Source organism: Mytilus edulis, chromosome 8, assembly GCF_963676685.1.
Source record: "Mytilus edulis chromosome 8, xbMytEdul2.2, whole genome shotgun sequence".
Lineage (NCBI taxonomy): Eukaryota > Metazoa > Mollusca > Bivalvia > Mytilida > Mytilidae > Mytilus > Mytilus edulis.
Window position 1 is genome coordinate 41856443 of NC_092351.1, and position 58389 is coordinate 41914831.

At 32.0% G+C, this 58389-nt stretch overlaps 3 protein-coding genes across 3 annotated transcripts; all 3 read left to right on the plus strand.

The window, feature by feature from the left end:
* Window positions 1-11975: 11975 nt before the first annotated feature.
* Window positions 11976-12518, plus strand: LOC139484096 (uncharacterized). The gene has a single exon (XM_071267824.1). The coding sequence runs from the start codon at window positions 11976-11978 to the stop codon at window positions 12516-12518; it is 543 nt and encodes a 180-aa protein (XP_071123925.1).
* Window positions 12519-15479: 2961 nt separating this feature from the next.
* LOC139484097 (uncharacterized) lies at window positions 15480-28414 on the plus strand. Its single transcript, XM_071267825.1, has 5 exons — window positions 15480-15519; window positions 16892-17075; window positions 17908-18210; window positions 24746-24809; window positions 28333-28414. Exons 1-5 carry the CDS (start codon window positions 15484-15486, stop codon window positions 28412-28414), a joined length of 669 nt encoding a protein of 222 aa, XP_071123926.1. The 5' UTR covers window positions 15480-15483.
* A 7147-nt stretch (window positions 28415-35561) lies between these two features.
* LOC139485590 (serine/threonine-protein phosphatase 6 regulatory ankyrin repeat subunit B-like) lies at window positions 35562-40019 on the plus strand. Its single transcript, XM_071270184.1, has 2 exons — window positions 35562-35756; window positions 36546-40019. The coding sequence occupies exons 1-2, from the start codon at window positions 35573-35575 to the stop codon at window positions 39860-39862; spliced, it is 3501 nt and encodes a 1166-aa protein (XP_071126285.1). The 5' UTR covers window positions 35562-35572; the 3' UTR covers window positions 39863-40019.
* The last annotated feature ends 18370 nt before the right edge of the window (window positions 40020-58389 follow it).

Genomic DNA, 58389 nt, shown 5'->3' on the forward strand with positions numbered 1-58389 from the left:
TCATTCATCCCTTGCCTGAAAATTAATACAGAATAAATATGTCAATTTGACAATCATGATTTTAATAATGAATTGATATTTCTGTTCAGTGTTGATGCATTTAATGTGATAAAAAATGCGACTGTTCTTGGAAGCAATTGTTCTTTTAAATTAATATGTATGCAAAATATTGTAGCCATGGTACACACAGGAATGGGCCCAGTACAAATTAACAACTTGCTTGCAACTTTAAATTTACCACCAGTTGTGCCGTCCACTCTTAAGAGAAGGGAACAAAAGATTGATACAACTCTGGAGACTGTAGCCAAAAAATCTTGTCTTGAGGCCCAAAAGGAAGAAATTGAAAAGGGAAATGGAAAGGTAAAAAACTTAAAATTCCAAATGATTATTTTTATATTAAATATCATGAATAAATATACAATATATGTACATTGTTGGAAAATATAAGATTTATTTGTATGAGCTTCAAAAACAGGACGAAAAGCAAGGCTAATTGCTGAGCTTTTCTCCTGTTTCGTAGCAAAGAAAACTCATGGACCGGTTACTTACTTGAAAATAGTGATTATCGAAAAGTGCACACTAACTCACTACAACTGCATATATAAACACCAAAAATTTCTAAATAAGGGGCTGATTCAGGACTGGCTTGATTTTGATCAGGAACAATATTTTGGAAAGTAATTATGTTTTCTCCATCATTTTCATCAAAGGGAAAATATTTTATAATCGGTTGCTAAAATCTGCTTCTGTAAAAACAGCTTTTTTAGAATACAGGTAGACTGCTTTATAGATGGTTGGTTATAGGCAACATCAAACAATTCAAATTTTATTTCTTGCCTAACATGAATTCTTCAGTACATGTATTTAAAATATGTATCTATTTTTTTTTAAAGATGGAAGTAAGCTTTGACGGTGGGTGGCAGAAAAGGGGTACAGGATGGAATTATAATAGTAATACAGGTGTAAATTACATAAACAAACGACAACTACTGTACATGTTTGTTATACCAAAAAGACGCCAAATCTGAACATTATAAGTGTAACAATTAGACAAATCATACAAGAAATCTTATCTTTTTTATAAAAGTTTGACCATAGTTAAATAACTCCCCTACTGGCAGATAGATGTGAGCATAAAAGGTAAGTTAATCACTATTTGCTCTCATTGGTTAACTTACAAGGCAGAATGATTCTTAAAAAAAGCAGTGGCAGGTCCAGAAATTTTCATAAGCTGGGGCCTACTGACTGCCTTAGAGGGAGCCCGCTCTGGTCATGCTTTATTGATTCCCTATATATTCAACCCTTTTTTCCCAAAGAAAAGGGGGAGGGGCTGGGTCCCCCGCTTAATCCACCTCTTTAAATCTATCTTAAAAGACTTGAAGTCTTTGACCGTGAAATCTTCTTTGAAGATCCACAAAAAAAAACTACTTTTGCGTTTTACCGAGATGACATGATGAAGATATAACGCCCATTTTTGTGAAAACGAGTTCGGTGACATATCAATTTTATTAGATCATTAAACTGAAAATACTAAAATCTCTACGTCCTCAGTTTTTTACAAAAACGGTGGACCGGGAAATAGGATTTTTTCCAGCTTTTTGTTGCCATGGCAACGGTTTTATTTTTACCAAAAATAATAATTGTTTAAACATTTTTTATTCAGTTTTATTTGCTTATTGTCACTTGCATATATTATTGAATCAGTAGAGTGCAAATAAATGTTCCCCTAAAAAACGTCAAAAACCGAAATTTTTAGCTTTTCTTACAAAAAAACAGGACGGGCGATATTTGATTTTTTTTCCTTCAAATTATCGGGTACTCCTCCCTGAACAAAATGATGTATCATATTGGTATAGTACCACTAAGAAAAAAATCCACGTATCATGCAAACCTTACCTTAAAGCTCTTAAAAGTATATATTATAAATACTACATACAGTATACATACATGACATGGTATACGTACAGTATATAGAAAACGAACAGTGTATATTATACATACAGTATATATAATGCATACAGTATATATAGAATACAAACAGTACATAGTACACATACATTACATATTTTACAAGTATACATACATAGTATACATCATACATATATTTTTATCGTGTACACACAGTTTATATTAAACTGCGATATACATTGGTTTTTTTTTTATCAATTACACATATTTGCTGCTGTCTACTGTTTAAAATGTACACTACCTGGTACGGGTATGCATAATTTAGAATACTTGTCGAAGTTTTTGTATGTTGCAGTAAACCTCTAACGTAACTTTCAATTATACTTCTGCCAATTTGGTTTGTATGTTTACAGCTCTGAGGTTTACAGCTTGCGCTAAACTACTATGGGAGCTACCATTTGAATGATTTTTTTGGGGGGGAGGGAAGAGAGGGGGCTAGGTTGAAATTTGAAAAAGGCAGGACAGGAGTTTTGAATAAAAAAGGCAGCATGACAATTTATGTCAGGATAAACTAATAAAAAATAGGCAGGACAGAGATTACAACTTAAAAACAAATTTGAAAACAAATGAAGGACATAATTTTTCATCCTTGCAATAGCAAATAAACGTTTGACCACAAGTGCTAATAGATACATGTCTCAGAAAAAAATAACACATTGCTGGATTGTATTTATGGAATGTCGAATCGTTTAAACATTGGTCAACGCAAACGGATTCATAAAAGGGGTTGACCGTGTCTCTTTGCACTACATGCGTGGAATTATGTCCTGGTTACTGAATGCTTTAACTAGCATCTGATTCAAGCCACCGAATGTTATAATTAACGTTGCATTTGTCTCAACTTGAGATTTTCGGGATAAGTGTTGTTTTCACATGATTCATTTGGAGGAAAAGTCTTATCGTGTGACATTATTCTGTGCCCCCGCATAATTACATATGCAATGTAAGCCAATGTTAAGATTTATAAAAAAAATAGATTTCCATCTGAAAAAAAGCCATTAATCTAGTTTGACATTCTTACCCCGTGAAAGATGTAATGTAATCCTAACGTTTATAATTATGCTGTAATAAACTGATTTCTTCAATCTAAATGTAGGAATTCGTGAACATGATAGACATTGCAAAGGTTATGTCAAGCAATTGGTAATGTTAACTTGAGTTATATGGGTTACACATTTGTTGAAATGTTATTGGTGACCTCATGTACCCCTGTAATGAAATAATAAAAGATACAAGGCTAGGGTATACAATTTGTTAACGTTTTAATTAAATTACAAAGAAATCCTTCTTTTTAATAATGAGAAGAAAATAAATTAGCAACTTAAGTTGGCTACCTTAATCAAGAAATTTCAATGGTATTTGAAGAATGCAAACAATAAATAAATAATAAACGAATTAGTATATAGTGATATGTGTTACCATTTACCTATAGTTTTGCAATACTTAATTAATAGGTCACCCCAAAAATCTAAAAATTATATATAAAAAAGAAGATTTGGTATAGTTGTCAATGAGACAACCGTCCACAAGTTAACTGAGGTCACCTTAACAAATTCATGAAATGAACAATGCAACGACTTTCGTCCATGAAGTCTTGCATTTAAGAAATGAGTTTGTTACAGCATAACTATATACCCGAGCATTGTATATTTTATTATTTCTTTACATGGGTCCCAGAGGTCACCCTTAAAAAACAAAAAGATAACCAAGTTAACATAAAATTAATTCGGGCCCCTTTAACAAATACATGAGACACACTATGCAATGGACATGATGTCCTACATTTAAAACAAAGATTTGTTTATTACATCATAATTATATACCCTATCATAGTATCTACTATGTTTTTATTACAAGGGTACCTGAGGTCACCTAAAAAAACAACAACAAATATAACGAATTTTACTCAAGTTAACTGTGGTCACCTTAACAAATACATGACATAAACTATGCAATGTCCATCATTTTCACCATTTTCTATATAATTAGTTTATAATGAAAATTATGTTCTGTATTTTTTTAAGGATGTAATCTGTCCTGCTCTTTATTTTTCAATCTATTCGGTCGTGCCTCTTTTGTATTAGTTTTTCTTGACTTTTTTTTTCACTTAAATTGACTCAAAACACCTGTCCTGCCTCCCCCTGCCCCCCAAAAACAAACCCTGATTAAATAAATAAATTAGATGCTAGCTCCCATAGTAGTTAGCGCATGTTGTCAAACTCAGAGCTGTAAACATACAACCATTTTGGCAGGAATATAATTGAAAGTTACGGTAACGGTTCCAATTTTACTGCAACAGCCGCAAACTTCGACATGTCGTCGTAATCATGCATACATGTACCAAGTAGCGTACATTTTAAACAGTAGACAGTAGAAAATATGTGTAACTGATAAAAATAACTACCAATGCAAAATGTATAAGTAAGGAAAACATGATACATCAATAACGTTTACAATGGTAAAAAAAGTGTTATATTTATATGTTTGTGTGTATTAATTTGTTTAGTACCTATTCTATTATGTATTTATGCACGAATGGTTTTGGTATTGGGATATGGGAGTTTTAACTTCTTTTTATTTTTTTTTATTTTCGATTTAAAAAATACACAAGCTGTCACCATAATTTAACTTTCGGTTTTATTCAGCTGACACTCGAATTGTGATATGCACGTATTTATTACTTTCGGTTTTGCACACTGTTCATAGTTTTAAAATATTACAAAGCTATTAGATTATGAAATGATAAGGCAACAAAATAAGATTTTTTTTATAATTGAAAGATTATTTACTTTCTGCAAGGAAAATAACAATGACGTGATGTCCTTGTTTTATTGTTTTATTGATAGTTGGTAGTTAAACGTCCAGTGGCAATTGTTTTAACTTATTTTCAATGCGCGGTATCATTAGTAAATAATAAAAACAAATGCCAATATGTCAATCGAGACGAAGCTGAAAAAATAAATAGCCACAAGAAATAAGAATATGTTGGATAGAGGGCAAAGTTTAGCCTTCCAGATCCAACTGACTTGTTGTACAGGTTCTTTGATAGTATTCGCATCGTTGTATTACCTTAGTGATATTGCACCTTACTGATGATATATATTTGACATTTCAACAAAAGGTAACATACTGTTTACTATGACCACTGAGAAGGCCATAAAATAGAACAGAAATCATAGTTGTCTGCATAGATAAATTTCCAAATTCAACGAAGGAAAAATACGTATTGGTTGTCATTTTGTGTTTTCCAAGTATTTGAATGTATATATATATACGTCTGAGTCAGTGACAACTCTACAACAGATGTATCCATCGGATCGCCATCAATGATGGTGATACATGGCTGTGTACATAATGTATATACAACTCGTCTAAACATCAACCCAACAATGTTAGATCTGTAAATTTGCTTTCGCAAATTATATATATAGACTCTTACTTTGATACAAGTGGATTATCTGATTTATCCAATCGAGATAGTTAAATTATTCACTTTAAAATTTATAATTTAACTATCAAGATTGGATAAATTCGATAATCCACGAGTTACTATGTAATAATCTGTTTCTCTAATAATTAAAAGATAAATTTTCCTTTTTTTTCTAAACTAAAATCCCCTTCGAGTTCCTTCCGCTTTCGACAAAGTTGTCAATTCATTAACACCTGTCAGAATATTTTGATCATTTCATGGAGCTGAGAAAGGTTATAACCCTTTAACTCAGCCAATCATCTACTGAGATTATCTGAGACTCAATTTGAATACCTACATTTGTAATCTCAGTAAAATTATTTTGAGTAGTTAAATCAATGGACAGGTCAAGTAGACCTTCCTTCAGCAACATATCTAATATCCTTTGCTTTCTCCATTTGTTCTCCTTCGTGTGTAATAAGTGTTGAATTTGATTTAAACAGTTCAAACAGGACACGTCATTCACTTTTACAAATAAACAGTCTAAGATTCCAGTTAATATCACAACCTTTATAAATATTGAGCGAGTCTTAAATAGCTTTAAATGTATTTTCAAATAGTAAAAAATGTATGCTGAAAAGGAGGATGCACTAAAACTAGCCTGTTCATCTGTGGTAAAAATTTCTAGGATTGAATCCGGATTTTCAGCAGAACCATTGTCCTCTATTAATTGATTGATGTATGTATATGTAGATCTTTTAATTTTATTGATGTTGAAATCATCATCGTTCGACCGCAAGCTTGCTCCATGCTAGACTGGTTTCTGTAAAGGGATGGAAAAGTCATCTTTCATGTACTTATTACTATCACTATTGCATGTAACACAAAAACAATCTTTATTTTTTTCAGATTTTGATTGATTGGGTAACTCATACATATAATTAGTCAGAAAGAAGTAAAACAAATTGTTGTGTTTTATCGTAGATAACAGTGATGATTATATCATAAGCTGATAAGAGTATACTTGTTTATTAAAGTACAATATACACACACAATGATTAATTTTGCAATACATTAATATATATATAATATAATTGTATATTTCCGTAAAAGTCAAAGTTAATATATTTAATTTATTTATTTATTTTTAATTCATGATTGTGTATTTCCGTAAAAGTCAGTTACATTTAATTTTTTATTTTTTTTATTTTTTTTTTTAATTCATTTCATTCATGTTCTATTTATTTACTATTTTACTGAGAGGTTTTTAATAAAACAACAAGATAACTTCATTTTATCCTTTGCAATCTGTTTATATAACCTCTTTAAAATATATTCTTTTTATCACATACCATTTATTTTTTTAATTACTTATTTTAAATTTTTTTTTTTTAAGATGTGAAATATCCGGATTTTTTTTAACATTTTATTATGTTTTTTTTTAATTTGTATTTATTAAATAGATATATATTTGTATATATAGTGTCTCATAAGCCTTTCTAGGCTGGGTATTTGTCTTATTTTATTATTGTGCAATGTATATTATATAATCTGTATAAAAAATCTGTAGACAAGTATGTGACACTTTAATAAAATAAATTATTATATTATTTATTATTATAAAAAAAGAGTGATGTAATGACATGGGCCATTGGGAAAGTAACGCCCATAAAACCTAACAGAAAACTGAAGCTGGTGAACTGTAGTTTAATATTGACAGACACACACGCTTATCCGATGATTATGAATTCCTTACTGTCAGTATTAATTATAAGCCAATTAAACTATAGTTATAATGTATCATGTAAACATAACAACGGAATTGCTTGATGCAAAGCGTTGATTACAAATGTGTTGCTCGATATCCGAAAAATTACCTGTGGTGTCATCTAAATATACTTTTGTATAAATCTATTATTAGTTTCCAATATATGCGTCATGTTGCTCTTGGTTGTTGTTTATTATAACTGCCACGATATTCCGCAAACCGTGGACGTAAAATGAATTAAAGTTTAGTCATTCGATGATTATTTAGAACTGAAGGATTATCATTTATTCTACAAATCTTTTAAGAGAGTTATCACTGTTATTGTAACGGTAAGAACTCCTTCAATGTTGCAAGGAAATAATTGCATACAAAACTTTGTTATGTTTGTCCCCCCCTTTTTTTTTAAAGTAAATATGGTTTTTCTTTTACCCAAGCATACTAGGGATTTCAATAATACATGAAACATAAATCGGCGTGTGTTAACAAAATTTGGCATTGTATATTTGTTTACCTATACATAGCTTTACCTAGGTAAAAGCAATAATGATGATATCAGGATACACAAAAGATTAAGGTTCATATGGACCATTTGGTTTAAATGGCTGCATTTTCACCTCAAAATTTACTCTGAGTGCAGACAAACCTGAAAATCTGGAAAAGTTTGAAGGCATAGCGCATGCTAATTTTGAATGGAATTCAGATGTATTGTATGAATAAGAAAATTCATAACTTAAGGTTCATCATAACAAACGGACAAATATGGCCGTATTTACATGCCAAAAAATACTCTGCGTACAGACTTACCTGTGAAGTTGGAAAAGTTTTCATGCCTGGCATCCACTAGATATAATAAAGTTCAATGCATTTTGTGAAAGAGAAAGATAAAATCTCTTTTAAATTTTGATGGGCATTTTGTTTCCTTCATGCAAAAGGTGTGAAAATTAACTAAGTTGTGGTACAACTATGAGATGTTCCCTCAGGTAAAAAAACTTGTTTGTATTGTTTTGATTGTCCTTAATTGACATGGACATCAGGTATCTTCCAATCTATAGTTGAGTTAAAGAGTTTATCTGAGTCAGTGAGTCAGTGAGTGGACAGTTTCAAAGTAATTCAGGTGTTTGTTTATTTTTACACCTTCTGCAAGAAGGAAAAAAATTCCCATCAAAAACAAAGAAAGATTTTATCTTTCTTAAACCTTAAATGCATACAACTTTAATATATCTAGGGGATGCTAGGCGTTAAAACTTTCCAAACAGAACAGGTAAGTCTGTACACAGAGTAGTTTTTGAGGTGAAAATACGGCAATATTTGTCCATTTGTTATGATGAATCTTAACTGGATTTTGCAGTGCATTTGGGGGCTCTGCAGAAGATGAAAAAATTAACAAACAGTTAATTTCTCTTGATATGGTCCACTCAGGTACACAATTTTAATCACCAATTATTGTCCTTTATTATTCCTGCCAATCAATACAGATCACTTTAATTATTACATGTTAGAAAGTTCTCAAACATCTTTACCAACTTAGTTTATTTTGGCACCTTCTGGAGGAATGAAAAAAGTTTACTGCAAATTCCTGTTAAATTTTTCATTTTTCTTAAACATAAAACATATTCAAAATTTATTTATTTAAGGCATGCTATCCCGTTAAACTTTTACAGATGTAAATGTTTGTTTGTACTCAGAGTAAATTTGAGGTGAAATTACGGCCATTTTAGCCAAAGGGTCAGTATGAAAATTAATGAAAATGATTACAAATGAGTACACATTGCACGTGATCATTTTGAACAATATTCATCGCTTAATGAAATCATTACGTACGAAGGTCTTACATATTTATATACACATCAAAACTTATCATGTTTTATTTATAGGTTAGACAATACTTGGTCATGTTTTATGAAGATTTAAGCCCAAGGCGAACCATGTACTATGAAAATTAGAGGGTGAAAAACTGACTTTTCATTGGACGAGAAGGGTTGAGTATGTTCTAATCGTCAACACAATGGATATAATAATCAATATTACACACACACACACATATATATATATATATATGTTACAGTAAATTTGTATAATCAGTGATTATGTAGAATCGAATCCCTGAAACTTTCAGGGATTATGAAGAATCACTGGCCAGTTTAGGGATTATATATAATCACTAAAATTATCAGGGATTATGTATAATCACTAGAAAAAAAGTCAGGGATTATACATAATAACTGAAATGAAGAAATAGTTTTAATTTATAAAGAAAATGAATAAAAGTCAAATAGTTTTAATTTATAAAGAAAATGAATAAAAGTCAAATAATTTATGCTATAAATGATCATAATAACACAACATTACACTGTATAAACATAAACTGGAAAATGTTAAGCACAAAATATCAAAATGATAACCCAATTTTTTTTAAATGTTAGGCACAATATATTAAAATGTTAAACATAATATATTAAAATAAATGCCTCTCATCTGTTATAACCACAATATCCACAATTTAGAAAAAATTTTCATTCACATATCGAATCAGATTTTATGACCCGCTTAAGAGAAATAAAGTGTTCAGTAAAACATCTGTAGGTACCCCCCAAAAAGGGAATTAGCAACACCAATGTGGTTCGAGCAAGAAACCATGTTTTTGGCCAGGCGATACCCTTTTCAGACTTTTGGTGAACAATTATCATTAAAGTTTTTTGGTATCCCCTTTCCTTTTTTACCCTGTGGAATCATGCTAAGAGAATATTACACCAAATGCCAGCATCCTCTAAACTTTTGTTCTAATTGTCAATCCTTAGTTTTTCTATACATTTAGATGCGTAAGTTCTCTCTGTTTAAATTTCTTGTTCATTTGAACAAAAACAAAACAAAACAAAAAAAAAATAAAAAAACCAGTTGTTCCATAATCGTCTTCACCATTTGTTTTCCATGTACCACAAATAACATGCTCTGTGGATTTACAAATAGAACATGAATATCCATTGGACTCTGGCTTTTAATAAACAAACAATACATGTAAAGTTATCGCTTTAAAGTGAATCTTGATAATATTAATTTTGAAAGTGTTCAACTTTATCTCTAAACCTTCAGTTGGTTGTATCTTTAAGATCATCCTCTGTGTTAAAAAGCAAAATTATTTCCTCTACAAGGAATATGAAAGTATGATTTACTTGTGTCTAATCCATTTTGCTTTAATTCAGAAAATATAATATGTTTAAACTAAACTATGAAAGTAAAAAATGTTGATTAGTCTATATGTATTATTCTTTTTTATCAAACAAAGGATCCTTAAATTATTCATAATCCCTGAAAAAAATATTAGGGAATTTGTAGAATAATTATTAAAATGTTCAGTGATTATTTAAAATCACTGGTCATTTTCAGGGATTATATATAATTACTAATGATTTTAGTGATTCTACATATTCCCTGAAAAATCAGGGATTCTACATAATCCCTGATTTTACAAATTCACTGCAAATTTTTGTTTATATATATATATATAACATCTTCATGCCTTATATATCATGTACTGCAGTACGCCGCTAGATTAAAACTGACGTGGAAAGGTAACACACGGCCAGCGAAAGCTCTTTTTTGAGAGCCCAGGTGGTCGTGTGGTCTAGCGGGACGGCTGCAGTGCAGGCGATTTGGTGTCACGATATCACAGTAGCATGGGTTCGAATCCCGGCGAGGGAAGAACCAAAAATTTGCGAAAGCAAATTTACAGATCTAACATTGTTGGGTTGATGTTTACACGAGTTGTATATACATTATGTACACAGCCATGCATCACCATCATTGATGGCGATCCGATGGATACATCTGTTGTAGGGTTGTCACTGACTCAGACGTACTTATAAATATAATTATTTTCTGTGACTGTATCTAACATTCATTTGTAGGATCCTTTACTATAGATAATTTAGCTGATCTGTAACAATAACATCTTCATGCCTTATATATCATGTACTGCAGTACGCCGCGAGATTAAAACTGACGTGGCAAGGTAACACACGGCCAGCGAAAGCTCTTTTTTTAGAGAGCTAAGGTGGTCGTGTGGTCTAGCGGGACGGCTGCAGTGCAGGCGATTTGGTGTCACGATATCACAGTAGCATGGGTTTGAATCCCGGCAAGGGAAGAACCAAAAATTTGCGAAAGCAAATTTACAGATCTAACATTGTTGGGTTGATGTTTAGACGAGTTATATATATATATATAAATGTATATCAGTCTAAAAATTTGCACAACGGTACTGATATAAGATGTTATAATACGAAAATGTTGTTATTAAATCGTGTTGACAAATATTTCGGCTCAACAAATGGCCTTCTTCAAGTGTCACAAGTTTTAACAATACTGATACATAATGTATAAGGTGTAAAAATAGATCAGTAATAATACAGGTAAGTTTTGGTCGATTGATTTTAATCCAAAATCCTGAATATAATAATATAAACCCTATAAATCAATATACGTGACTGTGTATATTAACAATAAAATGAGTGAAAAACAAAACTGTTAGAATTTTTTATTTATGCCGTTTGGATGATGTACATTAAGTTCCTTTATCCAAAAGCTTTCCCGAACCTGTCGCTGGGCATCACTCCAGTGAATGTTCTGTTCAATTACTAGAATTTTCATGCGGTTAAAGTCATCAGGTTTTTGACCCGACTGTCTGAAGTGCTGAGAAACTGGGAGAAGTGGCTTTTTTATAACAATAAACCTTTTGACAATCTCACCAATGAAGAACGGACTGCACTGAAAAACTTACGATCTAACAACAATATCGTCATTAAACCCGCAGAAAAAGGCAGTGCAGTGGTTGTCATGGATAAATCTGCCTATATTCAAGAGGCTGAACGACAGCTTGGCGATGCTAGTTTCTACCAAAAACTAGACTCTGTTCCTACAACATCTTTTAGCAGAGAAATTACTGATAGTTTGGTAGAAATGCATGACGATGGTTTCATCGATGACAAAACTCTTGAATATTTGAAACCAGATAATCCAAAACCGGGCAGATTTGATCTTTTACCTAAAATTCATAAGGCAAATAACCCAGGAAGACCTATAGTTTCAGCGAACGGTCATCCGACGGAAAAAATATCGGAATTTGTTGACTTCCATCTTCGTCAACATGTTGAAGACTTACCATCTCACATCAAAGATACAACCGATTATCTTAGAAAAATGCAGGCCTTAAATCCACTCCCCTCCGACACGACTCTTGTTTCCATGGATGTCACCTCCCTCTACACTAATATCCCACATGCAGATGGCATCGATGCATGTAAAGAAGTTTGGAATTCCAGACCAGTGAAATATCCACCTACTGAATACCTGGTCAAAATGCTCACGCTGGTACTTTAAGAAAAACAACTTCACTTTTGATGGAGATCATTATTTGCAAGTAAATGGAACTGCCATGGGCACCAAAATGGCTCCGTCATATGCCAACATATTTATGGGCAAATTAGAGAAACAACTCCTTGAAACTTCCATCGAAAAACCGCTTTCCTGGTTTAGATTTATAGATGATGTGGATATGAAATGGAATAAAAGCGACAAGGATTTAGATACTTTTATCACTCATGCCAACAACATACATCCAAGTATCAAATTTACTCATGAGAAGTCTAAATCCAAAATCGCCTTCCTCGATACTTCAAGTTCGCTCAAAGAGGGCATCATATCTACAGATTTATATTCTAAACCTACTGACACTCATCAATATTTGTCCCCTAAAAGTTGCCATCCTGCTCATCTTACCAAGAGCATCCCATACAGTGAGGCACTTAGAGTCAAGCGAATATGTTCCAACACAGAAACAACTAAAAGACAACTTCGGCAACTTGAAACTCGCTTGAAGAAAAGGGGCTACAAACACAGAAATATCAAAAAAAAGCTTTCAGAAAGCGGAGTCAATTCCGAGGAGTGAACTATTGGAATACAAAGTTAAAAAGAAAAATAAAAGGACTCCATGTGTTCTAACTTACCACTTATTTTTCAAAAACAGCTTTGGTGTCATTCGTGAACATTGGAAATCAGTTGAAAAGAATTCCAAACTTTCCAAGATTTTTCCCGAGCCTCCAATAATAGCTTTTAGGCAACCTAATAGTCTGCGGAACCTGCTGGTGCGGGCTGAAGTGTCTGATAATAGAAGTACTTCTGGAGAATGTCGTTCGTGTGAAGAAAAACGCTGCAAATGCTGTCTACAGATGCAGCACTCATCAAAATTTTACAGTAAGGCAACCGAAAATAACTATAAGATATTTTGCAATGTTACCTGCAAAAGTATGAATGTTATTTACACACTAGAATGTTCGGTTTGTGGCCTCCAATATGTTGGTGAGTCAAAGCAGCCTTTCCACAAACGCCTAAATGGCCATATGAGTGATATCTCTAAAAAGCCACTTCTCCCAGTTTCTCAGCACTTCAGACAGTCGGGTCAAAAACCTGATGACTTTAACCGCATGAAAATTCTAGTAATTGAACAGAACATTCACTGGAGTGATGCCCAGCGACAGGTTCGGGAAAGCTTTTGGATAAAGGAACTTAATGTACATCATCCAAACGGCATAAATAAAAAATTCTAACATTTTTGTTTTTCACTCATTTTATTGTTAATATACACAGTCACGTATATTGATTTATAGGGTTTATATTATTATATTCAGGATTTTGGATTAAAATCAATCGACCAAAACTTACCTGTATTATTACTGATCTATTTTTACACCTTATACATTATGTATCAGTACTGTTAAAACTTGTGACACTTGAAGAAGGCCATTTGTTGAGCCGAAATATTTGTCAACACGATTTAATAACAAAATTTTCGTATTATAACATCTTATATCAGTACCGTTGTGCAAATTTTTAAACTGATATAATTTTTCCTTATCTGCATAGTATCGCCTATTCTAGACGATCCGGTACGTAGTAAATTTGCTGGTTGGTCCTTTCTATAGACTTTTATATAAATGTATATATATCTATGCAAACAAGATTTACTGGCTATTAACAATATAGATAAGTTAAAGGGACACTAACTGTCAAATTCTCATAGTTGATTTATAACAATGAAACACATTTTTTTCAAATTATAAAAAGTGTGAAATAAACAACTTACAGGGAATGGGTTCAATAACATTTAGCTTTGTTTCATGTGTATTTTAGTATAGACACAATCTATATAACTTTCTAGTTGACCTCTAAAGACCTCCGATGGTCAAATAAGCAATATAAACATAAATACAGATATCAGTGAATTTGGAACTCGTGCAATTGGATTTTTTTTAGGTCTGTTTTTTTGTTTTTTGTTTTATAGATTTTAAAAACATGTATGTAAATCATCGGTTTTACCTGAATAAGAATTACTTTTTGTGGATCGAACCAGTCAATCAAATGACTTACATTTGTTTCACTTTCAATGTTGACATTCTTTTCCTTTAAATAACTTCGCACGCACAATTCATGCGTTATCTACACCTAGCGAAGGGGTTAAATTGATGTTCACATGAATACGGTTTCGATGAGGTCGAATTATTCACTTGCAAGTGGATAACTCATTATTAATGTTTCTAAGCTTATCTTGAAAAAATTGAACCATTTTGGTTACTAAAAGCGAACTATTATTTCCCTTATTCACTTTCATTAATTATTGAACATAAAACTTTTATTCTAGATTTTAGATCTCGTAGTTAGTATCCCATTAAGATTCATAATAACAAATGGACAAACATGAGTGTATTTGCACTTCAAAAACTGTTCTGGGTAGGGACAAATCTGTGCAGTTTGAAATGTTTTAAGATCTGCCCTTATACAAATTTAAACGGAAGCTCCGCCCGATCAGTTGAAATAACTATGGTAATAACAAATAGCTCGTTATATTTTCGAATGACTAATAAAAAGCATTATTAAAAATTACTACTTGATCCTTTTGGAAAACTTCCTCTTCAATCCTGGATTGTTGACTTATCGACGCATACTATATAAACAGACTTAATAAGTTTGATGAGTCTTATGTAGACGATTTGCGAGTCTTGCGTATCAAATTATAATCCTGGTACCTTTGATAACCATTGACCCATACTTAGCAATTCATCTTCCGGTTTGATGATGAAACAAGGAAAACCCTAGTTTCTTTAGTGTAAAATTAGCAAACACGACCCAACTAATTGGTTATCGCTACTCACACACGAAAACAGATTTGATATTGTGACTCACAGCTGATATTTACGATAGTATTATGCAGATGACCTGACTATCGCTAATTAAGATGCCTATAAACACAAAATATTTTTATATACTACTTGGGTTTTTTTTTACAGATATGATGTTACTACCATTGAAGTTAAACATTATAATGGTAAGAAAATCTTAATAATATTTTTAAAAAAGATAGAGATATGACATCTGTTGGTGTAGCTCATGATCATGCACCAACACAAAAGATGATTGATCATGCACCAACACAAAAACCGATTGATCATGCACCAACACAAAAGATGATTGATCATGCACCAACACTGGACAATGATTTTTTTCAATATATGTTACACAAAGATTCAATATCTTACAACATTTTTCAAATGGGACTTCCAATTGATATTTTAGGTGTCAGACCACCAATAACTCCCTCCAATTTAGAACGTATGTAAAAGTATCCCTAATCTGACACAAATATTGCTTTTGGTGTCATTGTTTACTAAAAATAACCAACACATATGCAGAAATGAAACTTTTGGTGAAAAATAAATATATTTAGATCATTTAGAGCCAAAATTCACTTGTCTAGTCTATGTGTTTGCATTAAAAGTTCAGGATAAATGCGCTCCATAGTATACTAATTAAAGATTGCCAAAAAAAGCAGGGGGTATTTTTGGATTACCTCTGTTCGAAGGTCAGTTATTTTAGGAGATTGAAGGTATGTTGAAAATGAGTATGTAGAAAGCTGTTACATGTACAATTTAGGATATACATGGTTTCTATGAAGCTTAACTTAAGGAAAATTAATTTAAAAGTTGTGAAAATTGCAAAATTTGGTAGAACAGATAGGATTTTTTAGTTGGTGGTCTGACACCTCTAGGGGATAGATTTTGCTGTATGGTGAAACTACACACTAATTTCCGATATTTAGTGTAGCATAATGTATATTCATCTTATGTTAATCAACCATATAAAAAAGAAGATGTGGTATGATTGCCAATGAGACAACTATCCACGAAAGACCAAAATGACAAAGACATTAACAACTATAGGTCACCGTACGGCCTTCAACAATGAGCAAAGTCCATACCGCATAGTCAGCTATAACAGGCCCCGATAAGACAATGTAAAACAATTCAAACGAGAAAACTAACGGCCTTTTTTATGTAAAAAAATTACATGTCTTTTCAGTGATGCTCGTGGCCAAAATATTTGAAATCCAAAGCTTATATAAAAGATGAAGAGCTATAGTCCAAAAGGTCCAAATAGTATAGCCAAATCCGTGAAAGGAATCAGAGCTTTGCATGAGGGAGATACATTCTTAAATTTAAAATGATTTCTAATATGCACTAATCAAATGCTGAAATTTTGAGAAAGTTGACATTCATACATCAAAGGATTTTAACAGAAAACAATAAACTAATTTTTTTAATGACTCTTGACATCATTTTGATTTAAATCATGCTTAATGTATATAGGTTACAATATTATCAGCATATTTTATTAATGCATATTTAATTGTATCAATACAGATTTGTTTTTATGGAGTCATACATGGATTATCAAGTTTCGATCGACAATGTCCTCATTTATCTCAGAGACGATTTCGTATTTGGAGTGAATGCCATGATAATTCAACCTTATACAACTGTTTGTACAGTACAAAAAACAGAACCTACATTGAATTTTGTAAAAACAACGTGAAAGCAAGACAAGGTATGTATTTATTTCAACCATAGCATATACTTTAAATATATCGTTCGTAAAATAATTTCTTGGAAGTTTGTTATCTTGAGACCAACCTGGGGATATGCATTCTTCTTTTACAGCAAATAAAACGTTCAACGTTTTATACTTTGATAAATTTCATTTAGTCCTCTAAAATGATGAAGATGCACATAGATATGGATAAGCGATACAGCTTCTTTGGCGCCTATAATTTTAGTTGTGTGTGTTATTAATATTATAAGAAGGGTCAATATACCAAGGGTGTTATATAAGTTAATGTCTTTGCTTTGAATTATAATCGTGGCTTTTATTTTAAAATGAAATCTGAAAGGTTTTTCGACTCTTTTTGGACGTGTGTTATAATAACTCGCACTCACTTTGGTACTCTCGGAACAATTAAGAGATTGATATAGCGCAAATATGCTGGTATTTTTAATGACTGTTGCACAATGTTGGGCTTCGGTCTCATTGGCTTATAATCTTCATAATTTGATTTTATTTTTGGTATTTACTTTCTTTTTTTCTCAGATTTCTTATTTTGTTGATCTCCAAACAGGCATATGTGGTACATCATTGTTTATGAAGAGAATATATTTGTTCCGAACACGAACTAACGACCGTTTTTACATATATTCACAACTAATATATTTAAACGCACGTCAAGTAAAAAACCTTTAGAAATCGAAACAAAGAAATTAAACTTGCAGGAGCAGTGACTAATAATACAATGACCGATATGTACAAGTTTGCACCTATGTAGTCATGTTTGTGTGAATACATGTTGTTTCGATGATAATGTGTGGGTTTGTTTTCTTTGTAGGCTTGAAAATTGTAATATCTGGGACGTTTAGGAACGTAAGATGTTCTGAGGAGAGATATCAACCTATCACTTTTTTGTCAAATCAAAGCTCTGATTGTTTATATTTAAAGTCACCGTGTAGTGATACTGGACAAATTACTTTCAAAAATTTGTCTACTCTTACCGATTCTAGTTGCCGATGTGATTACACAAGAAATTATGCCTTTGTATCACCGCCACGAAATCCATGTTTTTGTGTTCCGTCTGTTGAAGACTGCTCATGCTACATCAAACAATGTCCATATAATACCACATTATCCCCTGGTAAGTCAATACTTATAATTTGTCGAGTTATATATGTTTTCATGCTTATATGCAACCGATTTGAGTATAAAAAAAACTTTTTATTATTCTTCAGAATACTTTCATAAGTATATCTACACCATTTTCTAGTCGGTTCGTTCTTATGTGTAATTTTGTTTTTAAATATTCAACTGTAATGGTTATCAATGCACTTACTTTCACATGTAATATTACTATTTATACCGAGGCTCAGTTAACCCTCTGAAGTCATAGCACAAATCAAACACAATAGAAAAAGTTTGAAATCATACGTACCTTACACGGTAAGTTTATCTGCTCTATTTGCGCCAATTTGCACGTAAGAACTATCATTAGTTAGTAATGCAATTGCTAAATCTAGAAACAGAGAAAAAACAACAATAACACGAATAATGAGACTGAAACACTGAAAGTGCTCCTTATGGTTTGATTATCAATTGAACATTAACTTACAGACAAAAAATACTCCTTTAAATCACAATGTTTGGGTGTACTGATACTTTCCGGGATACAATTTCTACCGTTACTGAAGATTTGGGGACAAAAACTGCGCAAAATTACCGACACATAATTTAGGAATAAAAAAGCGCATTTGGTTACATCAGACCAATTAATAGTGCTCGCATCAACTCAATCGAAAATACTACACCAATTAAATGTTGAAAAGCGTATTAGATATTTTAAACAATTATAACGGTATATATATAGGAAATGGTTAAATCAATGATATTTTATGTCAACACAGGAGTTTAGACTATATATTGGTTACAACTTCCGAAGGAGGGGACATTACATCGTTGGTTTTTTACTTCACCTATGTGATGAGGTATTTACCAATCCTCCCATTTAGGGGAGTCAGAGTTTTTATTAATTTATGACCCTAGACCCACTGTCTTTTTCATTTTGCCTATAAATTCATGGTTGCTTGGTTCTTGCCCTGTTTTGTTGATCTTGTGAAATCGTTGAATATTTGAGGTTTTTTTTCTCTCAATAATTAGGTCTTTCCACTTTTCCGTGGAAAGACCTATTGGATTTCTTCTGATTATTATTAGGTCTTTCCACTTTTCCGTGGAAAGACCTATTGCTTTTCTTCTGATTATTATTAGGTCTTTCCACTTTTCCGTGGAAAGACCTATTGGATTTCTTCTGATTATTTTTTTTTTCTTCCGCCTAATTTTTTTCCTTCGCTGTTTTTTTGTTTCACAAGATGTCGCTTAGATTTTTGGAATATGATATCGAACAGTTTATACGCTTTTGAAACCAACTCTGCTTAACGGAATACTTTCCAAAATAAGAGTTATCTCCCCAAACATTGTTTTCCTTGTTATCTCTAAGGCTTCGCAACCGTATAAGAAACCGATGAATTTATTTTTCCAAATTGCTCGTTATATCCTGAGGATGTTCTGTTTTATTTTGACCGAAGCCGTATATAGATTCCATATGAGAGGTATCCCCCCTTTTATGTTTAATATAAGAATATGCATTTCTAATTGGTAAACCATAAGTCATAGAGACTTAGGGTCTTTTGATTTGAGGTCCTTGGTTCAAAAAAATGAAAATAAGGTCAAGGTCAAAGGTCAAGGTCATATTATAAATTTTGATTTTGGCTTAATTTCACTTATTTTCAAAAGCCGTATAACTTATCGACAAATTATTTTTACTAAATTGTTAGTTGCGACATGTCGTAACACGTAAATTTTAGTCGAAAGAGTATGTAGACATTTGATGCCAGTTTTGACCCCTTTTATATCTAATATTTGTTTGTAAGGTAATACAACTCATTAACAATATATTGTAGAGGCCTAGAGTCTTTTGATTTGAGGTCCTTGGTTGATGACCTCGAAATTGAGCTCAAGGTCATAGGTAAATGTAACGTTCTAGATTTTGACCTTTGCTTTTACCTCATATGTATACATGTTTAAGACATGGGACTTTTTAAATTAGGTTGCAAGCAATGTGATCTAGAAAAAGACAACCGGAAGTGACCTTTTGTAAACCGGAAGTAGCTATATTTTATACTTAATTAATGAAAAAGTATATAGAACCATATATTTTTGGAATCAGTGCTAAGTAAACAATAAAAAATTACCGGAAGTAACATATTTTAAACCGGAAGTAAAAAATGGTCTCCCTAATTTATATCTTTTTGTATAGAAACCATATATTTTTGGAATAAGCGTTCAATAAGCTGTCATTTGACTCTTAAATAGACATTTCAAATCAAATTTTAATATTGTCATATAAAAAAAGGTCTTAACTGGTGGAAAGACCATCAATGGTTCTCTGAACAATTGGTTTTTAATTTTTTTCTTTTTTCTTCCGCCTAATTTTTTTCCTTCGCTGTTTTTTTGTTTTGCAAGATGTCGCTTAGAAATTTGGAATATGATATCGAACAGTTTATACGCTTTTGAAACCAACTCTGCTTAACCGAATACTTTACCATATAAGAGTTATCTCCCCGAACACTGTTTTTCTTGTTATCTCTAAGGCTTCGCATTCGTATAAGAAACCGACAAATTTATTTTTCCAAATTGCTCGTTACATCCTCAGGATGTTCTGTTTTATTTTGACCGAAGCCGTATATAGATTCCATATGAGAGTTTTCCCCCCTTTTATGTTTGATATTAGAATATGCATTTCTAACTGGTAAACCATAAGTGATAGAGGCCTAGGGTCTTTTGATTTGAGGTCCTTGGTTCAAAAAAATGAAAATTAGGTCAAGGTCAAAGGTCAAGGTCATGTTCAAAATTTTGAATTTGGCTTGTTATCTCTCATTTTTAGAAATCTTATAAGATATCGACAAAATATTTTCACACAATTGTTAGTCGCGACATGTAGTTACACATAAATTTTAGTCGAAAGGATAAGTAGATGTTTGATGCGAGTTTTCCCCCCTTTTATATCTAATATCAGTTGTATGGTAATATAACTCATAAACAATATAAAGTAAATACCTAGAGTCTTTTGATTTGAGGTCCTTGGTTTATGACCTTGAAATTGAGCTCAAGGTCATATGTTAATTTAACGTTCTAGATTTTGACCTTTGCTTTTACCTCATATGAATTCATGTTAAAGCTATCAGACTTTTTGCATTAGGTTGCAAGCAATATGACGTTGAAAAAGCTAACCGGAAGTGACCTTTTGTAAACCGGAAGTAGCTAATTTTTGTAATAAATTGCTGTAAAAGTATGTTAAACCATATATTTTTGGAATCAGCGTCAAGTAAACTATAAGACAATACCGGAAGTAACATATTTTGAACCGGAAGTAGAAAATTATCTCCCTTATTTATATCTTCTTGTGTAGAAACCTTATATTTTTTTAATCAGCGTACAATAAGTTGTCATTTGACGTTGAAATTGACATTTAAAACCAAATTTAAATATTTTCATATAAAAAAATCATTACTGGTGGAAAGACCATCAATGGTTCTCTGAACAATTGGTTTTTAATTATTATTATTTTTTTTTTTTTTTTTTTTCTTCCGCCTAATTTTTTTCCTTCGCTGTTTTTTTGTTTCGCAAGATGTCGCTTAGATTTTTGGAATATGATACCGAACAGTTTATACGCTTTTGAAACCAACTCTGCTTAAACGAATACTTTCCCAAATAAGAGTTATCTCCCCGAACACTGTTTTTCTTGTTATCTCTAAGTCTTCGCAACCGTATAATGAACCGACAAATTTATTTTTCCAAATTGCTCCTTATATCCTCAAGATGTGCTGTTTTATTTTGACCAAAGCCATATATAGATCCCATATGAGAGTTATCCCCCCTTTTATGTTTGATATAAGAATTTGCATTTCTAACTGGTAAACCATAAGTGATAGAGACCTAGGGTCTTTTGATTTGAGGTCCTTGGTCCAAAAAAATGAAAATAAGGTCAAGGTCAAAGGTCAAGGTCATATTATAAATTTTGATTTTGGCTTATTTCCACTTATTTTCAAAAGCCGTATCGACAAATTATTTTTACTAAATTGTTAGTTGCGACATGTTTTTGGTTGAAAGGGTGCGTAGACAATAATGGGAGTTTTCGCCCGTCTTATGTTTAGAATTATGCGTAAAAGGATATTACTCATGAACCATACATATTAAGGAACTAGTGTCTTTAGGTTTGAGATCCTTAGTCTATGACCTTGAAATTGAGGTCAAGGTCATAAGTTAATTGGACGTTCCAGATTTTGACCTTTGCTCCAAATTCATATTTAAACATCATAAAGTCATAGGAACTGACATATGAACTGAATTTTTAAAATTTTCACATCAAAATATGTTGTAAGTGGTGGAAAGACCATCAATGGTTCTCTGAACAATTGGTTTTTAATTATAAGTAGTTTTACGACTTTTATATACGCTTTAGCACAGTATATGTAATAGTCCAAATATCTTTAAAACCGTTTTTATATAAAGACAATATGAAGAAAAAGAAATTCATACGTATACTGCAAACATATACTTTTCAAAATTAACTATTTGGGATCCCTTATTAGAGTTGTTCAACTAAAGTGGAAATTGTTTTGATGTTTTTGAGGTATCCTGCTGGAGACATAGATAGACTTTATATCAAACATGAACGACAAAATCATAGGCGGATCCAGGGGACGGGCTCGGGATCCCGGCCCCATCCCCTTTCGTAGGATAAACTCGGTTGATTATATAGGAAATCACTGAAGCATGATTGGAGCGGGACCCCCTTATGTCATTTAGCGCCCCCCTCTTTTATGAAAAGTTCTTGATCTGCCACTGAAAATGTGATTTATATCTAAAATTAGATTGAAATTGTCGTTTGACTCTTTACAGTAATATCTATACTATTAAACGAGAAGACCTCATTTTTGGTGTCGCTTCTCTTCTTTCCAGAATAAATTAATCAACACGCCTCTGCGTCCTATAGGTACAGTGCATAGTCGCATTTGTCATCCATTCATATGATTATTCAGATTGAGTTATTTTAGGAGAAAAACGAGAAAAAAGGCATCCGGATATTGTCCCGTCATTGTACGAAATTTTAAGTCAGATTAGACTTCCGGTTTGCGTTTTTCTGTATACTTTGAACATACATATACTAGCTACGAATAAAGTGTATTTTCAGAATTTTATCTGCTATCATTTTCAAGTTTACTATCCACGGCGGTCACAGAGTTTATTAAATAGAGAGGGTCTGTATACCATATCAATGATCACCATGGATCGATTAGTAAACTTAGAATTGAAAGTAAATACGCTTTATTTATATAGTAATGAATGTTCATAATATACAGATAAGCGCTAAAATTATTCATGTGAACTTTTGATACTTTTTCTGAAATTCTCCAGTCATTAAATCTTACAAAATTCATTGATTACATAAAAGAAAGAAGATGTGGTATGATTGCCATGTTAAGACAACTCTCCACAAGAAACCAAAATGACACAGATATTAACAACTATAGGTCACCGTACGGCCTTCAACAAAGAGCAAAGCCCATACCGCATACTCAGCTTCAAAAGGCCCGAAATGACAATGTAAAACAATGCAAACGAGAAAACTAGCGACCTTATTTATGTACAAAAAATAAACGAAAAACAAATATGTAACACATAAACAAACGACAACCACTGAATTACAGGCTCCTTACTTAAATAAATGTTCACAACATACTAAATGTATGTTCATATTGAAATTGATAGAAAACCAAAAATTGGGAACTTTGGAAATAAAGGTGGAGGGTAAAAAAACATTTTCCTGTCCCCAATAACCTATGACTTATGATACTTTTGCTGAAATTCTTCAGTCATTCTGTATTTTACAAAATTCTTCCAACAACACTTTACATACTTTAAACTACGCTCTGAATGCCCGCGATTTCGCGGGTGTGTTCTAGTATTTTATCAAAATAATGCATGGCAGTCGTAGATTTGTTTCCATTCTATCATTATCTAAGCATTTATTTTCGATTAGTTTACCAAAAAGGAGAGCGAGGGGTAAAAACAAATTTCAGTGGCCAACCAAGAGTCAAATAAAAACCACTTTACGGCTACCATAAATTGTTTTCGATTCTAATAGAACAAATACAGTTATTTTGTCAACCGTTAAGCCCTTTTACACATGATATTGCGTGATTGGCTGTTCAATTTTATCCAACATATAATGTTATCAATAATATAATAATGCAATTATAAAACATTAAACAATCCTCACATTTCTCACTTGAATATGGTCTTTTTGTCTTATTAATAACCTTCTTAGGCGTACATCATTGTACATGATTTGTCTTATTAATAACCTTCTTAGGCGAACATCATCGTACATGATTTGTCTTATTAATAACCTTCTTAGGCGAACATCATCGTACATGATTTGTCTTATTAATAACCTTCTTAGGCGTACATCATTGTACATGAAGCCTTATTTTGTTGCCAATGACGATAATGCCAATTGCAAGCTTTATAGTGTTTACCTTGGGGTTGGACATAATGCCAGCCCAAAAAAGGTATTTCTAATATTTTGAATGTTTATCTTTTACATTCCATTTCAGATTATCAATGTGAGTCTTCTGGTTCAAAACAAACAAATTATACATGCAAGCCTGATATTTTTATGTAAGTAAATATTTTAGCCGATTATCTTAATAATATATCATATCTTATGAATTTTTTACAATTTGTATGAACGTTTCTTAAAACATTTCACACAACCAAAATATTCGAACTATGTTGTCAAAGTTCTTTAAGAAATGTTAAACAGCCGAAAACATGTAATATCAATTAAAAACCAATTGTTCAGAGAACCATTGATGGTCTTTCCACCAGTTGAGACCTTTTTTTATATGAAAATATTAAAACTTGGTTTAAAATGTCAATTTTAGCGTCAAATGACAGCTTATTGAACGTTTATTCCAAAAATATATGGTTTCTATGTAAAAAGATATAAATAAGGGAGATCTTTTTTTACTTCCGGTTTAAAATATGTTACTTCCGGTAATGTTTTATTGTTTACTTGACACCGATTCCAAAAATATATGGTTCTATATACTTTTTTATTAATTATGTACAAAATATAGCTACTTCCGGTTTACAAAAGGTCACTTCCGGTTGTCTTTTTTCAGATCACATTGCTAGCAATCTAATTTAAAAAGTCCCATGTCTTGATCATTTATACATATGAGGTAAAAGCAAAGGTCAAAATCTAGAACGTTACATTTACCTATGACCTTGAGCTCAATTTCGAGGTCATCAACCAAGGACCTCAAATCAAAAGACTCTAGGCCTCTACTATATATAATGCTAATGAGTTGTATTACCTTACAACTAATATTAGATATAAAAGGGGGCAAAACTGGCATCAAATGTCTACGTACTCTTTCGACTAAAACTAACATGTTACGAAATGTCGCAACTAACAATTTAGTAAAAATAATTTGTCGAAAAGTTATACGGCTTTTGAAAATAAGTGAAAATAAGCCAAAATCAAAATTTATAATATGACCTTGACCTTTGACCTTGACCTTATTTTCATTTTTTTGGACCAAGGACCTCAAATCAAAAGACCCTAGGTCTCTATGACTTATGGTTTACCAGTTAGAAATGCAAATTCTTATATCAAACATAAAAGGGGGGATAACTGTCATATGGAATCTATATACGGCTTCGGTCAAAATAAAACAGAACATCCTAAGGATATAACGAGCAATTTGGAAAAATAAATTTGTCGGTTTCTTATACGGTTGCGAAGCCTTAGAGATAACAAGAAAAACAGTGTTCGGGGAGATAACTCTTATTTGGGAAAGTATTCGGTTAAAACGAGTTGGTTTCAAAAGCGTATAAACTGTTCGATATCATATTCCAAAAATCTAAGCGACATCTTGCGAAACAAAAAAACAGCGAAGGAAACAAATTAGGCGGAAGAAAAAAAAAAAAAAATAATAATTAAAAACCAATTGTTCAGAGAACAATTGAAGGTCTTTCCACCAGTAAATATCTATTTTGATATTAGAATATTAAAAATCAGTCTAAAATATCAGTTCCTATGGCTTTATGATGTAAAGATATGAATTTTAAGCAAAGGTCATAATCTAGAACGTCAAATTTACCTATGACCTTGACCTCAATTTCAAGGTCACAAACTAAGGATCTCAAATCAAAAGACCGTAGGTCTCTAATATGTATGGTTAATAAGTTATATCACTTTACGCATAATTTTAGATATAACAGGGGCTAAAACTCCCAGTCATTGTCTACGCACCCTTTCAACCAAAATTATTATGTTACGACATGTCGCAACTAACAATTTAGTAAAAATAATTTGTTGATATCTTATAAGGTTTATGAAAATGAGTGAAAATAAGCCAAAATCAAAATTTAGAATATGACCTTGACCTTTGACCTTGACCTAATTTTTATTTTTTTGGAACAAGGATCTCAAATCAAAAGACCCGAGGTCTCTATCACTTATGGTTTTCCAGTTTAAAATACATTTCAAAATTTCAAAAACAAAAGGGGAATTAACTCTCATATGGAATCTCTATAAGGCTTCGGTCAAAAAAAAACAGAACGTCCTGAGGATGTAACGCGCCATTTGGAAAAATAAATTTGTCGGTTTCTTAAACGGTTGTGAAGATTAAGCGATAACAAAAAAAACAGTGTTCGGGGAGATAACTCTTATATGGGAAAGTATTGGGTTTCGCGGTGTCAGTTTCAAAAGCGCATAAACTGTTCGATATCATATTTCATTTATCTAAGCGACATCTTGCGAAACAAAAAAACCGCGAAGGATAAAAATGTTGGCGGAAGAAAAAAAATAATAATAATTAAAAACCAATTGTTCAGAGAACAATTGAAGGTCTTTCAACCAAACAGGATCTATTTTGATATGAAAATATTAAAATTCAGTTGAAAATGTCAGTTCCTATGGCTTTATGATGTAGAAATATGAATTTCGAGCAAAGGTCAAAATCTAGAACGTCCAATTAACCTTTGACCTTGACCTCAATTTCAAGGTCATAGACTAAACATCTCAAATCAAAAGACAATAGTTCCTTAATATGTATGGTTCATGAGTAATATCACTTTACGCATAATTCTAAATATAAGAGGGGCGAAAACTCCAATTTATTGTCTACGCACCCTTGCAACCAAAATTTGTAAGTTACGACATGTCGCAACTTACAATTTAGTAAAAATAATTTGTCGATATCTTATAAGGTTAATGAAAGTAAGTCAAAATAAGCCAAAATCAAAATTTAGAATTTGACCTTGACCTTTTACCTTGACCTAATTTTCATTTTTTTGGACCAAGGATCTTTAATCAAAAGACCCTGGGTCTCGATCACTTATGGTTTTCCAGTTAGAAATGCATATCACCTATATCATATACAAAAGGGGGGATAACGCTCATATGGAGTCTCCGGATAGCTTCGGTCAAAATAAAACAGAACATCCCGAGGATATAACGAGCAATTTGGAAAAATAAATTTGTCGGTTTCTTATACGGTTGCGAAGCCTTGGAGATAACAAGAAAAACAGTGTTTGGGGAGATAACTCTTATATGGGAAAGTATTCGGTTAAGCAGAGTTGGTTTCAAAAGCATATAAACTGTTCGATATCATGTTCCAAAAATCTAAGCGACATCTTGCGAAACAAAAAAACAGCGAAGGAAAAAAATTAGGCGGAAGAAAAAAAAAAAAAAAATAATAATAATCAGAAGAAATCCAATAGGTCTTTCCACGGAAAAGTGGAAAGACCTAATAATAATAATAATCAGAACAAAAACAATAGGTCTTTCATCCGAAAGGTTGAAAGACCTAATAATAATCAGAACAAATACAATAGGTCTTTCAACTGAAAGGTTGAAAGACCTAATAATCAGAAGAAAAGCAATAGATCTTTCCACGGAAAAGTGGAAAGACCTAATAATAATAATCAGAAGAAATCCAATAGGTCTTTCCACGGAAAAGTGGAAAGACCTAATAATGACACTAATATCAGTTTTCAAGGCTCTCTGCATTACTTTACATAGTAAACTATACATGATTTTTTTTATGAAATTGTTGTCATCATATATTTTTTGGATAATATACCTGTTATATTATCTAGACATCTAATACTAATGAATATTTAATTTCAGGCATAATAATGGATCTGAAATGACCACTATTCATAAAGGTAATGATATCTTAAATGTTCTCCTGATTTTGTTTAATATTTAAAATTACGAAATCATTCCATATTTTTTTTTTCATTTGATTTGAATACATTTCAAAACAATTGTGTGAAATTGATTCCACATCTAAAATTAAGTAAACTAATTTTGATATGTTAAAGTAGTGAAGTCTATTACTGTTCAATATCCTCCTAAAGGAAAAGAAAGCACAACAAACATATATTATCACTTCACATTTAGAAAAATTGGTTTACCTTTTATAACTGACTCTGACTTTCTATAAATTGTTTAAACCTACTCGGAAAAATGCACAAACTACTTGATTTTCATAGCTCATAATTAACGTGTTTACACATTGATATAATATGGTTGTTAAACATTACAACCCTTTAACAGTATAACACACCAGATAACCTCGTATGCTTGCATCAACTTACCCAAATATATACGGTTTAAGCCTAAACATCTGACTTTATAGACATTAAAATCCATGTTGGACATTTCAAAATTATCACAAATTCCGGTTTAGAATCGACTAAATACCAATATCAAGATATTGTCAAGTAAATATGCCACATACAGTAATAGTTTTTTTCTCATAAAATCTACAAATAAAAACCATTTCAAAGTACAGATGTTTCTAGTATGTCCAATGAGGAAAAATGAGAGAATGTGTTTTCCTTGGATGGTGTGAACTTTCCACTAACACCATGCAAGATTTAGACATTCACCATCCGTTCTTATCAATAATTTGCATAGTTTTAAACGTTGATAACCACAATTGGTATACACCGTACACTACAAACACCATACACCTTCTATCATTGCATAACATGTCATGGGACGTTTTCACCATCCAAGGGCAGTAGAAAAATAGTTTGGTAACTAACGTGAATTAATCAACAAACTTGACACAAACGATATTATTTAAGTCTGCTTTATATTCTGACTTCCATCCAGCAATTGCAAATCAGGATCGATTGAAAGTTGAACTTTGGAAGATACAATAATCAGCCAAGAAAACGCAGTAAAATGTCACAATCTGAAAAAAGGATACAATCGATAAAATAACAGATGTGGTAATTTACTGGATCTCATGATCAAAGAAAACGAACAAAATACGCTAGAGATTTGAGATACTACATCGAGATGTTGGTCAACCAATTTGTGATGATGACTGTAAACATTTGTAAACATAAGTTTCAGCTGTTCTTTTTCTTAATTGCATATAAAATGACATGGTTCCCAAAAATTTGGAAGAACAAAAACAGGTATTTCAGAAATGAGGAACTGGCAAAATATTATTCAATAGAACCTCCGAACTCTGTAGAGTTATACAGTGATCGCATATCTTAAAGCTTAAATTTGATTTCAAAATAACGAAAATATTAAGCTTATTTACAAAGTTACAGCTAAGTAGGAGAAGCTCAACCTTTACACTATGTATATTAAATGTGTGTATGCTCTTTTTGACTGGGCTCGAATTAACATCGGCATAGGTATTTGTTGAATTTTTGAGAAAAAACACTATTGACAACCATTTTAAAAGCAAACACCAGCAAACATCAGCATGATTCATGTGTGTAAACAGCAAACCTTTAGCTGAAGATATACTTTATAAAAATTCCACTAATAATTTTTTTCAATATTGTTTATTATAGGTAATGAACGGAGCCAACCCTTGATGAGGTCTGAACGAATTATTGTAATAGTAATGTTGTTTCTCGCTCTTTTATCAGGTAAATATCTTTTAACGTTAATGAACACATTACTATAAAGGTATATTTGTGCATTTAATTGTGAAGTCATGCCGAAATATATGAAGACTAGATGATTCAGTAGATGTCCACAAGTAATTCTTTAAAATTGTTATGTTTAGTAACCCAATTTAAAATGATGTCTTTTGAAGAAAAAACAATCACATGACGTATCTTTTTACATACTTTATGTTTCTTTTCGTTTAATAATGCAATCAGTAAAGTTTAATAAATCAATTAATTAAGCAACGGAGTAATTATCCAAAAAAACAATTTTGATAATTTTAAAATAAGAAAAATGTTTTCTTTTCTTTAATCCACTAGTTCTATTCTTCTAGTACTGCCTTGTAAGTTCCTGTTTAGATCAATCCTTTAGGAATGTTGCAAATGGTTGCTTCATGTTATATTTTATTATATCTTTATTGTTTTGTCTTTATATGAATTTTTGAAGTTAATAGGGATATTGGCCATTCTAAAAAGAATAACGATTCACCTTGATTCAATTACTACTGTAGTACAGTAGTATGCGTAGTATAAATGTTTCTTCAAATCATTTATAGGAAATAAATAATTAACGAAACCGCATCGAGGAGAACATCAAGACTTATAAACGACATTTAAAAAATAAATGAACCTTTTTAAAAACGATAAGATTAAAACGCTTTTAATCGACAGTAGCGAAGGCATGAAAACAGGAACACCATATTTTGACATAACCTCAACTATACATAGTAATGTCTTGTGTCTTTTTGGGGTTTGAAAAAAAAGTGACTGGTGTGTGTTCCAGCGACATAAGTTATAGTTTGAACACACATTTTTTCTTCTTTATTTAAATTCTTAAATATTTTGACTTTCTTGTAATGTGTAATTTACAATCTGTTTTTATTGTGTATTCTTACTTATTTTAAAATCATCAAATTTTCTTTTCAATCTAAGCGTACCTGTTTAACTGTACGATTTTTGTAAAAGGATGGTTTGTTTCATTTGAAAGTAAATTTATTTTATTAATGCTAAATTTACAGATTAATCAAGTTTCAGATATTTGCCTTTTTTACGTCGCCAGGTCTCTGCACTTTTTTATTTAGAAGTTACCATCCTCCATGATATACAAGTTCTATGAACATGTATCATTCTATTTTATTTAAACTGATAGTATTGCTCAATTCGAATTTATATAACATGTTTTAGTAGAATAGAATACCTGAATTGGCTAATGGTAAATTTTCATTAGTTAAATTAAAAATCAATATTTTCAACTAGGTTATTAAATCGACCATTTAAAACACATTTACGTAATTTCATCATGAAAGTGTCATTTGTAATGTTATGTTTTAAATAATTACATTTCAATGTAATAGAAACAAAGTCAGTTGAGTCGGTTTCTGATGCATTCTTTGTATACTTGAGCTGTTATAGTCAGAGGCTTTCTATGTATTTGGACTTAAACTGAGATTAGTATCATTCATTTTTGTCGAAGTGATATTGAAACACTTTAAAGGTTTGGACTCATTGATAATCAGTTTGTATTCTAACACATACTTACATTGATGCAAGTGTTGGGGGAGTCGAAATCAAAAAGCTTAAGTATAGCAAACTGTATTTACTCAAATGGGACAATCAACTTTTCAACACATCAAACGAATGGATAACAACTGTCATATTCCTGACTTGGTACAGGCATTTTCTAATGTAGAAAGTGGTGGATTAAACCTTGTTTTAAAGCTAGCTAGTTCTCACTTGTATGACAGTTGCATCAATTTTCACGGTATTCACAACGACGTGTTAACAAAAAAAAAACATAATATGTTCAAAATTTAAAATATAGGGGTACATCAGTTAACATTGTGTTATAATCTAAATCATTATAAAACAAACAAATATGTAACAAAAAAGCACCCAGTGGCATATCGATCAAGCATATTAACAACGTTTTCAGACAAAAATACACACATTTACCATAGTACAATAACACAATGACAAATGAATGTGTCTAGAGGAAGACTATCTGGTCTACGAGCAATTGATAAGAAAAACATAAAGATACGTGTGCAGCGTTTCTGAGTGATCCTTTTGATATCATTGTCAAAAACCTATTAATACTTCTTTTTTTTATTTGAAATCCAATTTATGTCAATATATCAAGTTAACCTGAAAACATTCTTCATTAGGAAGACTAAAGACAATGAAGTTTGATAAGATTTTGACATTTACTAGACCTATTATGTATTCATATACAATCATAAAACAGAAACATCACACATGCTTCATCAATAGAACATCATCTAATCATATTGCATATATAAATAAAAATATGTGGTATAATTTTCAATTAGACATATCTTCGTCAAAGTTGCAATGTATAAAGTCAAAGTACAACTTTAAGCATCGAGCTTTGGCTCACACCGAACACATAATGGTCCCAAAATGACTAATGTAGACAATCCACACCGGAAAATCAAATGTCAAATAATTCTGTATAAAATCGAGAAACGAGAAACACTTCTGAACCACACAAACAAACAACAGCAACTGAAACCCAGGCTCTAACTTAGGACATGTGCATAAACATACTGCGGGTGTTAACGTTTCAGCAGGCGTCAATCCGTCACTCTTGCATAACACAGTGGTGTTACATAACAACATAAAAAACCTCAAAAGTTAGATGTTAGTAATGCACTCCTCACATCCTCCCATTTGACAAGCGACTAGCATACCTTCTTAAACATTTATTTTAATACTGTTTACCGGAAATATGATATGTGTAATGTAAACTGGATAACCTTTCAGTTGGTATGCAACAACACCATTTTCTTGAAAGTTTGATTTTTGCACTTGATAACCTCATCCACCTTATTTTTAGGGGACAGTTATTTGATATTTTAAATGTTTACAATATGACCTATAATTTAATATACAACAATCTTGTTTTTCAATTTATTTTTCCACTCAATGACTTCCATAAAACTAACTTAAGGGACACGAAAAATGTGGTTTTTGAAATATACGCTTTATGGACTTTCATTTGATATGTGACAACCCACCCTTCTTATTTTTAAAAGGGGGTTATTTTTTAGTAAAGCTCATTTGTACGTTCAATTTGATATCCTCAATGACTCCCTTTGACAAAGTAAACAAAATATTAAATATCAATTGTATAAATAAAATTTATAAAATTACAAAGTCAATGCAAAACATGAACATTAAGAATTGCTTTTTGTTTGGTTAAGCATGGAACACTTTTGAATATCTGAAAATAAACGGTGGCCAGCTCTTGTGATTTCAGAAATACATGCCCCCGCTTTCCAAATTGTAAACTTCATATTCCTTTAAACGACTACACGTATCTCAAATCTGTTAAATACAAAACAAAAGTATCTGCAGTTGAAGTACAACAAAAAAGGGACAATTCCGAAGTTCCTCAAGGACACAATGAATAATCAAATATATAAATATGCAATAACAAACTTAAGAAGCGAAAGTCGTAGGAACATAACAAACCCACTACTCAAACAAAGACAACTTGATTTCTCAAATGTCACAAGATGAAGTTAAAAATTTACTATGAAGGGTAAGGTCAAATTACATTATGTCATTATGACCTTGATATTGATCTCAAATTGAAGGTTTTAAATTACTGACCGTTATTATAAATTATGGTAAGTTGTTGTCTGTTACCTGTTTAAATATATGCATACAAAATACTACACTGTTAGAATTATCTTGGTACTTTTGAACGGATGATCGCACAGTTTGTAGATTACTGAAAATAATATAAAAGTTTTCGTAGGAAACATTTTATTTACTATAAGTTGGCAGCACTTTCTTATCGTTTTCGCAATATGTCAGCTTTAAACTCTAAGGTAAAGACGTTTTTTGCACTCGATGACGTTTGGTGCAAAGGAAAGAACACATGCACTTAAGATTATTGGTGAAGGTTGCAAGTCTTTAAGACTTCTGGTTCTCTTTACGTTGCCGTTTCAAAATTTGGTCTATCTCTAGTACTAAAAAATGCAAATAAAAGAAAGAAAAAGCTTCTAGGGAATTTAACTCCCATGTGGATTGATGAGATACTTCACAACCTCATCTGTTAATACTTAATGATGAGATTTACCAGTTGACCTAATAAAGTCATGATTTATTTCAAAAATAAATACGGTGGCCTTTTTTAAAAACAAAAAAGTGAGATTACTTTTTAAGGGAATGATGAAATCATACAGAGGGTCATATGATGATACTTCATGATGGTCCAAGTTTAGTTTTGATAACTCCAAGAAATGGGGGAGGGCATGTCAAACAAATGTTGGAAAAAATAAAGGAAGTCGAAGAAAGGCCTTAACAATGAGGTATTTTCTCACCATACTTAATATTACACATATAACTTTAATCTATAGTTTTGCATTGCAAGGTCATGTTTTTCTCTGATTGTAAATGACGTCTTTACACTCACTATTTCCTGTGGATGTTTGATGTGTAATGATTGATATTTTAGTCCTAGACACATGCTTTTTTCCATTAGCTGCCATTGGCTATGAAATAGCTCTAAGTAACTGCGAATACTCTCAGATATATTATTAATGTTTTGTTTTTTTGAGATGTATAAGTACCCGTCAACGACCACTCTGTGCTATTGTTAGATTTTTAACCGGAATTATGAAGGAAAATCGGTTATTGGTTTTGGGATGTTCAACGAGCGGGCGTATACGCGTCTGTTCAATAGCATGAAAATGCTATGACCATTTGTTTTAAAATAAAGATTTGCTGTTTCCTGTGACTTAATGAAAGTCAAGTTCAGTCTTCATAATTTAAGCTTTTATCCTTGTTGAGGATTTGGCCTTTTTAAAATCAAAAAGTGATACTTCTGATGTGATTGAAGTATTTCCCTTTTTAACAGAAATTGTTAATTATATATATAAAGTTTTATTACACTTAGTTGTTGTTTTTTTTATATACTTTTCACCTGTTATCAGATTACGAAGCATATGGGAAATTCCTTATATCACAGTTATAATTAGAGTGACATATTTATTTGAAAAGTAAAATATTTTTCTGTTTTTTAAGTGCTGATGATCATATACAATATTTTATCTTACAGAGGTCTAAAAGACATTGTATTAATAAAAAAAATGTTGTATTTTTCTTTTTCTTTGGTTAATGTTTGAAAAGGTTTTGGTAGGTTTGTTTGTTATTCTGTAAAACTAATTTTCTGAATTCTATATGTATTTTTTAATGAAGTGAACTTCTTTAAAATTTAATCTGATAATGTCTATTAATAAACATATCTGTAGATTTCTGATTTTGGGCCCAGTTTTCGAGTTTAAACAATCAAACTTTTGTTTTTCTCGTCGTTAAAGGTTGTACGGTTACCTAAAGTTGCTTACATCCACTTCGTTTGATGGATACTAGTTTTATTAGCAATCATACCACATCTCTTTTATTTCTATTTTGGCATGAAGATTGTCCTGTGCAAAACACGTTATATAGATTTTTGTCCGGGGCGCTTCATACAATTCCTGCATGGTTTCGGTGTTTTCAACATCATTTGTTGCGTCATTGTTAGTACTAATTGCCTGTATTCTAAAAGTTTTCTTTTTTTCATTTCAGTAATAATTATCTTTCTCCTGGTATATAACAGTAAGTGTATTATCAATATCAATAATACATAATGATATATTTTATTGATTATGCTTAATTAATTATAGGTGTACATTCATATTATGCTCTAACTAGTGATTTATAGTCGTCACTGTGACTCAATTTAACTATCCGATATATAGATGATACCCTTTCAACTAATAAACCACCTTTGCATCTCATATATATCACTACGAATATGAGGTAGATTAAGAATGCTATCAAAACTAAAAGCTCTGCTTCTTATCTTTATCATTTCCTCCATATTGACACATGGACAAACGTAATAATTTAAACTTTCCAATGATCAATTTCCCATTTCTCAGCAGTAAGACATCCTTTGTCCAAGTAGTTAGCATTAATTATATTAATTGATACGTGATTTTCGTTCATTTTCATACTATACGGACTTCATTTGCAGGGGTGTACACCTTGCATTGACAGAGTTCTGAGGAAGACGACTGAAATTAACAAAGTTTTACGGTCTTTTTTTATGAAACTTTTTAGTCAGCATTGTATTTTTAATAAAAGTTCCTTTGTTCTTTCTAAACGGAGGAAAGGTTCGATATTTACAAAGTTACATACATATATAGGCAGTCTTCAAGTACAACGGTAATATCATTAAAGCTGCATTCACGTTTATTCTGGGGTAACGAATGTCTTTAGATAAAATACTTGTATATTTTTAAACAGACGCAAATGATAAGGTTTATATTATCGTCCGTCCTTTTGTTAACCATGGTTAAATCCAGTTATCTGAATCTAATATCTTGTTGGTTTTGTTTGCAGGTATTGGTGGACAAGGAGTAAATGTAAAAACATGTGACGCAGAAACAAACATAAAACAATTATTCGGATGTTTTCAGAAGGATCATTCAGATCTGCAACCAAAAATTCAACACGATAGTCAATCAAGCAAAATGTTTGATCAAAACATAGACAAAACAAATCTAAATGGTCGAAATCAACTGATAGATGCCTGTATGCAGGAAAACATAACCAATGTAATAAATTTGATTAGAAAGGGTGCTTGTATTAATAATACAGATAACGACGGAAACACGCCTTTGTATTGGTCCGGTTTTGAGGGTAACACTAAGCTTGTTCACATACTACTAGATGAAAGATGCGATATACAAAAATGTAACAAGGATGGATTGACACCTCTCACTGTGGTTTGTCATAAAGGTCATTTCTCAGTAGCAAAACTGCTTATTGAGAGAGGTGCTAGTATTAACGTTACCGATAATGAAGGACAAACGTCGTTATATTTGTCTTGTGTCAAAGGAAATATTGACATTGTAAAATTATTGCTAGACAAAGGATGTTATATACATAAGCCTAATAATATTGGATACACGCCTTTCATGGTGGCTTGCAGTAATGGACATAGGTCAATAGTAGAACTGCTTATTGGGAAAGGAGCTGAGATGAACATTACCGATAAGGGAGAAAACACACAATTTTATTTAGCTTGTAGCCGTGGAGATATCGATATAGTGAATTTATTGCTAGAAAAAGGCTGTGACATACATAAACGTAACAATTATGGGATTACCCCTCTGATGATCGCGTGTTTTAAAGGATACATGTCTATGGTGAAGCTACTCATTAAGAGTGGAGCTGTCATTAACATAACCGATAAGGAAGGACAAACTCCGTTTTATTGGGCATGTGTCGGTGGTCATATTGATCTAGTAGATTTATTGGTGAATCTTAATAGCGATATACAAATCCATAATAGAAATGGAAAAACAGCACTCATGGTTGCATGTGAAAAGGGATATCTGTCAATGGTAAAACTTCTTATCAAGAGAGGTGTTAACGTTGACTCTTCAGACAAGGAAGGACAAACGTCGTTATATTTGTCTTGTGTCAAAGGAAATATTGATATAGTAAACGTATTGTTAGACACACGATGTGATATTCATAAACCTAATAATATTGGATACACGCCTTTCATGGTAGCTTGTATTAATGAGCATTGGTCAATAATAAAATTGCTAATTGAGAAAGGAGCTTATATAAACTTTACCGATAAGGGAGAAAACACACAATTTTCATTAGCCTGTTTCCGTGGAGATATTGATATAGTGAACTTATTGCTAGATGAAGCATGCCACATACATAAACCTAACAATTATGGGGTTACCCCTCTAATGAGAGCTTGCTGCGCAGGACATATGTCTATAGTAAAAATGCTTATTAAAAAATGTGATGTCATTAACATAACCGATAAGGAAGGACAAACGGCGTTATATTGGGCATGTGTCGGTGGTCATATTGATATAGTACTTTTACTGATAGATTGTGGTGCTGATATACATACACACAGCACAAACGGAAAAACATCACTCATGGTTTCCTGTGAAAATGAAAATCTGTCAATTGTTAATTCACTTATTGATAGAGGTGCTGATATTGACTATACCGACAATAAAGGAAACACGTCATTTAATTGGTGCTGTAAAACTGGAAATTTTGATATAGTTAACGTACTGATTGAAAGAGGTTGTGATATACATAGACCTAACAATGCGGGAATTACCCCTCTGATGAGGGCTTGTGGTGCAAGACATTTTTCAATAGTAAAACAACTCCTGGAGAGAGGTGTTGATATTTTCTGTACCGATAAAGAAGAACAAGGACCATTTTATTGGTCCTGTGTCGGTAATGATTTTGATATAGTTGATTTACTAGTGAACACAGGATGTGACTTGCACAAACCAAACAAACATGGAAAAACGTCTTTCATGGTAGCTTGCGGTGGAGGCAATCTGTCAATAGTAAAACTACTTTCTGAAAAAGGTGCTAATATTAACGCAATCGATGAGAAAGGCCAGACGCCCTTTTATTATTCCTGTGTAGGTGGTAATATTGATATAGTAAACTTCTTGAAACAGAAAGGATGTGATATACATAAACAGAACAACGATGGGTGTTCACCTCTAATGGCGGCTTGTAGTTATGGTATTCCCTCAATAGTACAATTATTTGTTGAGATAGGATTTAACATAACAATTTCCGATAAGGAAGGACAAACGTCATTATATTGGGCCTGTGTTGGTGGTAATATTGATATAGTAAAGTTACTTTTGAATTGGGAATTTAACCTAGATAAACCAAACAGCAGTGGTAGAACAATTTTGATAGAGGCTTGTCGTAAAAAACATTTTTCGATAGTAAAACTGCTTACCGAAAGAGGTGCTGACATAGAAATGCCCGACAGTCAAGGACAGACCCCGTTCTATTGGTCCTGTGTCGGTGGTGACATTCGATTAGTACGCTTATTAATGGATGAAGGATGTAATATACATACATCTAACAATAATGGACACACACCTTTAATGTTGGCTTGTGGCAATGGACACCTAGAAATAGTACAATTATTTATCGAGAGACGTACTGACAATAACTTTATTGGACAAGAAGGACAAACGCCATTACATTGGGCCTGTGTCTGTGGAAACATACATATAGTACACTTATTGATTAATGAAGGCTGTGATATACATAAACCTAACACAAATGGGGAAACACCACTGATGATTGCCTGTTGCTATAAACATTTGTCAATAGTAAAGCTACTTATAGATAGAGGCGCTGTCATAAGCCAAACCGACAAGGAAGGAAATACACCATTTTATTGGTCCTGTATAGGTGGTAACTTTGACATAGTAAATTTAATGATGTTTAAAGGGTGTGATATACTTAAAGCTAACAATGATGGGACGACACCTCTCATGCAGGCGTGTTGTTCAGGTCATCTTGCAACCGTGCACCTACTTATTGAGAAAGATATTGACATGATTAGTATAACCGATAAAGGTGGACACACGCCATTTTATTGGTCCTGCGTTGGTGGTTATATTGACATAGTAAATTTATTGCTTGATCACAAAGGTTGTAATAAACATACTCCTAACAATAATGGAAAAACACCTCTAATGGCAGCTTGTGAAAAAGGACATCTGTCAATAGTTAGATTTCTTATCAAAAACGGTGCGGATATAAACAGCAGCGACAAATATGGATACACGGCAATACATTGGGCTAATGTTGGTGGTGATAAACGTATATTATACTTACTGATAGATCGAATGTGATGGTGGGCGAAAATAAATAAAGAAGCACCACAAAAATTCCCTTTAACCTTGAAACTTTATTTTTATTGGCAAAATATATCCGCCTAGCTATCTTATGACTTATACTGTTGGCTAGTCGTTTATTTCGACTTTTCAATACTCTCACATCAATCATTTTTTAATTTATAGTAACTTTTATATTCTTTAGGTTTACATGATCTAAAACAATAAAATAAAAGAATAAATTAGATCAAATATCCGTTACGTTGCGAGAGATGTTCCGAAATGAAAAAGTCAAAAAAAAAGCGGGTTTTCCGCAATACTCTTCTTCGATGGCAAGAAATTTCGTCCAAGTTGTTCAGGGTTAAATTTTTAATGAATCCCATATACTAGTGTTTGTCTTTTTATGTTTTATCAAAAAGTACTGCATATTTTCTTTATCTTATTACACAGTATTATTAAGAAAGTTGAATAATGTTGAAAAACCATATTTTTTTCCGATTTGTTCTGCGTTTTCAAAATACAGCAGATTTTTCACAGATATAAAGTGAAACTATAATTTATAACATTCACGGTTCGTTACCAGATCTTTCACGCAATGTTTGACCACCGCGGTTTACTTTTTCAGACCAGATAAACATTGGCAATTTGTTGTACACTTTAAGATACTCCCTGAAAATCAAATGGTCGGTGCTCTAAGACGGATTTGTATATTTGTATATAATATGTCCCAATGACCTTGACATATAGGTGGGGGTAGGGGGCAGTGACTATCTTTGAGGGGACCCCCTCGAGTCATGCCTCAGTATATACCTTTATACTAGTAATCAACCAAATTTTTCCCACAAAATGAGGACAGGCACCCTGCCCCCTAAATCCGCCTGTGGTTTAATAGCTTCCTTGTGAGGTGCAACCCTTTATCAAGGACATCACGACAGGAAATATCCTGGAATATAGTATCATCAACTGGGAGATATATACTTCGTAAGGAGTTTTTCATATTTTGTGCTCTAGTTTCAGATTTTTTAACATTTCGCCATTTGATACCTGGCACAAAAAGAAGCGCCTGTTTCTCCTCGTCAAGACCTTTATAGTCATTCCCCGTGACACCCCTCATTATTTTTCTCTAGAAGCCCTGGAATAGGTCCACCCCATTTCTGAAAATGTGTATGTTAGTTTAATTAAACAATGACATCAAAGGTGCTATATTTTACAGGGTATGACTACTTTTACTTACGTTCTAAATTGAAGTGGGTCTATTGGTGGTCCTACACCTACAAATAATCCGTTGATAGATGCAGAATTACTGTGGTACTGAATATTAGCCTAAAAGAGATGTGACTTGTTTTATCAATGGATGGGACAAAAACGATTTCAAATTGAGTTGAAATTGCAATTTTGGACGGATTTTCTGCCTTTTTAAATATTTTTTGATTTAACGACCGTTGTTGTGTTATTCTTTTTTTCCTCTTTTTTCTCGATATATCGCCTAATTGTTCGCTAGCTTCAGCCTGGTTCGTGAGGACGCGCTGTTAGAATTTTGGTACACAAAAATAAAAATGTCCCAATTAGGAAATCATCATTTTTGTGGTTAAAGGTTTGTAGTTAACCGAATCTCATTGACCATCTCTCTCTATATATGTATATCTATATGCAAGTCAAGATTAGAGGCAGTATTAACTATCTTTTGTATCTTTTATATTGCGTTCAATTAGTCACCAAACTTTTATTTGATTCGCCCCTTTGTTTTGTAACTTTAAGAATATATGTGCAAAATAATAATATTGAGAATGGAAATGAGGAGAGTGTTAAAGAGACAACAACCCGACCAAAGAACAGACAACAGCCGACGGTCACCAATGGGTCTTTAACACAGCAAGAAAATCCTGAAACCGGAGACGTGCTCCAATCTAATCTAGCTGGCCCCTGAACAAAAATGTGTACTAGTCATCGAAGTATTTGTTTCTTTAAATCATTCGACCTTTTGATGGCAATAAAACTTGATGCTCAATTATGTATTTTTTTCATACAGATGTAGGTAAAATATATATATATTGGAATTAAAAAAAAAATATCAGTATCTCATTTAAAAATGAACAGAACAGATTTTATTTTGGCAATTATCATAGTCATTTTTGAATGCAAAAGTGTGATTAAACATTGCGTTTTCGGGAAATTCTGCATACAAATAAATGCAATATCTTTCCCTCGCAATTTCAGTAATAATAAACACTTCGCACCTTTTCTGAATTTATGGCATGTACGATTTAGTTCCAGTGAAATATTTTTCCTATGTTCTTCATGAACATAATTATATAGATCTAGAAAGCAGGTAGACGAAAGTATTAAATTGAGTCATCTCATGTGTTTATGTTACACAAGATTTTATCATAGTTCTCTTTCCTTTAATAAAGTTACATCCATGATGTTGTATGCCCCTTACCCTTACGATTTGATTGCATTCCCTTTCTGTTATTTTGCAGAGAATCAGAATGCATATATGACCGATGCAATCCATCCCGGTTACAAACCTGCTGTAAGAGAGATATAAATAGCAATTAGATTATGTATTCATCGATTTAGTTCATTTGTGTTTAAACCTCTGCTGGAAAATTAATAATTAATTACAATAACAAAAAAATGGTGAAAATATTAATAGTGTATCCACTTTATCGGTAAATTGTCTATTTTGAGCTTAGACCAAAAGAGGTATGGGTTAAAATAATCAGTCATTTACCGTTTCATTGCTAAAATACAATGTAAATACAGAAAGTGATATATTTTAAATTCATTCATCGATATTCGATATTTGCTGGCAAGAGGTCAACTGTATATATTATCACGTAACTCGATCTCAATCTTGAGAAAAACAGAAATTGGAAAGGAAAAAAAGAATGAAGGGATTAAAATGGAATACCATGAGCTAATTCTTGTATGGAATATACTAACTTGTATAAGTACAGGTTTGTATTTATATTACCGTGCATGTATGTGTTTTATTATAGCGGTGTCTTCTTTAACATGTATAGACACATAAAACTTAACCCTACAGGAACTAAAGATAACATTACAAAATGTGTTTTACAAAAAGAATACGTAACTAAATATTCAACTAAGACATAAAAGTATGTTATGTGATTGCCAATGAGACAACTCTGTTCTAGAGACTCAAATTAGAAGTAGGAAATGGCAACTTAAAGTCACCATACGGCCGTCGGCATTGAGAAGCACATACGCATAAAAGGTCGCGAGTCGACATGACACATGTAAAACAATTTTTAAAACTACCAACTAGATTAATATTCCACAAAAAAAAAATGATTTGCGAGTGGCTGATTTAGGTAGGTGCGTAGAGGATGCACACCCTCTTTTTGGGAAAATATTTATTTATGCATTTAATAGTCCTTCGTTTCGTCTCGCCATGGTCAGCAGTTTGCCTCCTGTTTAAAGGAATTAAGTCCCCTTTCAATTAACCAGGATTCACACCTGTATACAGCAACAAACGACCATCGGTTCAATGTCTAGTATTCTAATGTAAAGAAGGAAGATAGACAATAAAATGATATACATATATGTTTATATTATAGTATCAACAATATTTAAACAAGGTAAATCATACCTATGCCGATAAAACTAATCTTAAAACGTACAAAGTCATTCATATATGATTATAACTTTAATAAAACTTTTTATTGTAGCGTTTACTTCTAACATATCAAGTACGTTCGCACCACCCGCTGTTGAAGGTAATGGTCCTTTTCCTATCGTAATCCTTACTTAACATGTTACCTTTCCAAAAACCACATTGCTGATTTAATTGCTCACAGAGTTATTATGTCAGTTTCCTCTTCAGTGATCTGATATTCAAAAGGCGAAGACCATATACAACAAAATGTATATTTAAAAGAGAGACTTTTAATTTATTGATTGAAAGCTGCTTACGTTCCAGTGGCAAACATTCAAGAACATTCAGGCCAAATTTTAGTTTAAAATGGCTATACGTGATTTATAGTAAACTTATTCGTTTAACCAAAACAGGAATAGTTAAGTTTACAAGGAAATACCAAAGATGCATCTACACACTCAGAATAAAAAAGAAAGAGATGTGGTATGATTGACAACTGACCAGTCTCCTAATCCTAAATGCTGCATTCTTGGCAGAGAATCCCAAAACCGCGAGGCAGTTTTAAATTACGTATTTCTAAATTTATAAAAGAAAATATAAATTCACATGATATATATCAAAATTCTGTCTTGGTCCCTCTCGGTTTGATGGATTATTATCCCAACATCCATTTGCTATTCGTGATCTCTTGTTAGCTGACTTGGTTTGTTAAAATATATATATAAGCTTGTAACCCTCTTAAAGATCATAAAAACACACATGTATCAAAATCTTTTAACAGATATATATTTGATAATATAACTCACGTTTTGTTTATTTCATTTCACATATATATCTGGATACCATCTAGGTGTTTTAAAGAATGTACCGTTTGTCTGTTTCAAGGTTCAAGTCCTGATGCATCGTGGGTAATTGTTGTTATCCTTGCTGTATTTCTATTGGCGATCATCATTCCAACAGGAATTTGCCTTGGAAGGTAAGATAACTCAGTATTTGAGCAATTTATTGAGATACCTAATAAGAAACATGAATACATACATAGTTGCTTATATAAACTAATGTAAAATTTCAATTGTGTATTGTAGAACGTACATTTTGTACCGTATGCTATAATGATTGAAAATGAATATATTATGAAAATAACTCTACAAATTGTATACGTTCCAGGCGCTCTTCCGAGTGTGGTTCCCGTCACAAGGAACGTTAAAACAAGGAAAGAGAAACTGTTATTGCTTTAATTCAATATTGCAAGACAATTTCTAATACATGTACATTTTAAAATTAGAAAACTAATTTTAATTGTGTGTTTTTGTTTTCCCTTTTGTCTAGGAGAAGATGGAGAGCTGGAAAGAATATGACGACAACAACAAAGACGTCAAAATGAAGAAAAAAATATCTTTCATACTTTCATCAAGATTATCTATAGAAGATATACATGAATTTTCAACTATTTGGGGATGGTGGTAGAAAATTGAAGTACAAACAAATCATAATTTCATCAAGATTTTTATGTCGAAAATATACGTGAAATTTTAATTTAGTAGTTAGATGGTGGAGGATAAATGTCCTTTTTTATCTTGTTGTTTCATTCAAGTACAATGGAAGATATTTTACAAACACAACCTGGATCAACAACAACTATTTGACTCAAAAATAGAACCATGTTATAAGTTTGGTTTTATGACAGTTTAAAATCAGCCATACAAACTTGACTTGAAGGTCCGTAAAATAGAACTTAATGAATACATGTGTGTACTATGTCAATTGTATGGGTGTATTCTTCCCACAAATAAGTGGCAACACAATTTGGGAAAACTCAAATGACTAGTGTTTGAAAATTGGCGATAGACTTTCTTAGTGCTTGTTTGATGTATGTGCATGTACTTTGCAAATAAAAATATTGAGCACGGTTTAACGGTAACATGTCTTTTGCGTTGCTTTTTAAAAGATTAAATAAACATATGTATCTAAGACGATATATTATCTTCACATTAATTTACAAAACGCATATTCTGGTAATTTTTCCCCCAACCAAAAAACTAAATTTGAAGTGCACTCATTCCAGAATAGGACTCATATAAGGAGCGAGAAAAATATTAAATAAACCTTTTAATTGATGGTCTTAAGAAATATAACATTTTTCTTACCATAACTCAAACCATATTTATGTCTTCACACATGTAAAATCAATAGTTTTAGTTCTATCCTTTATATATTTTATCAGGCAAAATACCAGTATCGCATTTAAGATTTTTAAGAAATGACTTAATTTTCAATCTTCATACGTCTCGTGCAGATCGACTATCTTTATATATGATATATATGTATCAAAGTGCGAATGTTTGGAATTCTTGAAACTAGATTCGAAACTTTTGTTCTAATTAATGTTAACAAAAAAAAGAATTAACTTGATTGACTTATTCGATCCACGAAAAAATATTCTTATAACGGTAAAAACAAGGATTACCATATATATTTAACTAAAATATGAAATCCAATAGACCTAGAAAAATTCAATCGATAGAGTTTGCTATCTATATGTATATATCAGTTTTATGAATGTCGTCAGTTTTCGGATGTGCTCTCGATACTTTTATCGTTCAATCAAATGGCGTCTAGACTACATTGGCTAGAGGTATAGAGGGATAGAGGGATAGTTGAGATCTCAAAAAACATCTTGAACCCCGCTGCATTTTTGAGCCTGTCCAAAGTCAGGAGTCTCATGCATTTCTTAGTCTTGTATGATTGTTAATCTTAGTTTCTTGTATATAATTCGAAATTAAGAATGACGTCCATTATCATTGAATTAGTATACATATTTGTTTAGGGGCCAGCTGAAGGACTGCATTGACGACCCATTGGAGGCCTTCGGTTGTTGTCTGCCGTATGGTCGGGTTGTTGTCTCTTCGACACATTCCACATTTCCATTCTCAATTTTATTATAAATTACACACGAAATGATACATATTATCGAGCCAATTTATTGTAAATTGTTTGTTTTAAGCATTTCACAATTTGGATATAGATTTTAGTATGTAATACATTAATTATGAGAATTTGTTGTGAAATTTGAATTTGACAACTAATGCCCCTTTAATGCAAACAGAAATTAATTTGATAAAGAGTTCTAGCTACTTTCTATACTGACCTCTATACGATACATGCATCGGATGTACGATAACGGTTGTGTCTGTTCGTTCGTTCGCAAGTGCGTTTGCTGGTCTTCTACACTTTGCAATCTTCTCAGTGCAGGCATCTCATCCTTACCTTTTTGAAACTTTTGGTCCTCATTGTTCTTCGGCTTTGTACTTGTTTTGGCTTTCGAATCTTTTTCATCTGAGCATCACTGGTTAGTCTTGTATGACCAAACGCGCGTCTAGCGTATTAAATTTTAGGCCTGGTATCTTTTGTTAGCTATTATTCGTGTGTTTCTCTGTCTTATATGTTCTCCCATTTATTTGTATTGTAGTCCTCTCTTGTAATATAGTCACTTTAATGTTATATTTAACATTGCCATAAATGCAGATGGTTTGGCATGTCAAAAAACCAGGTTCAACCAACCATTTTTTTCTCAAAATGTCCTGTATCAAGTCAGGAAATGGCCATTGTTATATTATTGTTCGTTTCTGTGTGTGTTACATTTTCATGTTGTGTTTCTGTTGTGTCGTAGTTCCCTCAGTTTTAGTTTGTAACCCGGACTGTTTTTTCTCAATCGATTTATGAATTTCGAACAGCGGTATACTACCGTTGCCTTTATTTACCAAATGTCTAGATTTTAATAAGCATGCCAGATGCTTGTGGTAATACGTATTTTCATTCTATTCTTTATATTTATGCTTTCCGATCGCAAATCATGGACTTTCCAATATATAAATGCAATAAGGGGAATAAAAGTATGAATCGGCCGTGAGCTCTGGTCACAATATAAATTTTATTCATCTTTTTATACATTACTTAATACAAAAAACAAAATTCCATAAACATCAAAATAGTAAACATATCAAAACAGTGCTAGATCATAATACGAATAATGGTATAGATGTATGCATTACATTTTGAAACATATATCAAATGTAAATTTCATGTAAAGGTGTTCAAAATAACTATTTTAAAATTTAATCACGTTTTGGAGCATAAAATAGGAAAAGCACAAATAATTGGTAAAAAAAAACTTATTGGACATTTATTTAAAAGAAACTATATTTTGAAACACTCAGGAGAATATTCTTGGGATTTTTCTCTGATCTGTTTCCTTCTTTTCTTTTTTCTTTTCTGTTCGTACTCTTCTCTTCTCTCTCAACTCATTCCATTCCCCATTGCATCTAGTCTAGTCTCACAAAAAAGCTTCTACTTCAGGCAAATAGATTTAGTATGAAAGTAACTCTTTTTTTAATAGAATAACAAATCATATGTATAAATTCCGCTTAAAACGATAAGGATCTGATAATACTCCAATCAACTTTCTGGTATACCTATCGGAATGCTAGAAAAGTCGCACGATACTGGTGTCACCTAACGTTACACGCTTGAAGACTTTAGCCAAAATATAAAAAAAATAAAGATGGCTTTCTAAAATTCATTTTGACGGATTTTATGAGTGAAATACCTTAAGAAATTTAGATTCATGATTTTCTTAGATAATGGATACTAAGTTTTTTAAAAAACAAATTAAGAATTAAAATGTAAACGGAATTGAATCATTTGAATAATAAACATTTTCATTACAAAAACATCATATATTCCTTTTTAATAAACTACGAACTGCAAATGCTCTCATTTATACAATCCAGAATGTCGAGGCGAATGGACTACGGTATATTAAACATGGAAGTGTCATTGAGTTGCACAAATATTACAAGTAAAGGGAATCAGCGGGAACAGTTACGTCAAAATCGCATGTGGGGACATTGTATCGGACATTATAGATTTATTTGATATCTCGTAATTTAAAATAAATTTATGAGAAATATATATCAAAATAGGGAGATTTTTTTGTACTTTCATCCCGTATGCTTTTTTTTATGTAGCGAATAAAGCACTGTATAAAGAATATCACGAAAAAATAGAAAAACATAACCCTATGTCAACTGGGTCTGAAGGGGACAAAATTTCGGACATTTTATTCAACTTGAAAAAAAAAGAAATTGTTTTCAAAATACCTGATTATTGCATGAGGTGAAAAGGTAAGCTTTGTACAAAATACTAGTATAAGAAGTCATACTCAAGACATGGGGATTGCTCTGTTTTCCCCTTATTTGGGGATAATTTAGAAAAATGGCGGTAATTTTTCGTGCATGGGACACATTATTTGTGTCATATTTATCCCTTTTTTCAAAATTCAGTCTTTCGAGGAAAGAAACCGACATTACATCATCGACGAATTATGACGTGGCTGTTCTAGACAAAACATTTGTATCGGCTGATGGAATTTCATATATGTTTTTTAACGATATTCAGAAATTCCCAAAACTTAAAGTGTAACGCGGGACCAGGAAATAATATTCAAAAATGAAGATTTCATTGATTTTAATTAATGAAAATAGTCTGTTACATATACAAAATTGCAATATTCGGAAAGACGAATTTAAAAGCTTTAAAATGATATATAACACTTTGGGGTATCAATTTTAATGTTTATAAATTAATGACATGAATGTGTCTTGTCCACGATTTCACCAAAATAACACAAGTAGCGTGCGACGTTTCTTTGCTTTTATGTTAATGATACACCACTTAAGTAATTTGGAAACAACCTTTCATCGGCTGATGTATTATTTACAAAAACAGAGAGTATGGAACGGAGAGTTATCAGATAATCGTGAGTAAAGTGTAGACACAAAATATACTTCAATTAGATAGCAATTGGAAAATTACCAACTTCTCAACCGTTATCGTTTCATAAGATATGACGAATATTTTAACGTCATTGTTTGAATTGAATAAATATACTACTATATACGTGATCAATTTAATCCAAAAGATGATTTTATCTCAGTTGACGGATTTATAAAAGTTTCCCAAAATTATTTTCGAATCCCTTGTTTGATTACTATGTTAATATGCCATATTCTGTTGATATAAATTTCAATAATAAATATTGACTGAGCTAATTTGCATTATTAATTGTGAACACGCAATTTAAAATGCAACAACAAATTATAAACAAGGTATATCCTACATGTCATATTGGTTTCCCGTACAAACAATATAATAAAACGTATAATACACTTTTTTTCATTTCATGATGACGGTGTATTATAAATTGTTGATATTTCTTATATTTCTACTAAGTGGTGGTCTGGCGAATAACGGTAAGATTTCTAACTTCTTGTTTTACATCTTAGTAAATACTATTAAGCTTTTCATTATCTAAAGTAGATTTGAATGTGTGACGCCAGCCAAGGTAAATTACAATATAGCGTGTGCCTGCAACATAACAGTTATATACTGAATTAACAGAACGAGATCTGCGAAATTTTGTAAAATTAACAAATAAATATGTATGTATTCAAATAGACGCCAAATTAACGAAGATTTATTTCAGATTTGTGGTTTTTTCCCCGTGTATTTATATTTAAATAAAGCATATATCTAAATACTAAGTATTCAGACCACACTGTAAGCATAGCCGTACAATGTTTATCTATAAGTTGTACTAAAATATTTTGAACCATTTGTTTATATTCTTTTGATTGGAGCGTTACTGAGAAGTTCCTGGTAGACAAAACGCACGTCTGCCAAACCATATTTCAATCCTAGTATCATTGGTGAGTTTATTTACAACACCTGGTCGATGCCACTGCTGGTGTAGTCCCCCTGATGGTATCGCTATTTTAATAGCCCTCACTTCTGTACGGATGATCATTATTGTAATATTTTAATGTTTTGTAAATATTGACCTCTAGTTAGTTTGGCTTTATAACTGTTTATTTTGTGTACAGAGAAAATTAATGACGCAAGGCTAATTTGATAAGTTGCTAGTTTATTATCTGCAGTTAAAGTTGAACTGTCAGATGTGATTAAGACCAGAAACGATGTCCTGGTGTGTAGGGTTATAAAATTAGCTATGCCTATTTTGTTTGTCTAGAGATGAAGTAATTAAACTCTATGATAAGGTCAGTTGGTCAAGAGACTGGCAGATTGTGTATCAGCTGTGATACTGTAAGGATGTGTATTCCTTGAAGTCTTGAATCAGTTAGATTCTGGAGGACTTGTATTTAAAGTTTATATGCTTAAACTTTGTAGCTTACTTTGTCAATGTGTCTGAAGTTATGTACATTTGTTAATAAACTTGTATATATAAATACCGTATTATTTAGTTACTGGGAATTTACCACAGGATATATTGTCGTGCCATAGATGGCTATATCCGTCCGTCTGTGTCGGTGTTGACCTCCCCTCGATCACGTTACCAAAAAAATGTAACGTGATCGAGGGGAGGTCAACACCGACACAGACGGACGGATATAGCCATCTATGGCACGACAATATATCCTGTGGTAAATTCCCAGTAACTAAATAATACGGTATTTATATATACAAGTTTATTAACAAATGTACATAACTTCAGACACATTGACAAAGTAAGCTACAAAGTTTAAGCATATAAACTTTAAATACAAGTCCTCCAGAATCTAACTGATTCAAGACTTCAAGGAATACACATCCTTACAGTATCACAGCTGATACACAATGTAACATGAATTAACTGTTTTAAGGATCTTTTTTCACAGGAAAAGATTTTCTTAACTTTATTTTGCAAAATTTGTAGGAATTTTAGGTCAGTAATACTCTTAGACTTCGTACTTTATTTGGGTTTTTCAACTCTTTTTACTCGAACAACACTGATGAGTCTTTCGTCAACGAAACGCACGTCTGGCGTACACAACTTCAATTCTGTATCTTTGATGAGTTTTTTAAGTTATATCTTAAGAGGTGCTAAATTTTTAAATGAAGACACAGTTTTTTTACACAACCTCGTGATTATAATAGTAAAAATCATCTCGGGTATTTCCAATCACCATTTTTTATTACATGTTTTTCGTCAGGACAAAAATAAAATACTCTCATCTAACGTACTTTTGAAAGAAATGATTTAAATATCGATGAAAAAAAACCGTAGATGTAAAATGTAATGTAGAACACGCCGTTACAAACAAATTTAACATAGCAAAGTTTTACACGCCGATTCAAACGAATCTGCCGAAGCAATTAGGGACACGCTTCAAATAAATCTAACGGTTAAAGGTGAAACACGCCACTACAAGCGAAACATTTGGAAAACTTCACTACAATCGAAACTACCGGAGCAATGTGGAACATGTTGCTAAAAACGAATTTACCGTAGAATTGTGGAAAACAACGCTACCAAAATGTTAAATCAGAAAAAAGAAACATACTGCTCCAACTGAATCCACAGGAGTAATGTGGAACACGCCGCTACACATTTTATATTGGGAAACAGATAGCAGCTACCAACAAATCTACCTGAGCAGAGTGAAACACCCTAATATAAAGGAATCGAAGCAAAGTATATATTGCCGCAATAAATAAATATAATTGACCAAAGAGACACTCACTCACGCGCTCATCCTATTCGTGTCTGTCAAAACATAAGGCCACAACCAAGCAATACGAAACACAACACTACAAACAAAGCAAACAAAGCAAAGTGAAACACGCCGCTTTAAACGAATATAACCGAGCAATGTAAAACTTGCCTCTTCAAACAAATCAAAACGAAGCAAACCTAAACACGCCTGCTACAAAACAATCTAACTGGCTAATGTGAAACACGCCGCTTCAAACAGTTATACCGGATCAATGTAAAACAAGCCACTACAAACGCATCTGCCAAACCAATGTGAAACACGACGATATATACGAATCTAACCGAGCAATGTAAAACACACCTCCTAAAAAACAAAGCGAAACACACCGCTACAGAAACATATCTAACGGAGTAAAGTAATTGTGAAACATCCCATTAGAAACAAATTAAACGAAGCAAAATGTAAAGCGCCTTTACACATAAACAAACGGAACAATGTGAAAGACCTTATTTTTTTATTTAATAAATACTGGCACATCTCTTACGATCTTTGATCTTTTTTGTCTCGATCAATGTTTATATTTCAAGGTCTCAAAATAGTTATTACATATATGCCTTCATTGTAGCTTTTACTACTGACATTACCAGTACATCACCACTACCACCCCAGGTTAAAGGTATATAATTTCATTATTAAGGAACAAAGGTTCAAACTATCTCAGGTAAAGTTGACCTTAGACGAATTTGGCTATTGCTTTAAGTTACACTTTCGGACATAAAAACAACTATTTATGTGTAGCTCCTCGCGTATTTAGGTTTATATACAACATTGACTTTCAAGTTTTGGGTTTGAGTGTTCCTACTGAAAGTTATTACAGAATACACTTTGATAACTAGAAAAAAGTGTTATATTTATTTTACAGCTTTGTTTTCATCCGGTATGTGTCCAGTATGAATATGTATTTGAAATATCTTTTTCGTTTACACAATTACAATTAGGTATTTCCCTTCAATATTTCCAGCAAAATGAAATAATTCATTTATTAGTCACTTTTATACATTTAGAATACTTTTCTATCGGCGAATAAAAGAATCAGAAAAAAACAACGATGATGAATACACTGTACTGTTTATTATATCTCCATTGTAGCACCTGAGATCACCCCCAGTTTTTATGAGGTCTGTGTTGGTCAGTCTTTTGTTTTCCATGATGTATGTTATATAGTGTTGTTCATTAATTGTTTGGTCTTTCCCCTTTTTTTGCCATGACGTTGCCAGTTTTATTTTGTGTTTGAGTTTGAACGTCCCTTTGGTATCTTTCGCTTCTCTTTTGTAAATAGAATACAGAGAATCAATTTATAGCGTTTCACCTTTCATTTTAATAGTAAAACTTATTATATATACTCAGCTTGATAAAACCACAGCGGCGGACATTTTACATTTGATTAAGGGGTTGAAGTGGTAGGATAGAAGTTGTTGGAGTTCTTGATTTCATAATAATCCTTATTTGTTTGTTTTTATGTATAGATTCTGTAAACACAGGGCTAATTGCTGGTATCATCTTTGCAATGGTATTCCTTGCTTTTGTTGTCCTGTGTATATCTTTAGTTGTAAGGTGAGTTGATATTACTTGAATTATGTTTTATATGGGTTCATGGTAAGGAAAATAAGGTAAAGGATCGTTATATAACATTTTCCAAAATTAGTCTAATCTATGATAGAAAGTATGTGTTTTAGATACCAAAGCTGATTGTCATGTTTATAAGATTACTAAAGGATTACAAGTGTATAAATTGAATGCATGTCACATTTTGTGAGGCAAATATTTTTCATCAAGGCTTGACAAACAGCATTTCCTCTTTTAACATTTGAGGACTATGTTATTAGAGTATATTAGCGAAAAGATGTCAAATACAATGAATCTCCTGATATGATTTAATACAATGTAAGATTGTCTCGAGTGCATGGAAACTATATGATACTATAATCACTATGGTGCGCTTTTCTGTATTCGCATTTGGCCAAAACATTACATAGTCAAACAAAAATTAAATAAAAAATAAGAATATGTGGGATGATCGAAAATGATAAAATTATCTATTGAAGACTAAACGACACAAATGTGAACAATTCCGTGTCCATGTAGGCCTGCAAAAATCAACAATGTATATAGAAAGCTATCAAAAGTTCCTGGGATAATAAAATGTAAAACAATTCAAAATAGAAAACAAACGGCCTTATGTGTGATGCAACAATAAAGAAAAACATTCTTGACAGATAGTTACTATAGACCAACTCTAGATATCAGGTTCTTTAATAACTCAATATAAAACAAATCCATTACACCACTCTACAGTTTTATTTTATTATTGCTTGAACATATAGCTTTATATCTATTAGAGAACATAATGCAAATTAATACATTGCCAAATCGAGCCAAAAGATACGAACGGGACATTGTAGATAGATATAGGAAGATGTGGTGTGAGTGCCAATGAGACAACTCTCCATCCAAATTATAATTTATAAAAGTAAACCATTATAGGTCAATGTACGGCCTTCAACACGGAGCCTTGACTCACACCGAACAAATTTATATTAATTTCTATAATTTTATCAGTAGGAGAAGGCGGGCAGCATAGAGGAGTGTGACATCATAACCTACCGGATAGAAAATAGTCTTTATTTGAAATCTAAAAGATAATTACTGCTGTAACATTCAAATTTACAACAAGTATTGGCAGTTTACTGTTTCACAGTTTTATAGTCTAATATATCATTATGATACTATACAAATACTTTCATCGATTGTTGATTTGTTTTTAAATTAAAATCTCTTCTATTCTTATTAATCATTTAAGCTAACCACGTGCCAGTACTAAAAGTTATTGGTTCGAACAAAAGGTCAATTTACAAGCAAACAATTTAGTTTCTATGTTTAGAATTTTAGAGAGATACATACTGGGTTGGACAGACTTTTCACAAAACATTACGCTTTTTCTTCATTTTCTTTACACAGACAGTGTGTTCTGTAAAGGAATTGTTTCCCCTGCAATATTTTTGTTAATTTTAGTAATATATTGTCTGTCTTTACAGCATTGGGATACTTGAATTAATTATACAAAAGCATTCTAATATGACATGCTTCTTTAGCTTTGTAAACAACACTGTGATAAAATTCTCGATAAAATATGCTTAGCGCAGACTCAGAGATATACATAATAATGGCTGTTACAATATACTTCCCACGTAAATCTACATATATTGGAACCTATTTGCAGACCCTTTGCCAATTTTATTGTTTTAAAAAGTGCAATTAAAAAAAGACAAAATAACTTTTATTCTTATTCGTATGCATAATAAAAAGAAGTAATGCACAAGAGCTCGGAGAAATCAACAAAATAAAAAATTAAATAAAATTTCGCAAAAGTCTATCAATCTTTTTGGAGCATTTAAGTCATTTCCAAACATGACGTCATACAAATGAAACTGCTAAAATTGAAAGTTTTCTGTTACGTGAATCATTGGTATGATATTGTATTAAAACTGATTTTTGAGGTAGGTTTGGTTTTATTTTCTAGTCTATTGCATTATTCGCATATTTACTCATTTCAGCAAGTCAACATGGCGGCTCCTTAGTTACAAAATGTCAACTTTGACGGAGGCTTATGAGAAAAACATGTAAATTAAAAATGGCAAATGTTGGGTTTGAGAATTTAAAGAATTAAAAAGTTTTTTTTCTAGCGGTTATTCACGAAATAACCTACGCAAGCTACATATTTATAAAGATATTTGAGATTTATCTAATAGGGAGTAAAAAGGAATAGCCACACACACAGCATACCTACCCTCGCTTCAGTTTTTTAATGACCGTATTTGTCCTATTAGAATCGAAAGTATTCATGGAATCCACAATCTATGGCTTCCATGAATTATTTCTTAATTATAACCAACTTATAATATGGTTATCAACCAACCGAAGTAGTGAATTTGGAATTCCTTCGGCTAAACCAATCCAGCAAAATGAAATTTAAGAAAATCAGAACCCATTATTCTATCCTTTGGTATGTACATGAAAAAGGACGATGAAAATATTCCGTCTTTATAGTGGATAACTAAACTTAGATGTCTTTCTATAGTTTTTAAAACCATTTGGTCTGCATTTATATATGCCCAGTCTTCCAAAATATTGTTATGAGGTATGAAATTTAAAGAAAGCGAGATTTCAACTCCCTCGGGAAAAATTGCACCGACTATAAAATTTGCACTCATTTTGACAAAATGCAACGGATTAAAATTACTTCACATGTAAATGGATTCAATCAAATAAAGAAAGGGTCTTTACTTGATAAGCTATAGTTATCTAAAGGTAGTTGCTGGAAGTATACTAATCAAATCAAATGACAAAACAGAAGGTATTTTGAAAAATTAAGGGAAGCTTTGTCAAAATGTTTGGTTCATAAAACACAATGATACATATTTAAACTACAAGGATTCTAAAGAAAGACAGATCAAGCTATTTCAGATTTAGCTAATTCTATAATGAAACTAACATTGATAAGCTTTTACCCAAAAGCGTACACTCCGTTATACTTCGTTTTTTAAAACTCTCTCATCTTGACGGTCATGACATTACACTATGGTTCAGAAAGCCAAGCATAATAAAATTATAGATTAGATACCCACAAGATGACAGTCAAAGTTAAACATAACCTAATAAGATCGGTAAAGGTCAAAGGGTCATTTGAAAAATTAAACTAAAACAGTATGTTCTAGTTTCAAACAAGTTGTTAGATCTTTGACAGACATATTTTTAAAATCACTTTAAATTTTCAAACGTTAAAATAACAGTCATATGACCCAAGTAAGGTAAGTTATAAAACCAGGTTTAATCCACCATTTTCTGCTTAAGAAAATACCTATTTCAAGTCAGGAATATGACAGTTGTTGTCCATTCATTTGATGTGATTGAGCTTTTGATTTTGTAATTTGATTAGGGAATTTCTGTTTTGAATTTTCCTCGGAGTTAAATATTTTTGTGATTTTACTTTTTAGCCACTTCCCTGGTAAAAGAAATAACAGTTAACAGGAATATAATAAGATGTATTACGCTCAAAAGCCGAATTGGCAAGTACATCAAATCGTTGGAAAACTAATAGACTCCAAATCAAAGGGTCATGATCTTGATTTGAAGTCCAACAATTAAAAACTCCAAGATAATTCAAAAAGGGGAAATCTATAAATACTGACCAAATCAAACGTTTTCAACCAACAGAAAAAGTGGAAAACAACTGTTATATTCCTGACTTGATATGGGTATTTTTCACAGAAAATGGTGGATTAAACCTGTGTTTTAAACTAGCTAAACATTCCAATTGAATGACAGTTATTTTGACAAAATCGGATGAACAACCCAACCAGACGTAATAGGCAACTCCAGGAAAATTCAAAACGGAAAGTCCCCAATCAAATAGCAAAGTCAAAAGCTGAAACACATTAAACAAATAAACAAATGAATAACAACTATGATAAATCTAACTTGGTACAGGTATTTTCTTATGTAGAAAATGGTGGATTAAACCGGGTTTTATAGCTAGCTTAACCTCTTACTTGTAGGACTGGTGCATTAAATATAATTATATTGACAACAATGTGTTAACAAAATAAACAGACATAATAGGTTAATATGTCAAAACAAGAGTACAATAGTCAACTTTGTTCTATAATCTTAACCACTTAAACACAATCAAATATGTAACAAGAAACTACAAAAGAGAAAATAGATATAGGAAAGGTACACTAAACAAAAATGAAGGACAAAAATACAAACATTTCCCGAGCCACTTCAAATGGGTATTACCTAAAACAGACTACACAGTATAAGTAATACTCAAAACAACTTATCTATTAAGTATACTCTGACACGTAATTTAGATGACAAGCAACGTCAGAATCTTTACTTCAAGACCATCGTGTATTATTTGGGAAGTTATTCCCGATTATTTAACAACAAGGTCTTGATACCTTCCGATAAACGTTTTATGACATCACCCTGTTTCATCAACTTTCTCTCCAGACACTGACGATGTTTAACAAAGTTCAAGTAGCAGCGGCAACCTTTGAATTCCAAAAAAGTTGGAAAATGTATATCCAATATGCAGATGAAGTTGGTATATTACTACTAAGATAGGGGAGGGAATTGATAATCAAAAATTAAAATCCTGTAGTTTGCTATAGATTCTGGTTCTGAGATGACTGTGTATGTCAAATTCGAAGTATAAATTTGAAAAAGAGGTGGAGGAAGCAATACAAACAACACAACTGACTTTAAAATTCATACAAACTTAAAAAAATAAACCTAGCAGGGACGAC

Coding starts and splice junctions, on each gene's coding strand:
- LOC139484096 (XM_071267824.1), top strand. CDS start 11,976: ATGGATAAATCTGCCTATATTCAAGAGGCTGAACGACAGCTTGGCGAT.
- LOC139484097 (XM_071267825.1), top strand. CDS start 15,484: ATGATGTTACTACCATTGAAGTTAAACATTATAATG. Junction 18,211..24,745: donor TAATACCACATTATCCCCTG/GTAAGTCAATAC, acceptor ATTCCATTTCAG/ATTATCAATGTGAGTCTTCT. Junction 24,810..28,332: donor TGCAAGCCTGATATTTTTAT/GTAAGTAAATAT, acceptor ATTTAATTTCAG/GCATAATAATGGATCTGAAA.
- LOC139485590 (XM_071270184.1), top strand. CDS start 35,573: ATGAAGATTGTCCTGTGCAAAACACGTTATATAGATTTTTGTCCGGGG. Junction 35,757..36,545: donor CTTTCTCCTGGTATATAACA/GTAAGTGTATTA, acceptor TTTTGTTTGCAG/GTATTGGTGGACAAGGAGTA.